Here is a 72,089-nt window from a genome sequence, read left to right as displayed (position 1 = left end):
ATTTATTTAATTCGGTTTGCTTTGATTATATAAATTTTGATAAAATAAGCGCCGAGCAACAAACTAATAGGACGTTGTGGGTTCAAATCAGTGTTTTAAAAACCGAACCGGTGGCCGAACCGGTGAGGCCACTGGTTTCCAGTTCAACCGGTTTAATAAATTTAAAAAAATTTAAAAAAATTCTGATTCACCGGTTTTTTACCGGTTCAATCCGGTCTGATCCGGTTCAACATCTGATTTTTTACCGGTTCAATCCGGTTCAACCGGTCCAATCCGGTCCAACCAAAAGATCCGGTTTTTCACAGTTTCAGACCGGACCACTGGCCGGTTCGTGGTTCAACCGGTCCGACCGGCTGGTCCGGTCCGGTTTTTAAAACACTGGTTCAAATTCTCGCACAATCTCCCCTTTTTAATTATCAAAAAAATAAAAATATTCCATTAATTTTTTTTGATATGTTTGATCAATTAATAAAAATTTATACTTTTAGTTAAAATGGATTGATTGGGCAGATGGCAGACTTTCACGTTGGGAATGGCATCAGTGATATTGCGGAGAAAGCTAACAATCCGATGGTGATTTACTTTGAGACTTTTCCGAAGAACTGGAGATATTATGACCTCAAGAAAGCTTTCTCTAAGTATGGTATGATTGGTAGGGTTTTATTGGCGACGAAACTTACCAAACAGGATGTGAGTTTTGGATTCCTACAACCGGAGTCGAATAAAACAACATTATGGATTATTGATCAGATGAATATTATTTCAATTGGAAAATTCAGGCTTAGGGCATACTTATCAAAATTCCCAAAGAGGAAAATTATGGTCAGCGCAGAGAAAAGTAAGACGATGGTTTCAATCTCTAGAATTCCTATCTCCCTATGGTCATCAGAGGTTTTTATAGAAATTGGCAACTCTATCGGTGAAACGGTTATCGTTCATCCAACTATGAACGATAGGGATCGGCTTGATGTGGGTCTTGTGTTTATTTCAAGCTTATGTCATTTTTTTTGCCACTGGATAATTGATAATAGTTGATACATAAATTCACATTTTTTAGTTAACGATTTTTTTATCTATTTTCATCATGATATGCCATCGTATAGGTCAGATGGATAATGTATGGTGGAATTCAGTTTTTAAGGTTTATACGACATCATCTTTTTGTCGCTCCTTAGAAGTGGATATCAATGTAAGGGCGAGTTCTTCTAGTTCTCGAGCTGTCGAAGTTGCTGCGTCTCCTAGGATTAATTTTTTAACGCACGGAATGACTTGAGTGAGAAACGTCGTTGATTTGGGCCATGACATGACGATAACTGCTGATTTGGTGGATGTTGGTACTGGGCATTTAAACACAGCTGCTCATAGATTGTAGGATGTTGTTTCTGGGCGTCTAAATGAGATTGCTGTCGTGGAAAATAGATATCCAGGTCGGGGTTTATTATCAGCTGCTGCTATGGAGGATATTGCTAGTATAGCGACAACCACTGTGACTTCAACGACTGATTAGAATGTGGAAGATTCAGTTGGTAGAAACTTAGTCACTTCATCTTCTTTTCTCTCAAGTTTGGAATTCGAAAGGCTTAATTCCATAAAAAGTCACGACTTTTACACGAAATTTCATTTTAATCACGACCTTTAAAAGTTTGCATTTAAAGGCACGACCTTTCATTTTGTTTCAAATTTTTCACAAAAGTAAAATTCGGTATATTTTTTTGACAAAAAATTACTAATCCTACATACTCTAGCCGAAAGATAATAATATATGGTGTCGATTTATAATTTGGTCTTTGATTACTGGTTTAATGAAGAATTTAGTAAAAAAAATACACTAAAATGATAGATTTGAAAAAAATGAAAGGTTATGGTTTTATATGGCAACTTTTAACGGTAGTGATTAAAATGAAATTTCGTGTAAAGATCGTGATTTTTAATGGAATTAACCCAATTCAAAATTACCGCCACGAGTTAAGTTCTTCATTTGGTTAGCCTTATATAACAAAGTTCTTTGGCTAGAGTTTTTGATTACATGTTCGATTATACATGTGGACAACTTTCTTTATATTTGTGGTGTGGTAGAATTGCAAGACTATATTATCAATCACAACGAGTTTGATAGAAGCGTTTTACTGCAAAAGTTAGATATAATTTGAATTTTTCCTTCATCGTTTGTGGATTTATGTTGCAATAGCAATAATATTGTCCCGAGAGGTTATTATTGGTAATTATGACAAATCTTATGATTTCTTGTGGTATGAGAAATTTAGAAGTGCAAGAATGAATGTGTTTTTCAGAACAAGTCACAGGATAAGAACGTCGTAATCTTTAACTGCTTTTCAAAGATAATTTTTCTTTTTAAAATTAGCAATAAATAATTTTCTTATTCTGGTTTGAATTTCTATCGCAATTCTTATTGTATTCTCTTCTCCGGACATTGACTGTTTTAGTCTTTCTCTTAGCCGTAGCGTCTAGTATGCCGCCTTGAGCGTGCCATTTTTTGTACGAAATTTTTGAGCTGACTTTGTCACTATTTGTGGTTTAATACACATATTATTTATTAAATAAATATAGGATAAGTAAACTCATGAGCTATAACTCAATGGTATAAATATTAGGCAGCAAACTATTAGGTCGTGAGTTCAAAACAATATCCCCTCTCCAATTATAAAAAAAATTAAAAAATATGAATTTGACTTTTGACATAAGTCTTCCAAAAACATTTTACTTTTAAAAGAAATCTTGCGGATAATTTCACGGTCAAAATGTCTAATTTTATTAGTAAAATTAATGAAAGGGTTTAATTGATATAAATAAAATATTGGCTAAACCTATTTTAAGGTCCCTGAATTATACATTTTTTTGTTCATTAGGTCCTTCAACTTTTATTTGACTTCTTCAAGTCCCTCAACTTTTATTTTTTGGTTCATTAATCCCTCAACCACTACTAAAAAACAGGCTGTTTATGACGGAAAAATCTGTCACAAATCCGTCACAAACTGCCATTTGTGACGGATTTGTGACGGATTGTTGTCCGTAACTATTTTGGGCGTCACAAAAAATTTTGTGACGGAAAATGAAATCTGTCCCAAAGTTGTGACGGATTTGTGACGGAACATTCGGTCACAAAAACCATTGATCAACATTGAACAAATCCGTCACAAAATTAGTGACGAAATTTCCGTCATAAATCCGTCACTACTTTTGTGACGGATTTGTGAGGGATTGGAATTGGTGATAGATAAATTTTACAAATCCATCACTAATTAGTGACGGATTAGTGACAGATAAGGCCATCACAAATCCGTCACTAATTAATTATATACAATTTTAAATTTTTTTGTTTGATTTCATAAAATTATTACTACAATAAATATAATAAATACATAGAATTAAATGATTACAAAAAAACTTATCAAAGAATTAAATGCTACCCATCAATTTAAAAATATTTTAATTATAAATACTATTGTTTTACAAATATATAAACACATTGTAACCATTACAGCATTGGCCCTACAACCAGTTTATTGAACTAAAAAAAAAATGTTGGGGACAATAAATTATGCAAGATTTTTCATCCATGTGAACTAACATCGATTATGTATACAACAAAAATCTTGCTATGTTTATCAACTATTTGACTTGTTCACGTATTTTTCCATACGTTCGACGGTAGAAATTGTATGATGTTGTGCAGCAAATCAATTTGACCTTTCCATTGAAATATCACCGGACACCCAAGGTCCTACGGAATTTTAAAAGCAAACTTTAAAATTCATAGTGTCAAATGAAAGCATGCTAGAGAGATATTGCTAAAAATAACCTCGATTTTATGGTTTGGCCGGCATCATTCACTTCCTCAAGACAAAAAAACAAGATCAGCAGCCTAATATCTGTAACCAAAAAAATTTAAAAGAGTCAAATATTAGAATCTATGTGAAATGCTTAAGTGAATTCGCCATACTAGCTCAAATAGTTATGCAAAAAGTAATGAATACAATAAGTGAAACTGAACTATGATAAAAATACCATGGCACAGTGGTCTCCCACTTGTTATTTTAGAAAACACCAATGTCTCCCTTGCTTGTGAATATGTGCAGTTATATATGAAGGAGGTTTACATTTGGTGATTACAAGTGCATCTAAATTAAAGGCATCAAACAATCAATAACTGATGTAGATCAATCATGTGCAGTTACAGGTGAAAATAGTATCGACACAACAATGCACGACTGTTTACCAAAGAAAAGTTATAGTCCTACTAAATAATGGTGAAAAGTGAGATATGGTACTTAAGCTCCTATGAAGCATTAAATAGATCATGTCACAAGTAGTTTATACATTTAGTAGATCATATCACGAGTACTCACTTAAAGAGATGGAGGTCCGAGGCCAATTTATTCAATATCCTCCAACAAAAGCATCACCTGCACCCTTTCTGTCAGCTGCAATAACTTGAACGCCAACAACTCTACCTTTGAATGCCTGCAATACAGTCGACAATGAAAGACAATAGCAGAACTGAAAGTTAACCTTTAAGCAACATACAGTGCAAAGCTAAATGAAAAGATTTTAATGCAATGGAGTGAAGCCGCAAATGAAAGACAAGATTTTTTATGTAGGATAAATGAAAACTAAATTATATGCCTGAAACAGCTACACAAGTACTTAAAGGATTAAATAAAAATCACAAGCATTACACAGATGAGCAATCTTTATTTTTAATGCAACGCATTTATTTTAAATCAGTGAAGTAGGAAAATAGGTGCCTTGTAAACGTAAAATTCATTCAGAGTATTGCAATAGTAATATTCATTCATATAAATTTGGCATACAGTAAACCCAAGCACTACAATTAATGAATACAAGTGCTTTCATGCATAAAATTTGATTCAGTACGAAGAACGAAATGGACATTTTTTCGTTCTTTACAAATTAACTATAAAAAAGAAATTTGAAACATATTTTTTAGCCATCCACAGAGAGTCACTAGAAACACGATAGTGAACACACTTCAGAAGAAGATTATGATAGCAAATTACTAAACTCAAAGACACATTCAGGAATTGTCTACCATAGCTCAAGATTCATCAATTGATAATCTATAAATATCTAAATTTAACACTACATGAAATTTCCTTATACATCAAATTGACGTAGAGTAAGAGGGTTGCGTGTTAATAATAACGGATAAAGAAAAGCCAAATCCCACTTACTAGTCAAAGAATCCGAAAGAAATTCCAAAAGATTGTAGATTATGGAAGTTAAGGCCATGCACAATATACCAGAGTATTTGGATCACTCCACACCCACACCATACATTCTGTTAGTAGAGACCTGTCTATTTAAAGTAATCTTTTCTCCACTTGCTCCTGCAATTAAAATAAAAGAACAATTTAACCAAAATTAAGTTCTCTAATTCAAAAAAAAATATACTGAATAACTAATATCTAAACAACACTGTTAGATAACTAACTGTAGATATTTCATGTTGTTTTTGTTAAATTCAGCTTCAAATGAAAATTATTTCAACTTAACTTGTGGGGTTCAACATACAGTAAGCACATAAGAAATTATTAAACAAATTTAACATACACTAGTTGCGCAATTTCATAAAAGGATGGGTAAACTAATGCACATACCAGGTGAGCGTTGGGCATTAGAAGGAGAGGGTGTATAAATATCAAACTAACTATTAAAATTTGCTCAATTAGTGAATTTGGCAGTCAAAATTGCAAGGACCCTGTCACAATGAGACATTGATAACATTTTGAGCTTATACTATCACTCTAAAACTAAAAGAAGCATTTTCATTTGATTAGGAGAAAAATATGAACCATAAGAAAAAAAACAGAAGCTACCAATTGATTAATTAACATATGAAAATCAAAAACAGACAAAACAAAGAAGTCTCAACAAAGAAGCTACCAATTGATTAATTTCATAAGATTGTACCATCCCAACAGTCACTATCGTCTAAGAAAAAACAAAATATAAGCACAAATGTTACTGCGGCCCTCAACCGACTTGTAGCTTCCCATCAATATGCCTTTATATGCTATTGACCTTCTTCTATTTCTTGAGCAAGCATAAACCCTAACTAACTGAAATACAAGATCTCTATGAAAAAAGTAAATTAATCATTTAAAAAAAAAACTAAGTACATTTATGATTTATCATTGTTTAACTATCCACCCTAATGTTGACTCTGTTTAAAAAAAAAATTCCAAAACATAAACAACTTAAAGTGTCAGCATTTAACAACATCTAATTAAACTATACTCTCATTCCAAAGATATTTCATTTTTCAACTCATATTGAAGCATAATAACTAATTCATTCATGAAAAAATGAAATCAAGAATTAAATCATTTAATCACACGTAATCAATTCGATAAAAGCAGTAGAAAACATTAATCATAAGCATGACAGCATCAACAAATCTAGCCTGACAATAAATAAATCTCAACCAAAAACAAAAACAATTTGATATATTTCAACTGAAAACAGCAAGAACAATGATAAACCATATTATTTTTTCTACAATTGAATAAGAAGCCTCTATGCTTTAGACCTTTCCAATAAAGCCAATGAAGGTTACAAAATTGATATTTTTCAACTAAAAAATATAATCATATTCAGAAATTGTTGCTGGCTGGACGCTTAAAAGAGGCAAATGTTTACAATTTCTTTTTTCCATAAATAAACCAAATGAACAACATAAAACCAACTGCATTAGCTAAACTTATTGAAAAATCAATTTCCCAATATAAATTCTAACTGTTTAGTTAAAAATATATGTTATAAATCCAACTTTGCGGCAATACAAAACCCTAATTGATGGTCATGCTTTTACACATGCTTTGGAATTAGAAAAACAAATTAATTTGAGATAAAATTAAGGAACTTACAGAAATTAAAAAAAACCCTAAACGGTTTCCATCACTATACCATTTAGATAGAATATCAACAATCAGAAGGAAGGACATCTGGGAAAAACAAATGTATAATTAAACAATATAACTCTCATATTTTACATTTCAAATTAAAAAAAAATGGAAATAACTTACACAAAGACATTGAACAGAAGTGCTACTTCTCTTCAACAGCTTCAATTAGAGAAACGAGTGAGCTCATTCTGTTCAAATTGCACCGATCTGTTTTATGACTCGCTCGTATGATAATGAAAACAAAATGAAATTTCTACGATCTGCGATCTTTTCGTAATCTTTAAATAAATAATTATTATTACTAAAATAGAAATAGAAAACAAACCTGGAGATCTGCGATCTTGGCTGCGAGAACAATAAGAAGAAGGCCAATGAACAGTGAAGACCATGTTCGGTGATTATGCTTGCTTCTGATTATTATCTCTAAACAACAAAAATGAGCGACATGTTTTGAAACAAGGGTTATGGATTTTTGATAAAGCAATCTAATTTAGGAATAGCGTTAGGGATCTGTTGAGTTAAAGCAGCGATGAAGGAGGAGGTGTTAGGGATTTGTTTCAAAGAGAAGGGTGATGTATTTTTGATAAAACGATCTAAATTAGGATACGACACTACATTCTGTATTTAGGGAGTAATATTACACATCCGTCACAAATTCCGCCACAAATTTATGACGGAATTGTGACGGACCGTCTCAGTTCTTTATTATGTGACGGTTGTGTCCGTCACAAATTTTTGTGACCGACAAAGCCGTCACTCCTCCGTCGCAAAAATAAGATTTTGTGACGGAAAACAAATCTGTCATTAAAATCCGTCACAAATCTATCAAAAATCCGTCACAAATATCAATTTAAAAAAACTGTTAAACAAACGTTTTTTCCGTCATTAATTCCGTCACAAAAATCTCATTCCTTCACAAATCTATCACAAATCCGTCACAAATTCCGCCACAAATTTATGACGGAATTGTGACGGACCGTCTCAGTTCTTTATTATGTGACGGTTGTGTCCGTCACAAATTTTTGTGACCGACAAAGCCGTCACTCCTCCGTCGCAAAAATAAGATTTTGTGACGGAAAACAAATCTGTCATTAAAATCCGTCACAAATCTATCAAAAATCCGTCACAAATATCAATTTAAAAAAACTGTTAAACAAACGTTTTTTCCGTCATTAATTCCGTCACAAAAATCTCATTCCTTCACAAATCTATCACAAATCCGTCACAAATTAGTGACGGATTTTTCCTTCACAAAATTCTGTCACAAACTCACTGTTTTTTAGTAGTGAACTTTTATTTGCCTTCATCAGATCCCTAAACTTTTGTTTTTTTGGTTCCTTAGGTTCTGAAACTTTTATTTTTTTACTTCATTAAGTGCTTAAGTGGATGTCTTTTAAAGGACCTAATGAACCAAAAAAATAAAAGTTTAGGGATCTGAGGAAGCCAAATAGAAGTTGAAAGACCTGATGAACTAAAAAATGAAAGTTTAGGGACCTGAGAAAGCCAAATAGAAGCTGTTGGACCTGATGAACCAAAATTGTATAGTTTAGGGACCTCAAAATGGGTTTAGACTAAAATATTACCTAATGACTAATTTTATTTTTACCAAAATAAATTTTAATAAAAATATTAAAACAAAAATATATTAAGAGATTATACTTCTCAATCTCAATAAAATTCATATTTTTTCCTTTTTTTTTATCTCAAAACTCTTAATCATTTTTAATAAATGGCAACTTTTAAACTACGTTGTTTTTATTTAAAATTAATTAATGAATAAGTATTTACTGTTATTATTATATCAAATAAGGGTAGTAGACAAAATAAAAAGAAAAATTATATAAAACTATATTAATAATTGTGTTTTTTAAACTACGTGATAAATAGAAAATGAACAATTCTATTAAAATGGAAGGAGTATTATTTTTTAATAAATTATTTAAATAATATTATATAAATAAATATTGGAATTTTCTCATATATTTTTATATTAAAACTAATCTAAATTAACAAAAAATTAGTTTATTTATATTAATTAAATATATTTTATTAAAAGATATATTATTTACTATAAAAATCAGACATTTTTGCTAAAATTGTATTCTACACGACCATGAGCAAAGCCATGAACTATTTGAAAAGGAATAAATATTATAATACATAATAAAATAAAAAAAATAAAATAGCTACTATATATTAAAGAGGCTTAATATTTGAAAAATATAATACTTTTGTTTTTGAGATCAACTGCAGTCAAATCTTTCAACATCAATCTCTAAACTCTAGATAGAAAAAATGCATTTAGAAGATCCATTTCCGTTTTACGAGTTTGTGTATCAACCAGTATTTTAAAAACCGGACCGGACCGGCCGGTCGGACTGGTTGAATCGCGAATCGGCCAGTGATCCGGTCCGACACTGTGAAAAACCAGATCTTTTGGTTGGACCGGGTTGGACCGGTTGAACCGGTAAAAAACCGGATGTTGAACCGGATCGGACCGGATTGAACCGGTGAATCAAATTTTTTTTAAAATTCTTTTAATTTATGAAACCGGTTGAACCGGTCATTGAACTGGTTCAACCAGTTGAACCGGAAACCGATGGCCTCACCGGTTCGATTTTTAAAACACTGGTATCAACTATTATAAATTTCAAAAATTATTAGTTTTTGTCAAATTTAGGTCCTTCAAACAACTGTCGCGTTGATAAAAAAATTGATTACTTTTAAAATTAACTATAATTGACGCACAAATCTTCAAAAAAATGTAAATAAAATAATTTTAATAAAATTTAATTAAAATTGACCTAGAACGTAAAAGTGTAACATTTTTAAAACATCAAATGAATACTTATATTTAGATAAATTAATACTCCCTCCGTCCCGTTTAAGAAGTCCCATATTCCATTTTGGGATGTCCCATTTAAAAAGCCTCATTACTATTTTAGAATGTTTTTCCATTGAATACCCCATTTTACCCTTCTTTTAGTTATCTTAAAAGAGTTCTATGGAAAATTCCACTATCATTAATAGGGGCAAAATATGAAAAGACAAAGATTATTAATGTTTTCTTAATCTGTGTGTAAAATCAAATGGGACTTCTAAAATGGGACGGAGGGAGTATAATATTTTGATATAATTTTTTTTTAAAGAGATGGTCAAGTAATGTGGCTTCACTGCCATGCATGACCTTTTACATGTTAAAATAATTATAATTTTTTAATATTAAAAGAAAATTTAAATGCTTCAGTGAACTATAGATCAAATGATATTGTTTATTAAATTAAATTTTGATAAAATTGTGAGATCAGTTTTTTTTTTGTAAATGCAATACCCCTAAATGATATGGTGTAATGACCTAGAAAAGCTAATTGCCAAAAGTTTATGTTTAGTCCTAACATTTAAAACGTCCTGATAAGATACAAAATCATATTATATTATTTTAAAAATGTCTCAGCATAAAAAAAGAGTGTCTTGATGCTGAAGTGATGTTGACAGCGACTTTCAAATACTTTCCACGTATGAAAAACATTTTAAGGATTGAATATAATGAAATTTTTGATTAAATATTTGGATATAATGAAAACTTTTGCTAAATATTTGATTTTTTGGATCATATCTGTATCTTTTGTTTTATATTTTTCATATATGGCAAATTGTGACAGTATACGTCAATGACAAATAAACACTAACACATTTTTTTTTGACTTGGGACATTTTTAAAAGGATATAAATAATTGTCAAAATATTTTAAAAGTTTGGACAGAATAAAAAACATTTAGCCTTTTTAAATCATTAGGATATTTTTAGAGTATAGTGTTACTTGGCAATAATCTTTGCCACGTCATCTAAGAGACAAATTGGAGGCTATTAATCAACCATATACCCTCAACTTCGGCCCTCATATCGGTAAACTCCATCAACTTTAAAAAGTTTCAGTAAAATTCCTGAACTTTATGGCGGCGCTTATTCAGAGTCCTTATGGACGGAAATGCCCTTAGCACTGTCATTCTTAAAAAAAAAAAAAAAATTGGCGGCGCCACGTCACCAAAAATCTAAGAAAATTTAACACCCCTAAAAAAATTTAACCAAACGTAAAACAACCCATTTAGACGCAAAACACCCGTCGCCTCCGTTCGTCTTCTCAGGTGAGAAGACGACGAAGCCGGTCGTCTTCTCAAACCAGAGAAGACGAGCATCGCTTTAGGCGAACTGAGAAGACCAGTTAGTTTTCTCAGTTCGTCTGAGAAGACGACTTTTCTAGGGTTGGTCTTCTCAGAGAATAACTCAGATGAGTTTTTCCTTGATTTGTTCTTCAAGAACAGATAAGAACAGATTCACATCTGTTCTGAATTTATTATTAGAAGAACAGAGGGCCGCCGAAGAAGACGACCGGTGGTGGGTGGTGGTTGACCTGTTGGTTTGGTTGAATGTAAATATGGTTGGGTTTTAGGTTGGTTAAATTCTTTTAGGGGTGTTTGGGTGTTTGGGTGTTTTAAATTTTTTTGGATTTTTGGTGACGTGTTAGTTGACGTGCCGCTGTCAATTTTTTTTAAAGAATGACAGGACCAGGGGCATTTTTGTCCATAAAAACTGTGAATGAGCGACGACATAAATTTCAGTGGGTTTTTGAGTTTTTTGAAGTTTAAGGGGTTTACTAAGAGGAAGGTCAGAATTAAGGGTTCATGGTTGATTATTAACCCAAATTGGAATGAGGGTGACAATGTGAAGAACTGAAAGTTGCACATAAATCATAATGAGAAGATTAGGATAATACTCTATTTTTTAAAGTAATTTGATTTCCTACCTCAATAAGGAAAAGATAAAAAAAATACTTCATCATTCTAATACTTTTATTTTTTTTACTCTAAAGCATGTTTATATTATGATTATACCTACTTTTTATTGATTTTTCACTCTAAGTATATATTTTTACTCTAACCATATGACAACTGTCATATTTTTATATTTTTTTCTTTCTTCTTTCTCTCTCCTCTCTCATCTCTCCTCTCTCCTCTCTCTTTTTCTTCTTCTTCTTCTTCTTCTTCTTCTTCTTCTGTTCTTCGTCAATTTCAATTTTTTCTTCTTTTTTATTTCTTCTTTTCTTCTCCATTTTTTTCTTTCTTCTCTATCGTTCCTTCATCGCTCCGCCGCCCTTTCTTCATCGCTCCACCGTCGCTCCACTGTTCTTTTATTTTTTTATTTTAGCGAACTTTTCTTTAATTCATGGCGATTATTGCGATTTTTTAACATTCAGATATAAATAAATTACTCTTGATTTTTTTTTCAATTTTAGATCTAAAAATCTGCATGAAAAAAAATATTATGATGAAAAAAACGATTTTCTGCACAAAAAAACGATTTTCTGCAAAAAAACAGCATCTGATTATCATATGATTATCATAACACTGCATAAAAATGATTTTTTATAAAAAAAAAATCTCAGATTATCATATGAGTATCACTGTATTATCATAATGTTATCATAACACTGCATAAAGAAAAAATTTCTACAAAAAAAATTGATTATCATGTTGTTATCACTGTATTATCATCTCGTAATCATAATATAATCATATGATACCGGGATGATAATGTATTATTGTACCTAAATGATAATATTACGACAACGACATAATAATAAAATTATGATAACAGTATGATAATATGATACCTATAAGAAAAAAATTACATAAAAAATATGATAACGAGATGATAATGTGAAGAAAATAGTATTACAATGAAGTATAATAAGGTCATGTTATCATACTATTATCGTCACCTTATCATCTTATAATCATAATTTTTTTATAATTGTTTTTTTCATACATGTATAATATTATCATACTGTTATCTTCACATTATCATCTCGTTATCATAATTTTTTTGTAATTATTTTTTTCATACAGATATCATATTATCATACTATTATCTTTACATTATCATCTCATTATCATAATTTTTATGTGATTTGTTTACATATAGGTATCATATTATCATACTATCATCATAACTTTATTATTTTATTATCATCTGGTTATCATACTGGTGTCATGAATCTTTTTGTAATTCTATTTTCACGTACGTTATCATCCAGTTATCATAAGCTTACCATAATTCATTATCATCTAATTATCATACTCCAATGTTATGATAACGACATGATAATCAGAAACTATTTTATCATACATTATCATAGATATTATCATATATGTACCATAAATATTATCATCTCGTTATCATATGATAAAACATTATCATATGACACTATTTCTGTAAAAAAAAAATTCATGTAAGTATCATATTATCATACTATATAAGCTTATCATTATATTATCATAAAAACATTATTGTACTATTATCATTATCGTACACTTCTATTATCATAACCTTATCATAATCATATAATGTTATGATAACGATATATTAATACAGTGTTATTCATATGATAATCAGACACTGTTCTTTTAGTAAAAAATCAATTTTCTCTGCAGTGTTATGATAATTACATGATAATGCAGTAATGATACTCATATGATAATCAGAAGCTGTTTTTTTTGCAAAAATCGTTTTTTTGTGTAGAAAATCGTTTTTAATACAGATTTTTAGATTTAGAATTGGAAAAATTCAAGAGTAATTTATGTAGATCTGAAAGTTAAAAGAAATCGTATTAATCACGAGTTGAGAAAAATCGCTAAAATCAAATATGAAAAACGGCGGAGCGACGGCGGGATGATGGCGGAACAACGACGGAGCGATGAATTAACGATGAAGAAGAAGAGAATAAAAATGAAGAAAAAATAAAGATAAAGAAGAAGAAGAAGAAGAAGAAGAAAATGAAGAAAAAAATGGCGGAAAAAAAGAACAGAGAAGAAGAAAGCCAATGGAGAGGAAAGAGAAAAAGAGAAAAAGAGAGAGAAAAAAGGAAAAGAAATGACAGTTGTCACTTACAAATCCCTAATAATATAGTTAGAGTAAAATAATAATAATGAATAGGTATAATTATAATATAAATAGGTGTTAGAGTAAAAAAGTAAATATATTAAAATAGTGAGGTATTTTTTCTATCTTTTCCTTGTTGAGGTAGAAAATCATATTATTTTTAAAAAGAGAGTATTTTTCCTAATTTTCTCAATCATAATCTAATATTGGATGAATTAGTATAGGCCTTCAAGCCTCATAAGCCATACCCATCCAGAAGTTCAAGCCCACAATCGCATAAGGGGCCAAATTTTATAAACTTAAACCTATAAATCTGGATCAATTTTTTCCTTTAAAGTCGCAATTCAATTATCTACACCCATACTAAATTTAACTGATATTTATAATTTATTTTTAAAATAAAAACTGATATTTATAATTTATTTTTAAAATAAAAACTGATATTTATAATTTATTTTTCAAATATATAATAAAAATAAACGATAAAAATCCACCTATTACGTATAAATAGTTAAAAAGACCTAGTGTGTTAAAATATTCGAATCTTTTCGATTTTTTTATAATTTTAATCAAAAATTTAAAAAGTGAAATTTCACATAACAACCCTATTATTAAAAAAATCACATTGACATAAAATCCATGAATTAAATAAATTAACTAAAATTCGAAACAGTATAAGTTTTAGTTAGAATTGTAAAAGATAAACAAAATTAATAACAGGTTGGTATGATTTTTAACAATATGAAAAACACGGGAAATTAAATACATGATATTAAATCTAATGAAAAAAATAAATTGATTCATCGTTAAAACCATTTAAAATAAAATTAGAAGTACAAAATTATAAAACTTCACTCAAAATTATAAAAATTCGTTTAGAATTTCAGACCATACTATTTTTTTAATATGTTTTACTTGATCGAATTTGTAATTTTTTTATTCTACTTTCCTAGAAATGAGGAAAACAATATTTCATGTGTAATATTCAGTTTCTAGCTATTTTCAGATTTTACAAGCAGGATTGGAAGACAGGCTTGTTAGCCAGATTGAGTCACTTGGAACTTGTACATCATCTTCATTTCTATGCCATATCCATTGTGCATGACTTGCATTCACTACTTCTAATTGTCCATGCCCAAAACTTGCCTCTCTGAATAGTGAAATTTCTGGTTTTGGATCTATATACCTGCAAAATATCAATTATCTTTTTAATTAATTAGCACTTCATAATTATTTATTTAAAATTATTAATCGTCAATTGTTTTGAGAATTTAGACTTACTCTCCAGCGAGACCTTCACGATTGCCACCATCCCCGATAGTTATATGAATCGGACCACAATTGTCTGCTTTGTCTTGGTATACACGAGTCTAAAGTATAAATGAATCACCATCAACAATTAAACAGTGTCAGAACTCAATTGTCTCAAAAAACATATCATATTATCATTTTTATACGAGTAATAATTGTATCTAATTTGCTTAATTATAGACGTAACATTGGGATTAAATATATGATCATTTCTAAACATGTAATAATTGCATCAAAATGGATTTAGCTTGCTTAATTAGAGATATGAACAATTAAAACAGGCCTAGCACCCAACCTGATCGTGGGCCAGGTTTGGGCAGATTCGGGCTGAGCCTAGTTGAGTCTGATTCTTTTGCAAGAAAATTCAAACTCAGTCTCAGTCTCAATCGATTTAGATATAATATCTATAACTCAAACTCAAATCCACAAATTAGATTTATACTTGTTTTAGACCAACATTCTTCAGACCTAAATAAACTTTTTAATAAAAATAAAATTTCAATGCTTGCAGTTAAAAGAGGGATTAAATTTCAGGCCGAATTCAATCTCAAAAATGTTCAAATCCGACTCAGTTAAACCGAAACCAGACAAATACTAAACCCATTGAACAAAATCGGCGAGCGCAAATTATCTGTGCAACAAAATAAAAAGTAAAATAAAGAGTAAGAGAGGACTTACAAATCGTTCGTAGGCGTGCACATGACCTGTAAAAACGACATCAACACGAGCCCGATAAAGCAAACCTTCCATATATTTTTTCATATAAATCGACTCCGCCTCGCCTTGATGAGCAGTATTAGAATTATACCATGGTGCATGAAGTAGTACCACAATCCAAGGAGTTTTTGACCTATCAACCATGCCTAAATCTGCTTGTAACCATTTATACTGAGCTGACAATGGATCAAACTCGGTGTATGATCCCAACATAATCACATGAACACCAGCAACATTGAAGGAATAGTAGAGATTAGAATTTGAACCACTTTCTTCAAATGGCATATGCCACCTCGAATTATAGGCTGTGAAGGGTGTTGAGTGTAGTAGCGGAATTTTTTCGACCTCGTGATTGCCTTGTGTGACCATCCACGGTCGCTGGCTAGCCAATGGCTCGACCAATCGACCGAACGAGTCCCACAAATGTTGGAGGAAATCAGCATATGATAAGTCTCCAGGTAGAAGTAGCATATCATATTCTGACTTTGATATGTGTTCTAGGGTTGAGCTGGTCCAACCTGTCTGTCCAAGATCACCTGAATCGTATATTTTCCCACATTAAACATGGCTCCAACACTTGGGATAAAAAAAAAATATTTGTGTACTTTAAAATATCAAATAGAAGTCGTAAACTCTTACTAATAAATAGTATCAAATTAGTTGTTTTTGTTTTCAGATTAATTTGATATGGAATATTTAAAATATACACTTTTTTTGAATATTTGAGTGAATTCAAGCTCGGCTAAATTGAATTTGACTCTAATGAAAATCCACACCCAATACGGGCCTAATTTATTATCCAAGTCGGGTCTATAGATTAGATGTATGCAATCTTGAATCTTTTTTCGGGCCTATATGAAAATTTAATAAATACAACAATTATTATGCACGTAAATAACCAACTCAACACGGGTTCAGACTCGGACGGGATTTGATAAAAAATAAGAATATCCAAGCTCTACTCGAGCAAACCGAGCTTGAACCAACCGAATAAATACCCGAACTAATGATTGGCTCTATTTAAAAATGTGATCAGCATAATTGAGTACCTGAGACGGCGAATTTGATCGGGAATTGAGCAGGCGGAGTTTTGAAAGCGAAGTCACGAGCTGAATTCGAGCTACAACGGTAGTGGTAAACCGTGTTAGGGGCGAGGGGACCGATGACTGCTTCATGAATATAGCCAGATTTATAGGTGAGATAATTATAGGTAGATGTGACCCCTTTTACCGAACTTTTGTATGCTCCAGAAGATGAACCATAGTCTACTGTGTTTGGAGCTTCACCCATAGTTATCCATGTTATTCTCATTTTATTTTCACCAACCATTGATATATGCACCTGTTACATAATATTAGCCAAATGTTTTATTTTGATTTTTACGATTCAATCGGTTCAATTGTTTGCTGATTCGTAAAGTTTTTTTTTTTTTGATACAAAGTGATTGAGTTGTATTTTTTATTTTAGAAACTGGACCGAACTGACCTTTAATTTGTGATCAAACCGGTTGAACAGAAGGTATATATTGCAATTCTTAAAAAAATGGACAAAATACATTTTAATTTCAAGTTGGGTACAAATTAATACTATAAGATTAACACATTTCAAGGTTCATGAACTTCTCGTTTTTAGTTTATATGGTCCCTGAACTTTCATTTGGTCGTATTTGGTTTCTGAACTTTACATTTTTAGTTTATATGGTTTCTGAACTTCTATTTGGTTTTATCTGATCCTTTGATTTTGATTTTTTTGGCTCCTCAAGTTCGCAAGTGGATGGAAGTTTAGGTACCAAATAAACTAAAAAATGTAAAGTTTAGGGATCAAATAAGACAAAATGAAAGTTTAAAAATTAGATAAATTAATAACATAAAATTAAGGGTCTGAATAAGATTAAATGGAAATTTAAAAACCAGATAAACTAAAAATATAAAATTAAGGGATCTTAAAATGTGAATCCATCAAAATACATGTATTTAGAATAATTTCTGGATAAGGAATTCCACTAAACAAAATTGTCATATGTTAAGGACATAAGTATGATGTGATGTTAGTAATACCGAAATTTAAGGAATCTAAAAAGGACTGGAAATATAAGGAAATTCCAATCAAGAAACGTAATGATTCATATTAAAACATGATTCATGCATATAAATAATCTCAAAAGATAATACTATATGTATTTTAAAAATACAAGCAAAGCCATATCTTCTATATATACAAGTAAGGTTTTAAAATGGTATATACTCAAAGGTAAAGTTGAGTAAAAATCGAACTAAAACTATTAATTGGATCTAAATAAATCAGAAATTTATTTTGATTTGATTAAAAAGAATTAGTTTACATATAAATAATTAAAAATTCCAGTTTTTAATTTTAGTTTGATTTATTTGAATTAACAGAATCAAAATTTGAAATAATGCATTCATTTACACACACTCACAAATATAAATACATATTAATTTAATAATTATGTAGAATTTTTCTCTATATTTATATCAATCAAATCGAACCAAAACTGACAGTAAGTTTTAGTTAGCCGAACCAAAATTTTCTTAAAATATATTTAGTGTGTTTGGTTTTTATTATATTTCTTACTATATTATACATGTATAATTATTTGTTAATATGTATTTTTTTCCGATATATATATAATTTTTTTATTTAATATATCTTACTATATATATAATTAGTATTCAAAATATAATATTTTTTATATATATTAGTCATAAATTTATCTGTCATCTAATAGTGTAACACATCCGACCATGTATAGAAGATTACTTACTAAAATTAACATTTCTTTTATATATTCTTTTGGTCTTTCTACAATTATTTTTACAATTATTTTGTTCTTACAAAGTAAATCTTACTTTATTCACTTATCATTGTTCGATGAACTTTTATCACACTCGTATAATGGTCAAATGAAGAAAGTAAGATAAAAAGAAAATAATTATAGCATTTTCCACTTTTATTTTACTCTAATTATATCCTATAATATATGGGATATTAATTACTAAAAAAATTATTCTTTTAAATATTAACTGCTAGTTTTTGTTTTTATGATAGTATATGATTATCTCTAGGGGTAATGTCATAAATATTTATCAACTTTACATATTTTTCATTTCAATCACGCCGTTTAAAAATCGTCATTTTCATACACCAACTATCAATTTATTTCAAATCGATACACTGTTTTAAAATCCGTTGAAAATTGTTGACGTGTCACTATGCAGTTTGTTATGACATGTCACTATTCAGTTACCAACTCAGTGGTTTTCACCGAATTTCCACTAGTGTTTCGATTTGAAAAGAAAAAATAGTTGTTGTATGAGTGACGATTTTTAAACGGCGTGATTAAAATGACAATACATTTAAAGTTGGTAAACTTTTACAATATTAATTCTTATATCTACTATATATATAATCAACAAGGTAAATTGAATGAAACTTTTTAACTTTAAATATAATTAATTATTTATTATAAATTTAATTCTAGAAATTTTAGTTTAATTTTAAGTATATAAATTTTATTTTAATAAATAATTTTGTTTTATTTTTAAAATCGGTCGAAACAAAAACTGTAAACCAAATTGACCCGTTTCAATGTTTTTGAATTGTGAACTAGCAAGTTCGAACCAAAACCGACGATTAGCTCTAAATCCATGGATATTGATAAACACCCGCATTTAGACTTGCCCACGGTTTAGAAACTGCCGGTTCCGGTTCGAACCCGGCAATTTACGGTTCAATGAAACTATGACCTTACACCGGTTTCGGGCCGGTTCAAGGGCTGAAATTTGATATAGACGTTTTTTCTTTTTCACTTCGGTACAACTGAAAACTAAATCAAATTATACTCAAACTAAATCATTATCAAACCGATATAACAAATTCACACCCATGCCTACCAAATCGTTTGACCTAATGACCAGCTAAATACTGATTTCCATCTCTATTACCAACCTCCATTTTCCTTCTTTTGTTAATCTATTCCTGATTTCGTCAACACACACAATTTCAGCTTGCTTAATTATTCCATATTTTTCTCAGAGAAAATAAATTTAATAAATATTTTTATTTTTAAAATTATTGATGATTTATATTAATAATAAAAAAACTTATGATTACATAAATTAAATAAGTTTTTATAGTAAAATTGAATTGATTTCCAATGGAAGAAGAATAAACAAATATGCAAATGAAAAAGCACAGAAAATAATTTTCAGTATTACCTGTTGTGGCGTAGTGTCATCTTCTACTAACTGTCGCACAAAAATATCTTTACGCGGCGGTGGTCTGGTATACGAGACACCGCCGCCAAATAAACCACCCACAAGCAGTGCAAAAATGAAGAACCGCCGTTGCAGTGCCGCCATTAATATTACTTCTGATGATTTAGTAAGAAACCAGAAAGCCCTTTATTTATTTTTATATAAAGCTCCAAAAATGGAGCTGCTGATAAATTTGGAAATGAATTTATTGTAATACTTAATTATAGCGATCTATAATCTACAGATTCTATATACTCATAATTTATAAGATTTATATGCAACGAATATGTTTTGCAGACAAAATTTCCTTCTCGGCTTTGCATGAAACGTGGGTCACAACCCAGTATGACACGTGTACAAATGAAATTTAACAGTTTGTGAAACTAATTTAAAGTATTCGTTTAATTTGTAAAATTGGTTTTTGGTTGGGTGGTTGCATGATACCGTCACGAATGAAATGAAAGTTGACTGATTGGTATGGTATGAATAGTACTTCAGTTTCCTGCATTGCGGTTTGCGGACACGGTTTATGTTATATTGTCTACTCGAGTTTTGTCTTCCGCTCTGTTTTTATTTCTGTTTTCTTCTTTTTATTAAGGCTTAATTACTTAAAAACCATTCACCTTAAACGTTTTTTTCGTTTATACCCTGACCTAGGAAAAAATTCATTTATACCCTGACGTATGTATTTATGTTTCACCTCTATCCGAGACACTAAATTAACCTCTTTTTATTAAAAAAAAATTTAAAATAGTTCTTCAGTTTTAACCTAAACTAATTAGAATTTAATTAAAAATGAATTTTTCTCTAAATGAAGGACTATTTTAAACTTTTTTTTTAAATGAAAAGAGGTTAATTTAGTGTCTCGGGGTAGAGATGAAACATAAACACATACGTCAGGGTATAAATGAATTTTTTCCTAAATCAGGGTATAAACGAAAAAAAAGTTCAAGGTGGGTGGTTTTTAAGTAATTAAGCCTTTTATTAAAGTAGTATTTTTTTAAGCAGCTTTCATGTTGTAAGGGATGATCGGTTAAATCAGATTAATTAATTAAACGATTTAACCATTTATTTTAATTACATTTTATTAATTTAGTTAGTTCGATATAGTTTGATTTATAATTTTTTGTTGTATCTAATTATCGACTAATCAACTGGTTTAATTTTAATTTTTAGCTTTTTATTAGTCTGATTAAATCTCATTTTTAATTAAATTTACTGACTAATTTGATTTTTTTAGTCCCAATGAGATTTAACTCAAATGGTATAAGCGCTAAGCAGAAAACCGCTAGGTCGTGGGTTCAATTCCTCCCACAAGCGCTCCCCTCCCCAAATTATCAAATTTTTTTTTGATTTTTTAGTGAAAGAGATAAAATAATATAACTGACCCAAGGATTTGTTCATCTCTAATTTTAAATTAAGCGAAATCAAAGAATAGGATCATCTACTAATTAGTTCTTCTAATCCACAATATTTGTCGTATTTAAAAAATATTTTTAATTCGTACTATTTATTACTTTAAAACATCAAAAATGTTTATTGATATTTTTTTAAGTTTATTTCCTATAATTTATTGAAACAATACAATGACTCAAAATAATAATAATAATAATCATAAATACCAACAAATTTTAAAAAAGGATCAACTAATTAATAAAAGTGTTCATAAGTTAAGAGATAATAATTATTTTTAAAATTTTTATATTTTAATTAAATGCGATAAATATTATAGACCAAAAGAGTATAAATTATTGATTTTTTTTATCATATTTTTTTTATTAATATATGCAATAAATTTAAAACCAGCCTGTCTTCAACCACAAAATTTAAAGAATCAAGATGAGATATACAACCAATTTTTGAGGGCTTAAATTCTGAAAAGTCTTAGCTGTACTTTGCTTTCAGACATTTTAAAAATGAATCTCTGGAACAAAAAAATACTTTTACCTGTTTCAATTTAATATAATAATTTTTATTTTGGTAATATATTTATTACTCTAACTTTCTTTCAATTTTTTTTGTTATAGTTTGAAAACTCAAAATATCTCTATTCAATTAGAGTGAAAAATAGAAAATAACAATTATCATATGAAAAAATATTTTTAATTAGAGTGAAACATAAAAAATTACAATTATCATATGAGTAAAAGGTAATAAAAAAAACATGAAAATGACTCCATGACAGTAGTTGACTAGCTAACTGGCAAGTAGGGGTATGCACGGTTCCTGGATATCTTCAAACCGAACCAAAAACTGGACCAAAAATATCCAGTACCGAAAAATATCCGTTGTCCATTGACTTTCTCCGAACCGAACCGTACCAAAAATTTAATTGATACGGTTCTGGAGTTTTTATAAATAACCGTACCGAAAACCGAACCGAACTTATACCCGAAGAACCGAAATTATATATATATATATTATTCTATTTTTAATTTGATTATTATATTCGTATTAATTTTGAATTACTAAACATTAAAATTGTTTTATAAAATTATATAAATTTATCAAATATTTAATAATTATTAAAAGTATTTAAAAAAATTAATATGAATAATTTACATATTCATTATTTTCTACTATTGACCAAATTACATAGTTTTAACAAAAATGATATAGTTTAGACTTGAAAATAGATAAAAGTATCTTTATCAAATAATCAAAAATTTAATATTAAATCGAATGATAATATACAAATTGTGTCCTTATATTTTATTGATGATTATTTATTTGTGATGGTTGAAAATATAAAAAAGACGAATGTGTTCCTAATTAATTTTAAAAGTCAAAATTATATATTATAATATAATAGAGATCATATTTTAAATAAAACAATATCCATAGTTTTAGTGATATCCGTACCGAACCGTACCGCATCATTAGAACCGAATCCCCGTACCGAATCGTATCAAAAATAAAATTTACGAACCGAACCGATTATTGGTACGGATCCGGAGATCCAATTTTCGATATCACTGACTTTTGGTTTGATTCCGGAGATTTATCAATCCCCGAATTCCCCAGATTAGTGGCCAAAGGATACAACCAGCAAGATGGTATGGATTATCTTGAAACCTTCTCTTCACTGGCAAAAATGACAACAATCAGAACATTACTGGCCTTAGCAGCAATTCTTAACTGGCAGTTACATTAGCTAGACATTACCAATGCTTTTTTTCATGGTGATTTACTTGAAGAAGTTTATATGAAATTTCCACCTGGTTTCAACAGTGCTTCTAACTCTCACAAGGTATGCAAGCTTAAAAAATCTCTTTATGGTTTAAAACAGACCAGTAGACAATGGAATGATAAATTGACCAAAGCTTTTCTTTCACAAGGATTCACAGTTTCTATTGCTGATCCATCTCTTTTTATAAAGCACAATGCAGAATCCTTCATTGCTCTTTTAATTTATGTTGATGATGTTATAATTGCAAGTGATTCTGCTATTGCTATTTCAAATATAAAGTGCTTTCTGCATCAAGCCTTCAGTATCAAAGATCTTGGTAAACTGAAGTACTTTCTTGGTCTTGAGTTCACAAGATCAGCTTCTTGAATCAATTTATCCCAAAAAACGCATGCACTTGATTTCTTGCATGAAACTGGTTTTGTTGATTGCAAACCAGCACCTACTCCAATGATTACATCCAAGAAGTTATGCAAGGATGATACTGATCTCTTACCAGACAACAAGAATATAGAAGACTGATTGGAAAATTATTATATATGTGCACCACAAGACCTGGCTTGTCTTTTTCTATCCAGCAATTGTCACAATTTTTGGATTGTCCTACTTCTACTCATATGCAAGATGTTCATAGGATAATCAAATACATCAAAGGAGCCCCTGGCAAAGCTCTCTTCTTTTCCTCCTCTTCTACTATCACTATAACAGCTTTTTTTGATTCAGACTGGGCCTCATGTCTTGATACCAGAAAATATGTGTCTGGTTTCTGTGTTTTCATTTGTAAATCCCTCATTTCATGGAAAGCAAAGAAGCAAACTACAATTTCTCGATCAAATTCTGAAGCTGAATACAGGGCATTAGCTAGTTTAACCTGTGAAATACAGTGGTTATCTTATCTGCTGACAGACTTGCATCAATCTTTCACTCTCCCTGCACAAATCTTCTGTGATAGTAATTCTGCTATACAGTTAGCACACAATCCTGTGTTTCATGAAAGGTCCAAACACATTGAAATAAATTGTCACATTGTGAGAGAGAAGATCAATTCTGGCCTTATTCACTTGCTTCCAATCTCAACCACTAATCAAGTTGCAGATTGCTTCACTAAACCATTACCTCTTGCAAATTTTGATACTGCTATTTCCAAACTGTCTCTACATGACATATATGATCCAGCTTGAGGGGAGTATCACAGCTATTGCTGTAATTTGATTCACATTGCTTCTATTATGCTTTCTTCAGCTTCAAGCAACAACAAACACAATTCTGCTCTTTTGTGTTTCTTAGCTGCAACGTGAAGATCCTATACACATCCTGGAATGAGCTGTCATTTGTCAGAGTCATTTGGATTGTTGAGCTGTCATTCAGTAATAGAACATGTGCTGAAATCTGAATAGATTAGTCATGAGCTAAGTGTGAGTTTTAGAGTTAGTTAGATAGCAATTTTTTTTTGCATCCTCTCTTTATTTCTGTAAAAGAAAGATAGAATTGCCAATAGTTTGTAATCTTCATTTTTCTCAAAATTAATAAAGTTTTTCTTTTCTCTTAAAACCAGAGGGTACAGGCAATGCATATGCAGCAAGATAAGACTCAATATAGTCTGTACAATTTTCCTAACCTGTCCAACAATGCATTGGTGGGTCTTTTGAAAAATGAGATAAAGTTTACGAATCTTTATGAACGGTTAACGCATTTAATTTAAGGGATATAAGATTTTGCCCTTTATATTTGAATAAAGGTTCAATCTGCACCACCAGATCTAAAACAATTATATGATATATTAAAATTACAAATTACAAATATAATTTTTTTATAATTAGGAAGGGGACAACATTTATATTAATTAAAATATAGGAAAATTTGAAATGGTAAAATTAAAAAAGTTTTAATTGATTTTTCAATTTTAATTGTCAAACAATTCATTTTTGTTGAATTCCTTCCTTAATTTAATGCCCTGATGACTTTTTATCTATAGGTTGGCAAAGCATGATGCTTCCATTTTATTTATGTTTTAATTTTTAGTTTACTATACAAAAAAAAAAAAAGATTGATAATATGTCCAAATATTCAAAAAAATTTGTTGTTGTCGGTAGAATTAATATAAGGACAATAACTTGAACGTATTTAAGTTTAAAATTCTATATTCTAGTTAAGCTTTACTTATGAGAAAATTACTAGAGCATTCTCTCACATTGAATAAGTAAGGCAAATAATAGATATTTGTGTGTGGAGGACACTAAAGATTATAAATTTATTATCAAAGATTTATTTTGATGGTTTACATTTTTGGCTGAATTAATTATTTAAGAGATAAATTAATGTAAAGAAAAATTTTCTACAAGCGTTTCTTTTTTTAATTATATATATAAAAAATAATAATATATTGTTATATATTTATGATAAAGAAAAGTTGTATTAATTATGTATATTGTAATGTGAATTGGCATACAGGACAAGATATTTACATTGAAGTTGAAATTATTTTATGTCTTTTTCATACAATTAATTATTTATAAGGTACATTCCAAGGATATTCGATTAAACATGTTCGCTTGATTATACTTAATCTAAACTTCGATGTTTAGGTGTTAAATTTAAATTGATACATGTGGAATCAATGACCAAAGCATTTTCAAATAACTTAAATCAATTCTGTTAATCTCCTTAAAATATTAAAAATCCTAAAATTCTAAAATACTTGATTCCCTCCTAGTCTGAAAAACATATTAAAAATCCTAAAGTCCTGTTAATCTCCTTAAAATAAGGGAAGCTTATCGGCAATGGTGTATATTTACTACTAATTGATTAATTAAAGTTTATTCATAAAAAAATATATTTCTACTTCTTTTTCTCATTAATCTTTTTAATTTTGTTAAATATAGTTTAATCTTAATAAAAAAAAATTAATCATAGTCAATCCATTCAATAACATATTTGTTGGGCCATAACAAGCACAATGTATGAAAAAATACATTGATAAGTCCAAAATGAGAAACATATAATCGTTGCCGGACATTACATAAAACTCAAATTCTAAAGTAATGTATTAGATAGTCCATTCTATTTATATATCTTACATTCTATTCATTTTTTTAATGGGCGATTTTCAATCACATTTAATACACAACCATATTTATCCAAAAAAATAAATATTCTCTGTGTTTTTAATTCTAACCAAGCATAATTATTGTAAATTGAAAGATACTACCAGAATTATGCTACAATTGAAAGATAAAATTAATAATTTGAAAGGGGTAGATGATATAAAATTTAATTGCTTCATTAATTATTCATTTGTATAAATTTGGGGAATAAATTAATATTTAAATTGGTAAAATGTATTATTTAAATTTGTAGGATATAATTTTAGATTTTTCTTATTTAATATAGTAATAAACAAATATGCATGATACATGCATATATTATTTTTTTGTAATTTTCTACTCGAGTCTGGATAGCTTAATTAGAGACAAAATGTCCCATGCTCAGAAGAAAAACTATATTAGTGCTAACTTGTTTAAAAGGTACGTAGTACCATAATTTAAGAACCGAAAGTGAAATTTAAACGTTTAGGGTCAATTTCATGCCACTTCACATTTAACTTCAAGTCACATTATCTATAGTATGTTAATACTTCACGTCTTCTTCTGCATTTTTGTGGTCTTAAATGTACACATATTTAAACTTATTTGTTCTGTCAAGATGAATTATTACTCAAGAAAACGTTTCTTCTGCGTTTTTTTTTATTTTTGAATTTAAAATTCTATAATTACACATTTATAATTTCTTTTCATCTAGAAAATATTATCTTTTTCTTGTTTTAGCGCTTCTGTAAGAGTATAGACTTCAAACATTCCCCTTTCTTTAGTAAATGAGCCGAACCAAGTCCGAATTAAGCCAGTTTGAGCTCGAATCAGCTTAAATTTTCAAGATCGAACTCGAATGATATCCGGAGCTACGCAAACTCAATACGATCAGTTCAATAAACAATAAGAGTAATTATTGAAAATCTATTATATTTAATCTATTTGATTTTTTTATTATAAAATGTAAATTCAACCAACTACACATAAAAATTCAGAGGTATATAAAAACTAATATAACAAATATGATAATTATTCTATTTATATAAGAGATTCGCTGTGGATTCATTTATGCCCTCCAAGTCTTTTTCATTGACACTCGAGTTTGTCTAGAAATGAAATTCAATTAACTCAAATTCGGTTCATTTTTCAATTGGATCTCAAACATTTTTCTAAAGTCGATCTCAAGTAATTCGCGAGTGACACAGCTTGTGAACACCCCTAACTAGCATATCCTTATATTCCAATAGACTTACTTGACGCCATTGCAATCTTTTATTTTAATTATTTTATATCTGAACCTCCATCTTTAAATCTAAAGCTTCTCTTGTGCCCTTCTTTCACAACATCAAGAACATGGACAAGTTTTTGCCATTTGGGCTCTCTCTTCTCTTAACCACTTCCTTCTTCAACCTTTCTCTTGCATCAACTCCCTCTTACTCTCGACCTTCTGCTCGCAGTTTGATACTCACTCCTCATAACCGATCCAATTCCGACCCCCAACAGGTAGGTCTCTTATACGTAAACTCCTCGATTTTTACATTTCGGCGTTTTATTTTATCGTTTTTCGAACATTTTACCTATTTTTCTACTTTTTTTATATAATTTTATTTAGCCACGTCTATCTCTTTTATATATTACGTGAAATTCTTAGATAAACTTAATTTGCCATGCTGTTACGTATAATGAATGCATTATGTTATTTGCTAATTGATATTTTTTTTACTAATTTTGGGTAATGGTGATTTAGGTACATATATCTCTAGCAGGAAAAGATTATATGAGAGTGACATGGATTACAGAGGACAAACATGTAGAATCTAAGGTAGAATATGGAAAGGAAACAGGAAGATACAATGCAATGAAAACAGGAGATCATACCTCTTATAATTATTTTTTCTATAGCTCCCCAAAGATTCATCATGTGAAGATTGGTCCATTGGAGCCAAACAGTACCTATTTTTATAGATGTGGTGGATATGGTCCTGAATTTTCTTTCAACACTCCTCCTTCTAATTTCCCTATTGAATTTGTTGTCGTTGGTATGTCTTTTTCAACATTTAATTTTTTTACCCTATTTTTTTAGCTTGTCCTAACATTTTAACTTATAGTCTTGTAGTAAAGAAAACCTAGGGAATAACTAATGGTACGACGTGTATAAAAATCGAACCATATTGATCAATTGGACTAACCGATAAATTTGTTTTGACTTTCTTTGATATTATAAAAAAAAATTGCTTTTTTTGGTTTAGTATGGTATGGAAAGTAAAAAAAAAAAAACTTAGTGTATTTATTGTTCAAACCAAATAGAATTGTTTCTCAAAAATAAAAAATAGAATTGGAAAAATTGATTTTTTTAAAATATTTTAAAGATTTATAAATTTAATTTAAGTTCGATTTAGTAAAAAAAATATTCTATTTTGAGTCACTTTAAAGTATACGAACACATTTTTACAAAAGCACAATGGTTAGTCATATTCACATCTTATTGTTTTCGATTATCTTTCTGTTATTTAATCACTTTATTTCGTCTTTTGATCCGGTTACAACTTGTTTTTCTCTTTCTTCTCCTTCTCTTATCATTTTGTGCTAAAACGATTCTAGTTAATGCTAATTTAACAAGCTAGCTAGAAATGAAAAATATTAATTAATCACAAATAGTGGATAATTAAGTTTAGCTAGTTACATCTTTCATTACGTTAGTGTTTTGCTTTTGATATGATAGAAGAAGCTCTACTTTTAGGAATTTTTTGGACGGTCATCTTAAGATTTTGGTCAATTAAGAACTTGGTGCTACTTTAAGTGCAAGCAAACACCCCAAAGGTAGAGAGAATGAAGAGTATACTCAAAATTAAGGATACTTGGCGTCTACAACTTTTTATTTCTTAACTTTTACAATTGTTTGCATGTTAGTTCTCTTTTCTTAGAATTAACCATTAAAGATAAATATAATTTTCTTGTATGAATTTGTAAGATTGACTCGCGTTAATTTAGATTTTGACTCTAAAATAAAAATAATTTTTTTTTTATGATCAAATATAAAGTTAAGATGTAAATGAATTTAACATATAATTGTCATTTATTGGAATTTAATTTATAGTTTTTCATTCCAAATATTTTAGGTGATCTAGGGCAAACCGAATGGACAAAATCAACACTAGAACATGTTGGAAGTCGAGATTACGATGTATTTTTACTACCCGGAGATTTATCTTATGCCGATAGTCAGCAACCGTTATGGGATTCATTTGGGCGCCTAGTCGAGCCATATGCTAGCCAGCGACCGTGGATGGTCACAGAAGGGAACCATGAGATCGAAACGTTTCCGTTTATATATCCACATGGGTTCAAGGCCTATAACTCAAGATGGCTAATGCCATATGAGGAGAGTGGCTCGACCTCAAATTTGTACTACTCATTTGATGTTGCTGGTGCTCATGTCATTATGTTAGGATCTTATACAGATTTCGAGGCCGAATCGGATCAATACAAGTGGCTTGAAGGCGATTTGGGTAAAATTGATCGGAAAAAAACTCCGTGGGTTATTGTGTTATTGCATGCTCCATGGTATAATACTAATACTGCCCATCAAGGAGAAGGAGAAAGTATGAGAAAAGCTATGGAAGAAATGTTGTATAAGGCAAGAGTTGATGTCATTTTTTCTGGGCATGTTCATGCTTATGAACGATTTGTAAGTATTTATTATTTTATTATTTTCAATTTTTGGGTTTTTATTATCATGAAATTATTAATTATTTTGGCTTAATATTTTAGACTTAAATATCAATCTACTAACTGAATTTATAACGTAATGAGTAATGAGTAATTATAATCAAAATTAACTCTTTTTATCAAAAAATATTGCAGACTATGATTTTTTTTTTTGAAATATGCAGACTAGGATTTATGACAACAAGGCCGATCCATGTGGTCCGATGCATATAACCATAGGTGACGGAGGGAATCGTGAAGGACTTGCATTATTGTGAGTATTTTATTCTTTAATCTTATACTATAGAATGATAATTGGATGAATAATATAGAAGCAGGATCATTATATTTCCTCTTTCTTAAAAACATATATACATATAAATAAACTATATTTTATAATAAGCTAAATGGTCCTAAACAGTTTTCCCTATAAATTTATATAATAAAAAATTAAATTTTATTAATCTTAGCACAATATAAAAAGTTAATAATAATTTTAACTCAATTTATTTATAACATTTTGAATGATAAACTATAATTTCTATCTAAATTTCAAAAAAGAATTGCAATTTTACAAGTACTACTTTAAAAAAAATTGCATTCGTTAAATACTTTTAAAATTATATTAGAATTGATGTCAACATTTAAAATCAAATTAAAATTACCGAAATTAATTTTTTTGATTAAATTTTAAAAAGTAGAAATAAAAAAAATGAAATCAATGTATTTAAATTATATAAATTGGGCTTAGTCAGGGAACATGGACCTTTCATAAGTGGTAATGGGTTATTTGCTTACTTAGCTAGCCCTATTGTTTTCATCTGGTTGAAGCCCAGTTGCATTAGACCTTAAAAGATCTGATTTTATGATTTCCTGCAACATATTTCAAAGTAAATTAACTAGGAAATTACAATAAATTATTGCTCAAAACCAATTTTATTTTATAAATTTTAATCTTTTAGTTAAATATTACATAAACAAAGTATGAGAAATAAATACAAATTTTTAAAAAATTAACAAAAAAAACATGGAGTCTAATAATGTAAATGTATTTGATATTGAAGGTTTAAGAATCCTGCTTCTGTTATGTCATTGTTTCGAGAACCAAGCTTCGGACATGGAAGATTGAAGATAGTAGACGAAACGCGTGCGTATTGGTCATGGCAACGCAACGATGATTCGACATCTTCCAAAGCTGATGATATCTGGCTACATAGCTTAAGCTCATCTAAAGCATGTTGGGCAAATACCATTGACAAAAAAGATGGAGTAACATCATTTGTTAAGGAAGAACTTTAAACTTATTTTCTTCAATAATTAGGGATATTCAATTTTGTTTGTCACTAATTTTTTTCATTTTATTTTATTTTGGTTTAAGAAGAAAAATATAAGTTGAGAAAATTTGTTCGTCAAATAGGCTCCATTTGACTCCCGGAATCACTCGAAAACCTTTATGTAAATTCTATAATCCAATTAAATTAGAATATATTGAATTTTATGTTCAAAATAATATATATCAAAAGTTTATTAACTTGTTCTGGTTGCTTTCTAGACGAAGAACCACCAAACGATTTCGAAGTGCGCAAACATCAAATAATAATATTTAAAATTTCGTATAGCAAGAAATACTTTGTGAAGTTTTTAATTTGAAGAAAAAAAATACTCACATAAAATAGATAAAATCTATAACGGTAAATGAAAACACGAGGAAGAAGAGTAATAAAATATACGATAGAAGACTATTTATTGGTTGTAAGTTCAAAACATTTAGGACTTTATTGAGAAATATCCAGTTTGCTTAAAATAATCCCAAACATATGAGTTTCATTAATAAATTGGGGGCAACACTTTTGAAACCAAAATATTTACACTCATCCGTGATCAAGGATAATAATTTTCTCTAACACGTTATTTTCATTCTCACTACAGAATCTCTCCGGCGATATTTTTTCTTTTTCTTTTCAGATTTTCGACACAAACCCATCCTTTTTTCTCCTTAGATTTCCGACGAAGAATAGCCATCCACTTAACGATTTAAATCAAGAAAATCTAATTAGACAGTTTTTTTTGTCTTCCGCCTATAGATCATGCTTTATTTCTGCTAATTTCTTCTTCTTCTTCTTCTTTTACTTCTTCTTCTTCTTCTTCTTCTTCTTCTTTTTCTCCATCTCTTTAATTTATGTTTTTTTTTGTTGATTTATGACTTTCGAATTATACGTCCACGAGTTTAAAAATTTCATGGATTTTATTATTTTCTCAAATAATTTCTAATTTTTGTTTTTGATTTTGATTTTGTAAATGAAGATTTATTGTTAATTCGTCATTGGTGTTGCGTGATCTTCATCCACATCACATCAGTATGTATATTAATAATTCATGAATGCCAAATCAAATGGTAAATTTTGTGCATACTATATGTATATTTTGTATATACTATACGTATATTTTGTTCTTTTATATTTTTTTTTATAAATTGTTCACCATTAGAGCCGTGTGATGTTCATCCACATCATAATCAATATGTATATTAATAATTTATGAATGCTAGATCAAATGGTATATTTTGTGTATACTGTATATATATTTTGATCGTATACTTTTAATATTAATTGTTCGCCACTAGAGCTACATGTTGTTCATCCACAGCATTGTTAGTATGTATATCTATATCTAGAGTATTAAACTAAAGCAAATTCACAGTACATTGAATAGTGAATTTTCCTCAGTTTTGTACCCTTTTAGATCATCTGTGCCGTTGTCCATCAACTTAACATTGCTGACAAGCCATGTGATCCTTTTATATCTAAAGCCACAATTATATATGTAGGTTATAATCACATTTAGATTCATGATTGCCAACATACCTATTATCCATACATTATATGTCATTTGTTCTTTAAGTAACCAAACCAAACAATTGAATGACAGTACAAGTGATATTCTCCAAGTATCTAGTTACCTCAATTTTTTATATAACAAAATAATTAAACAAGTCAGATGCAATATAGTCACAAAATGTATGCTCAATTCAATAATGATCTATATCTAAAGTATAAAATTCAAGCAAATTTACAGTACCTAACAGTGAATTTGCCTCAATTTTGTATCATTTTAGATCATCTGTACTGTTGTCTATCAACCCAACATTGCTGACAAACCATGTGATCCTTTTATATCTAAAGACATAAATATATATGTAGGTTATAATCACATTTAGATTCATGATTGCCTACATACCTATTATCCATACATTAAGTGTTATTTTCTCTTTTAAATAACCAAACCAAACAATTAAAATGACAGTACAATTGATATTCTTCAAGTTAATAATAATATAACTTTTAGTATACTTCTAATATAAATTGTTCATATATTTTTAGTATATTTTTTTATTATCTTGTTCATATACATTCATTGTTAGTTTTAAGATAGACTGTTTCTATACTTTCAATATTATTTTAATAAACATTGTTTGTATACTTTTAGTTAGTGTTTTCAGAACTGGACCAGACCGGCCAATTCATTCGGTTCGACCTTGAACCGAAGGCTAGTCCGGTTCCATACTTACCTAAAACACGGGTTTTCGGTTCAACCTCTTTGAATCGGAAAAACCCGTCGGTTTAACAATCAAACCCGTTCAATTTCATAACTAAAAATCTATTTTCATCGGTAGATCTGCTTTCAATGCTAGATTTGGTTTCTCCAAAAAAATTAATGTATAATATTTAACATCGGTCTTGAGCATGAGCGCGTAGGTGAAGAGATCTGGTATAAAACAAGAATTCAGTCATTCATCTTCACTAGCAAGGGTGGCGAGCCAATGGAAAATAATAATACAATGGTGAATAGACAAAAGAAAAAAGTTGAGATGCCAAATTTTATGATGACAGCTAAGAAAATAGAAGCTACTGAGGGAAGTTGGTTGGCCATCCTTTGATGAAGAGTGAAGATATTAAAAGTGACTGACATCAATATCTTCTTTTGTCTTTAAATTACTTTTAAACAAATATTATTTCTCCTTGGTAATTGAAATTAATATATAATAAAATAATATTTTTAATGGAATCCCTAATAATATAGTTAGGAGCCTATCACGGTGAAGATTTAAAATCAACATATAAATGAGTATAAATATAAATTATTAATTGTACGGTTCAACCGATGGTTCAACACTTCAACCGGTTGAACCTAGAACCAGTAGTCACACCAGTTCTTTCAAATTTCTTTTAGTATACTTGTTATATATTGTTTGTATACTTTTAATGTATATAATTGTATATTTTTAGTATACTTGTTGTATATTTGTTGTATACTGTTAATGTGTATTTTTTGCTAAACTTCTTTGATTATGATTTTCTGCAATATTTTTTGTTAAATATTCTTCTTCTTCTTCCCAAATTTACCACCATCATCATCTATATATAGTATAACATATGTATACTTTTTCATACTTTTCCACTTGTGATATTACTGACAACAAATATTATTGCATATGTAGCTGTAGATCGAATGACGTCGACATAATATCAGAGGACATCGTTAAAAATAGATCGGAGGACAGCGTCGGCAACCAATTGAAGAAACAGAGAATAAATATAGCAAAAGACTGAGAAAGGCGTCAACATTGGAAAAAGGACAGCACCGGTAAAAGATCGAGGACGGCGCAGGCAAAAGATCGAGGACAGCGCCGGCAGAAAATCGAGGAACACATTGGTAGAAAATTTGATTGAAGAACAACTTAGAGGAAGGCAAAATTGATTGAAAAATGTAAACATAGAGACAGATAATTGTTTTTCTTATATTTCATTCAACAATATAGAAGAGTATTTATACAACTCTAAATACACTCAGTTAGGAAGTTTTCCTAATTGACTAAATCGCTACAATCAAGTATTCTAATTGATACTAATTGATACTAATTGATTGATATAAATAACTTCCTAATATATTTATATTCTAACACTCCCCTTCAAATTTGAGCATAGATATTTGTCATGCCCAGCCTAGTTGCTCTCCGGTTCTGACATATGACATGGAATCCAGTCTTGTTGTAGCTCCTCTCGAACAAAATGACACTCAATTTCAATATGCTTCGTTCTCTCATGAAATACAGAATTATTTGCAATATGAAGAACAACTTGATTATCTCACCATAACTTTGTCGACATCGAAGTCTTAAGTCCTATGTCACTCAAAAATTGATGGATCCACATTACTTCACATACTGTTTGTGCCATAGCTCTATATTTTGACTTGAGTGTGAAACAACACTCTACTTCTTACTTTTCCATGAAATCAGATTTCCTCCAACAAACACACAATATCCTGAAATGGAGCTTCTATCGATCTTAGATCCCGCCCAATCTGCATCAGAGAAACACTCTATATGACTATGCTCATGATTTTAGTATAAAATACCACGTCTAGGAGCTCATTTTAAGTAGCATAGAATCTATTCCAAAGCTTTCTAATGATCAATTGTTGGAGATGACATAAATTGGCTTGCCACACTAACTGAATGTGCAATGTCTGGATGAGTCACCGTGAGATAATTTAGCTTTTCCGCCAATATTTCTCAGGATCTTCAAATAATTTTCCTTCCTTTATGAGCTGCGAATTAGAAATCATTGGTCCGCTACATGGTTTAGCACCCGTTTTTCCTATTTCGGTTAGCAAGTCAAGAATATATTTTCTTTGACACAAAAGATCCCTTTCTTACTCCTCATTACTTCAACTCCCAAGAAGTAAATCAATATTCCCAAATCCTTTGTTTGAAACTGAGTATGTAGAAATAATTTGAGAGAAGAATTGCTTGCATCATTACTTACAGTAATGACAATATTATCTACATATACAACTAAAAGAATTAGGCTTGTACCAGGTTGCCTATAGAAGACAGAGTGATAAAATTTACTCTTCTCGGATGCTACACTAAACTTTCCAAACTAAGCTCGTGTGGACTCTGTTTGAGGCCATACAAAGATTTCTAAAGGCGATATATCTTCCCACACTTTCCCTGAGCAACAAATTCAGGAGGTTGCTCAATATACACTTCCTTCTAAAGATTCCCATGAAGAAAGGAATTTTTGATGTCTAGTTGATGTAAATTTCAGTTATGAGTGGCTACCAATGAGATAATAAGCAAATAGATGACAATTTAGCAACTGGAGAGAAAGTGTCAGCATAGTCAACGCAAGACGGGCCTTCAAACGAGCAATGAAACTACTAGATTATGGATTTAAATTATCCCACAAGCACTCACTCTTTTCAATATAAAAAAAATATACTAACACATTATTATTTAATGTAAATAACTAAAATTCTAATCATTTAGTATATTATATTACATAACTAAAAGTTTAACCATTAAATACAATTTTACTTTGAGTAAATGCAATTTGTCTAGGTATAAAGTCAATATAGCTTAATAACCACATCATCTCAATTCAATTGCCTTACCATTAGTCCATCAATTGCATTTCAACCACTGTACTAATTTGTTAAAAGAAAAATACAAACTGCCCCTTTGGTAGGCCTGCTTTGATTTGAGGCATCATATTGACAAATTCGTATTTTCTGTTTGATGATAACATTACCAAGCAAGCACCCAAAAAAAACTCTGTATGAATGCTGCTTTTTTTTTTTGTTATTTCTTAAAAAACAAACCTAAAATTGTTAACCTTTTTAATCAATTTTGGAACAACAACATCAATACACCATGTAAAAAATACATGGCATGCTAAAATTGCTGTAAATATAAATAATACTTCAAGAGATCCAAATGCTCATGACTTTGAAAATAATTATTTTCAATTTATTTTTAGAATAATTACTGTAACTTTTGATATTTATTGAAATTATGTTCACTTTTTACTAATTTTTTGAATTTAAATAATTACTATCACTTTGATATTTATTGAAGTTACGTTCACTTTTACCTAATTTTTAATTTTTATTTTTAAACAATAGATATGTAAAATAGTTCTTTTAAAGATATTATACAAGGAGATATTGTTTAAATAAAACTAAAATATTAGTAAAAACAAGCATTTTTTTTTATAAAATTTCAAGTTTATTTGTATAGATCTATAAATTTACTTAAAAAAATTCAGTATTTGTTTAAATTTTAAGTTTAAATTTTTAAAAATTCAAAATTATACTTTTATTCGTTTAGAATGTATTAGCAGTAGAACAAGCTCAAAATGCAGTGTTAGAGAGTTCTCGACACTGAATTTCAACTTATTTGTCGTCATCTTAAAATTATTTTTTATTGTTTTATTTTAATTTTTTTATAAAATTGATCTGCAAGACATTTTTTCCTGAATAATATCAAGTGTTTGGCAAAAATAAAGATATTTAATCAAAAAAATTAAAACTGACCCAAAATATCAAAAACGAGTAATGGTAAATGATAAATCACCAAATAGATCCGATCCGCTAAAGCCTGCAAACACCAATAAACAGAGGTCAGAAAGAACGCCGGAGGGGGTCTCCGGGCGTTCGCTCCGACGCTCAAGTCAAACTTTGTAGTAGGGGAAAGAAGAAGAAAAGAAAGAGTAATATTGAGTGAATAGAAAGAGGTACCTTAGGGTTTCCCCATATTGTGACTTATATAGACCATGTCTCGTGGTTCTTTTTCCCCTGTTAAGTAGGTCCGTGTTATATCTCGGTATTTGTATCTCGGGATCTAGGTGTGAACGCCGGAGAGTAAGTCATGTTATCATCGTGGTGATGCTAGGTATGGTTTATTCGTAGTTCGATATTGGTATCTCGGAATTTAGGATCTCTGTAAGGTACATGGTTTTGTATCTCGTTCAATGATATCTCGGTTACCGATCTGGTATAGCTAAAAGCTCGGTTAGCTAGACTTAGTGTCCTCTCATTTTATCGAGGTTGCTTCGCCCCTGTGATCATATATTATCCATACGTTATCACTAGTCCCCCTCCTGTGTATCGGACATTTATGTCCGTGTTGCCATGGTTGAAGTTATGCCAATATCTAAGCGTGGAGCCGTTAGCTCGACGTTAACATGTATCTCGGTGTTAAGTTCGTAGCTCGGTGTGACGTTGTATCAAGGCGTTAAATCGGTAGCTCGGCGTTCCACTCGTGGTGGTGTTAAGCTCGTGTCTCAGCATTTCTTTTTATCTTGGCATTAAGCTGGTAGCTCAGTGTCATGTTGTATCTCGGAGTTACATTGTATCTCGGCATTAAGCCAAAAGCTCAGCGTCATGTTGTATCTCAGCGTTAATCTAGAAGCTCGGCTTCACGTTGTATATCGGAGTGTATCTCGGCATCAAGCCGAAAGCTCGGCGTCATGTTGTATCTCAGCGTTAATTCGGAAGCTCGGCATCACGTTGTATTTTGACATCAAACTGGTAGCTCGAAGTCACGTTATATCTTGGAGTTATAATGTATCTCGGCATTAAGCCGAAAGCTCTGCGTCACGTTGTATCTCAGCGTTAAGCCGGTATCTCAGAGTCGCGTTATATCTCGGCGTTATAATGTATCTCGGCATTAAGCCGAAAGCTCTGCGTCACGTTGTATCTCAGCGTATCGCGTTATATCTCGGAGTTATAATGTATCTCGGCATTAAGCCGAAAGCTCTGCGTCACGTTGTATCTCAGCGTATCGCGTTATATCTCGGAGTTATAATGTATCTCGGCATTAAGCCGAAAGCTCTGCGTCACGTTGTATCTCAGCGTTAAGCCAGTATCTCAGAGTCACGTTATATCTCGGCGTTATAATGTATCTCGGCATTAAGCCGAAAGCTCTGCGTCACGTTGTATCTCAGCGTATCGCGTTATATCTCGGAGTTATAATGTATCTCGGCATTAAGCCGAAAGCTCTACGTCACGTTGTATCTCAGCGTTAAGCCAGTATCTCGGCATTAAGCCTTTTTTTCCTTGGTGATACAACCGGGTTACTTGTTTTTCTATTTTTGAAATTTTTTCTCTTATTTTCGGAGCTGTGTTTGTTGGACTTAGTGACCTTTTATCTTGTCGAGGTTGCTTCGCCCCTATGATGATACGTTACCACTAGTCCCCCCTCTTTGTATCGGATATTTATGTCCGTGTTGATCTTATCTCGGTATTTAGGCGGTATCTAGTTCTCGACGATGAGCCAGTTTGCCCTTTTATTCGACTTTGTTCGTTTGTTCTAGCTATCTAGCTTGGTGGTTTAGCCTAGCTCGTGGTTGGTGCATAGCCTGTGGATAGCACATAGCCCGCTGGTGGCCCATGGTGGCACATAGCCCGTGGATGGCACATAGCCCGCTGGTGGCTCATAGCCCGCTGGTGGCACATAGCCCGCTGGTGGCACATAGCCCGTGGAATATGGCACATAGCCCGTATATTGGCACTAGCCCGCTGGAATATGGCACATAGGCCGTATATTGGCACTAGCCCGCTGGAATATGGCACATAGCCCGTATATTGGCACTAGCCCGCTGGAATATGGCACATAGGCCGTATATTGGCACTAGCCCGCTGGAATATGGCACATAGGCCGTATATTGGCACTAGCCCGTCGCCCGAGGTCTTGGTCTTATATCGATGCCGTACCCGTAGGTCTTGGTCTTACTCTCATGCCGTACCTTTATACCGGGGTCTTGATCTTATATAGATGTTACTTCGCCTCTATGATTACACATTGTAGAAGAGTTACGTCAAAGCAAATATTCATAGTATTATTCTAATCATGTACAATTTAAATCATCTGTAGTTATAATTTTTGAACGATGTACTCGGAATTAATCAGCATGGTAAGTTTTGTCGAGTCGCTACATGATACATTAAGCTCACCGTCTCGTCATATGTCACCATGCAAATCAAAATAGTAATTGACCAGAAAAATTGATACAAAAGAAATATATCACAATTAAACCACCTTTAGAAAAAATAACCCACTAAGTTCTTTGAAATAAGTACCTCAATAATTATGTACCGTGTAAGATAAAAAGAAAACAAGTTGCGCTTTCCGCTCTTTAGGCACTTTTGCCAGTTTCAGTTTTAGGCATCACTGCTTTTCACAAGTGCACAAGCAATTAAAAGACCAAAATATCATCCAAATGAACAAATGGTTTCTACATGCTCATAAAAATGCCAGACTTCGAACATTTGTTTCACCGGTTAGCATAATCAAATATTTCTCTATAATGCTCCTTGAACTAAACACGAATATAATGCAAAAGAGGGATTTTAGATTCAATGTATGGAACATGTAGCCACAGAGAATCAACTCAAGCCACGGGTTAACTGTTATCAAAATGCCCGCCATTGATTGCCTTCAAGTGGACATAAGAAGTGACAAAACCAACTTTATTTTATTCTGCCTATTGGACCAAATTTGTCTTGTAAAGAGGTGCAGTATTAAGTGCATTAACATAGAGTTGGAAACTTGAACTGCGCCTAGTTTTTATCTCATGTTCAAGTTGGTGCCAAAGTTTCAATTCATGTCATGATTTACAAATTTAATTCCATTTTGCTACAAGTTAATATTTCGGTGCGTAACTAAAGTATATTCAAATAGCTTCATTGTCTCAAGGCATGCATATTTTAGTGTATAACTGAACTACTGTTTCCAATAATCACTTGACTAGATTTGAAAATACTCAATTGTTCGCTTACTCATTCGAGTAATATACCAGTAATAGCTCCAGGATCTCATTATTTTCCAATCCAAACTATGCATTTTCAAAGAATTATCAAAGGTCCAAGAAAGTTTTACTTCAACAAAATTTGCATAAACAAAGAAAATAGACCAGAACATTGCTGATAAACAGCAAACTCAGTGAAAATATCCAAATGAGACTCATCTACGTCAAAAACATTAAGATAACATGAACAAAAAGGTCCAAATAGCATTCTAGACTGGTCTGAGCACTAACAATGATCAACTGACATTAAAACAGGAGCGTGAGAGCAAGTGTATCATACTTTCCAAGTCTTGTAGTATCTATAAACTCAATTTCCCCTAGGAACATGTCAATCAAGGCAAATAATTTCAGGTTAGAAATTATCTAGGAGCTAAACACCCAATTACTGTATAGTCGCTCAACACTGGTAATGGGTTGTACCTCTGGTTCAACATACGTACTGACAATTAAAACAAATTGTGCCACTGAGTAGCTCTGTTCGGTTACGTATTGCACTAGAAAATTCAAACCATGTAGAAAATATTGAACACCTTAAATTGAGTGCTGGCAAAGCGGAAATTAGCGAGATTTGTTCTTCTTAGACGTGACAATTGTTTCCCGTGGTGACTAGTCAAGTAGATACAAAGTTCAACCATAGGTTATACTATATAGTTAGGGAGCAACATCCTTAGACACCAAGTCCAAGCTGGTCAAGTTAAGTTATTTATACTTATTGTGTATAGCCAAAATCATGTCTCTGAAAGATTGTATGCTTTTAAATGAAAACTTATTCATGTTCAAAGATTGAGCAAAGTTATAAAATATTAGTAAAAACAAGCATTTTTTTTTATAAAATTTCAAGTTTATTTGTATAGATCTATAAATTTACTTAAAAAAATTCAGTATTTGTTTAAATTTTAAGTTTAAATTTTTAAAAATTCAAAATTATACTTTTATTCGTTTAGAATGTATTAGCAGTAGAACAAGCTCAAAATGCAGTGTTAGAGAGTTCTCGACACTGAATTTCAACTTATTTGTCGTCATCTTAAAATTATTTTTTATTGTTTTATTTTAATTTTTTTATAAAATTGATCTGCAAGACATTTTTTCCTGAATAATATCAAGTGTTTGGCAAAAATAAAGATATTTAATCAAAAAAATTAAAACTGACCCAAAATATCAAAAACGAGTAATGGTAAATGATAAATCACCAAATAGATCCGATCCGCTAAAGCCTGCAAACACCAATAAACAGAGGTCAGAAAGAACGCCGGAGGGGGTCTCCGGGCGTTCGCTCCGACGCTCAAGTCAAACTTTGTAGTAGGGGAAAGAAGAAGAAAAGAAAGAGTAATATTGAGTGAATAGAAAGAGGTACCTTAGGGTTTCCCCATATTGTGACTTATATAGACCATGTCTCGTGGTTCTTTTTCCCCTGTTAAGTAGGTCCGTGTTATATCTCGGTATTTGTATCTCGGGATCTAGGTGTGAACGCCGGAGAGTAAGTCATGTTATCATCGTGGTGATGCTAGGTATGGTTTATTCGTAGTTCGATATTGGTATCTCGGAATTTAGGATCTCTGTAAGGTACATGGTTTTGTATCTCGTTCAATGATATCTCGGTTACCGATCTGGTATAGCTAAAAGCTCGGTTAGCTAGACTTAGTGTCCTCTCATTTTATCGAGGTTGCTTCGCCCCTGTGATCATATATTATCCATACGTTATCAGTAAACTAAAAAACTCTCTCTCTCAACAAAATTTGCTCTCCCTTCCCTCTAAATAAAGTTCATCTTCTTCATCTTGTTCTTGGTGAGGGTGGGAGAAGATGATTTTTCAGGTCACCGGAAAATCATCTTCTCTCCGCTCATGGTTTTATTTAGTATAGATCTGCTCTTTGTTGTTTGAATAAGACTTTTTTAAGATGTTTTTTATGGTTTGAAATTTTACCTTATGAAATAAATTGTTATGATTTGTTTTCTTACCTTTTTGATCCGATGTTATAAATCGTTCAAAACTATTTAGTGTTCGTTCGAGCTTTAAATCCAAGTTCTTGTACATCTAAATATTGGGGGGGTTTTTAAATATATATCTTTAGAATATCGTTGAAGATGAATCAAAAATGCTAAGTTTCGTCGGATAGAACGAACTTCTTGTCAAATCGGAAAAGAGGATGATCTAAGTACCCCGTACAACGGGAACATAGTTCTTTGTTATGTTAAGTTTATAGGGATCCATGTCATGGATTTATCCTTATTTTCGATTATTTTTTGCTTATCTTGAATTTTTGTTTAGTAGTTGGTTGTTCAAATTTGAAAGATCGTATTAAGATTCTTGTGATATCACTTTCATTGTTTGTATTTAGTTATTTACATCTTCATCAATATATTCTAACTTGTAAAAAAAAAGTAATGGTAAACTTTTTCTTGTTGTAATAAAAAATTCACATATAATTAAAATTATTTATAAAAACATTATGATTTTATAACAATAATTATAACCACCACAACAATAACACCAAGAAAAAGTACGACGGAGAAAGAGAAGCCGTAGATGAGATATGGTCAAATCAGTCCGTTCATTCATGTTAACCTCTTTTAATCGACGGTGACAGTTCTTCCATGTTCATCTTTCATCTGATCGGAAAAACCAATTCATACGAATTTGTTTGTAGTCTTTGACTAAAAGTCATCTGATCCAACGTCTTAGATTAAATCTTGTGAAGCTTCTCGGCAAGCACAAGAGGATTAGCTCTGGCGATCTCCTCTCTCCCAATCTTCTTAAAATCAAAAGTACAGTCATGTTTCTCCGGGTACCGATGGGTCCCGCAAAACATACTCTCGCACCGACATCTAAACCCGGTCAACCCGACCCGTTTCCTACAGATATAGCATCTATTTGGCTGCTGCTTCTGCTCAATCGCCACCGCGACCGTCACCGCCTCCTCTTTCGCTTCCGTCACCGCCAACGCTGGACTCTGTTGTAACACCTCAAGCTTCGCCGGAGAATCTAAAACCACCGCGGAAGGCGGCGGATAGGGGCGGAGAATTGAAGCGTCTTGTTGTTGTTGTTGTTTGAGGCAATAATCTCCGTAACATTTAGAGCAAAGATTCATGGTGGCAGCGCAGCCGAAAAATCCGCAGTTATTAGCGCAGAGACGGTGGCCTTCCGGTGCTTGGCATCTGTGTTCTTCCGCCATAAGATCTCTAATTTGTAAATTATGACGAATTTGCCCTTGTTTTTCTCACGTTTGAAGAGGGATGTAAAAATTAGAGAGAATTATTGGAGATGAGTTTCTTTTAAAACGACGGAGAGAGAGAGAGAGGCGGCGAGAGATTAAATAAAAAATAATTAAATGATTTTTTAATTTTTTTGAAAAGGAAATGAAGGGAAAAAAAATCAGAAGAAACAAACAGAAACAGAAAGAGGAAGGAGCGGCGAAAAGGGACAAAAGTTAATTATTTAATTTTTAATATATTGTTAAAATTAATTATTTAGTTATTTTTTTAGTTAAAAACGAGAGGAAAAGATCTGATAAGACAGGCTGGAAGGTTTTTATATAAAAAGAAAGAAAATAATGGAAATGCTAAAATGGAAGTCCAGCAAAACTGGTTTCAATTTAAAAAAAAAAAGATTCGTAGAATTTAAGTACTTTAACAAATAAAGCAATGCCACGTATTTCCTGAACTAAAATAATTATGCCACTGGATTTCATGCACAAACTCGGAGATAAGGATTTAGAAAGATCATTACACTCTATTTCAAAGGTTTTTGATATTTGGATGCCTCAATAGGCACCCAAAATTCCGAATCGGTGCCTATTTCAAAATTAATTCTAAAAGAATACCTGATCCCACTTGGTCTGCATTCTAAAAATGCGGACCAAGAGTGATTCCGCATTTCTAGTATGCGGAACACATTAATCAGCTGCGGACCAAGAGTGATTCCGCATTTCTAGTATGCGGAACACAATAATCAGCTGATTAAGCACGTTTCGCATTAGAAATGCGGAACGTGCTGCACATTACCGTTGGGAGCTGACAGCTCCCAACGGTAATAAAATCGTTCCGCATTCTAGAAATGCGGAACATATTAAATGGTTCTGCATTTCTAGAATGCGGAACCATGGCTATAAATTAGCCCTCCGCAATGTAAAACCTCATAATCAAATCAATGGAAAAAATTTGAAAGTGAAAAATATGATAGTTTGAGCGAGTCGGTAGAATTTGAGCGGGGAAAATTTTAATTTCGAGGTATTGTTATATTTTGAATATTTCGGAGCTAAACGGATCTATATTTTGGAGTTAAGGAGTTAAATTCAATATTCGATAGTAATTATTTTGGAGGACTATAAGAAGTTAGTACGTTTAATTTTTTTAGTTATTGCTTTAAATAATTTTAATATTAGTAAATGTTAGAAATGCATATATAAATTTAATTATAATATAGAAAAATGTTAGACTTTAATTATAATTTAGAAATGCATGTATAATATAAAAAAATTAAGAAATATTTATAATTGTTTTAGTTATTAATATTTTTATTTGGAATATTGTTAATATTTATTGTTAGACTTTAATTATTAATATTGTTGTTGTTAAAAATTACTATAGTTTACTAAAATATTGTTAAAAATCCACCAGACCACACCACCGGCGTCTCAGTTCCAGCAGGCCACACCACCGGCGTCTCAGTTTCAGCAGGCCACACCACCGCCGTTTGCTGCATAAGATTAGTATTACCAACCCGCGCTATCTACGGATGATCAGCAGTTCACTTCTTTCGATCAGTGTTACCGTCCCACGCTGCCTCCGGATGATCAGCCGTCGACGTCACATTCGCGGCCATCTTCTTCTCACCAGGCTCAGGATCCATCACAACTTCATTTTACACTGTCAGAGTCTTGGTTATTCAGTTCGAAGCTCGATTCAGAGGCATACGAGGAGCTTTTTTCACGACCGGATATCACACCTCTATCTTTTAGACTCCTATCGCCAGCACAGGAGGAGACCGGTACTGTGCCACCAGGAGCAGACGTTGAGCTTTCAGCTCAAGACGAGGACGACGACGACGATGACAGCGAGGGTCCTCCAATACCCATACATTTTCACTCAATTACAGACAGCTCGCGGCACCGACGGGAGACTCACGGTTTAAGAATACAGAGACCGAAAAATCCTAGATATCAGGATTAGATTTCATATTTTTGTTCATTTATCGATTTTTGTATTTAATAGATGTTGTATGTTTACTATATTTTGTATTTCATAATCGTTTGTTAAAATTGTTATTTTTTTATAAGCGTTTATTAAAATAATTAGTTAAATAAAACAAATACTTAAATCGTCTGTTAAAGTCGTTTTTTAATATTATTTTAAAATCGTTACTAGTTTATAGCGTTTATTTATGATTTTTCAAAATATTTTCTTTTTTTTTTTACTTTCAGCAATGATTGGACACTTTACTACCTAATTATTGCATCTCTCCAATGATTGAGGAGACAAAACTGCTCCCCAATCATTAGGGCAGCACGTTACACATTCCTTGAATGCGGAACGTGCATTAATCAGCTGATTAATGTGTTCTGCATTCTAGGAATGCGGAACCACACTTGGTTCGCATTTCTAGAATGCGGAACCACACTTGGTTCGCATTTCTAAAATGCGGACCAAGTGGGACCAGGCACTCTTTCGGAATTAATTCCGAAAGAGGCACTGATCGGATTTTTGGGTGCCTAAGTTGGTAAGATGCCCTTCTAATTTAAGTGAAATCGCAGCTTTAAACCGTATTCATATATACAGTCGTTTAAAATTTAAAATCAGAGTTTGCCTCCCGCAAGAAACCTAAACGGCTCGAGTTAGGATTTGTCGAATGTGGAAGGTTTAAAAGTGTCGTAGTTAAAAAAACCCTCATGAATCCCATATTAAAAAAAAAGTAGAAAATTTTAATTTGGACCTGATCCATGAACCTATTCAAAAACTAAAAAAAATGCTACATTTTCAAAAATAAAATACTATATTACAACATTTTAGTATTTTTTTTGGAAGAAACAACGTTTTAGTTATTACTTTCATGAACTTATTCCTGCTATATTAACTTGTTAATATTCTTGTAAATCTTAACATAAGAAAATTATGACATGCTTGGATAGTTTTTTTGCTTCAAATGCATATAGAACTTCACTAATATATCAACATCAAATATGTTTGGTTGTGTTATACTTATGACATATCTGATATTTTTAGTCTTGGACAAAAAAATATATATTATCGTTATAAAAACAAAAATTGGAAATCTTAATGAAAATAATTTTATTTAAATTTGTAATAACTAAATAAAAGAATTATTTTGCTGGTGAACCATGTACTCCGTATTTATTAAAAGACTTAATCACTACCTCATTTTTTGATTATTTTTTTTATTCATGGTCACATCTTTTAAAATCTTCAATTTTAATTCATATTTCAATTTTCACTTTCAATTTGTAGTCAATTGAAATGAGAAAATGTTCAATTACACCTCTCATATTACTTTATTTTTAAAAAAATTTAAATGCAAATTGAAATAAATATAAACAACATATTTGAACTTTTTTTCCACTTGAATTTGGACAAATGGTTACAGTTGAAAACGAAAATTAAAAAATAGGCTAAAATTAATGATTTTTAAAAATATGGCTATAGATGGAAAAAAAAAATCAAAAAATGGAGTTTTTTAGTGATTAAATCTTATTAAAATTATAAACAATTCAATTATATGGATGTTGTAAAAAATATTATATTGAATTAGAAATGGAACAAACTAAGATTTAAAAATTACTAAAATTTCAAATCATGTTTGTTTTTGGAATAATTCTCAAAATACCCTACTTTTAGAAAATATAATATTGAGTAATTTCCCTTTTAATTTCAAAAATACTCTTTCTAGTATTTTTATTGGTGTTTTTATAGTATATTTACAGTGTATTTATACTGTATTTTTAGTGTATATATAATATATCTATAGTGATTAAACGTTGTTAAAGGAGATATTTTTATAAATATTTTATAAAATTGAATATCGAATGTAATTAGCAATTCATGGGCTAAATTTTTATAATTACTTCCTTAAAGTATGATAGTTTGAGAATATTCCATTTTTAATGTTATTTGAAAAAAATTATTTTTTTACATTATTTATAAGACCACAACTAATATGGTAAAATAATAAAAATAAACATTTTTCCCTTGTTTTAAAATAATTGTCCTTTTACATAGTTTAAAAGTATAAAATTAATTTTAGTCTTTTTATCAATTAGAAATTTTAGTTTTTTTATTATATCCTTATTTAAATATCATGACTTTCACTATCTTGAAATATTAATATAAATAGTGGATTTTAAATTGGACAATATAAAAAAAATAAAAGTTATAATTTATTAAAAATTGGAAAGTATTAATATAAAAACAAGTAACAATTTATATTAAAACGGAATGAGTAATAATTATTTTTTTAATTCATGTGTAAAAAATACAAGTCTTTTTTAAATGGAAATTAAAGATATATATTAGTAAGTCTCATTCAGTTTATTATATATTGATGTATCATGAATTGATTTTTTTTCTTAATTTAGTTATAAATTAAAACTAAATTATCGGCTTTTCAATTTAATTTGTTTTTCGAAATCAATAGACACATACATAGTTAAAAGAATTGATAATATAATTTATAGCAATATTTATTATAATTATAATATATTGTATTCCATCACCGTATTATCGAATAAAATTGAATTAATATCATTACTAAGGATACTCAAATAATTTATCTAAGAACTCAACAAAACGAGTATCCTTGAATAAACAAGTACTACTTTCTTATAAATAAAATAATTAGTTTTCACCAATGTTTTAAACGATATGACTAACCTACTAAAAACACGTGGCCTTTTTTTGTTGGTTTTTATTAAAAAAAACTGTATTTTTGCTGGGTGGAGCGGTTATTATCAGTTTTTTGCTAGCTGTATTCCCAATTTCGGGTCAAATTTTGTCTTCCAAATTCCAATTGCATAGCACATCCATATTGTCCATCAATGTTCACTTACTAATATTTCAAAACAATAAATATATTTTAATTATTTAGATGATTTTTAATAAAATTAAAAATTAACTGTCGAATTTTAAATATTAAAAATAATAATAATAAATTTTATTAAATGCTAAATTAAATAAATATGTTTAATAACTGCACTTATTGAAAATTATTAAAATTACTATATTTATATATTAAACATCTAAAAATTGACTATTTTAAAAATAAATTAAAAATTAAAAATATAAATAAATAATATTTAAGAAATATTATAATATAACATATATCATATATAAAAATTATAAACTTTATTTTCATATTAATTTTTAGAACTCTAAAAAACCGTTTAAATTTTATAATTAGTGTTGTGTGTTACAAACAGAAGTTTAAATAATATTTAAGAGTGAAAATATAAAATAAAAAGACTAAAAATTGAAAATAAAAAATTTATTATATAAAATATAATAATTTACAATTATAAATGTTGATTTAAGTATATTACGCTCTTTATGGTATTAAAAATAAAAAAAATTAATAAAGTTGAGATAAAAATAATTTATTGGTGAAAAGTAATAATTAGGGATTTTAGTGATTGAAGGGCCTAAAGTCAGGCACGATGGGTGATTTTTAGCCAGAACTTATGAATAAGTTATACGGTGTTAAAAACGGTCATAATAAAAAGAAACACTCCTCTCGTCCGATTGATCAATCCCATTTGTACAATTTTAAAAGTTCATGTTGTGGTTTTTTTTTATATATATATATATACTAAAATTTATTTTTATTCTTTTAATAATCTTAAATATGCATTAAATGTAATTCAACTTATATTTGTTTTAATAATTTAAAGATGCATTGAATACAAATATTCCATTTAGTTTAGGGATTTTTAATAACTATTTAAAAAAAATATTTACAAAAATACCGATAAAAATATTAAATTTTCTGAGATACTAGAAAAAAAGTATTTTTAAAAATACTAAATTGAAAAAAATACTTAAAATAACTCTAAAATAAACCGGAATTAAACCTGTTTATCTTTTAATATTAGAAATGCCACAAATATATCAAGAAAACATTGAAAACGCACTAAAAACAATAAAAAAACTTTTAAGACACTTTTTTTGACATAAAAAATAATTCTTCATTAATATCAAGAAGTTACAAGTGTAAGAATTTACAAAGAAAATAATTATTTCTATTAACCTAATATAGAACAAGATACAAAATCTTGTTCGGAAATCGCCTTACAAGATAAACATCAAAATTTCATAATTGCATTATCATAATAAAAATATAATCTTTACTCTCTAACAGAAAACTTACGAACCTTATATATAAAGAAGACAAACAAATCTTTCATGTAAAAAGGATAATAAAACTTTCATAAAAAAAGACAATCACCATAATAAAAAAATATCATAACAAAACTAATATAGCCTCTAAACGATTTCATCTTCAGTTTTGAAAGGTCTTGATCCATCTCTGATTCTTGATTCAATTATATGTCGAAAATGATGTGTCTCGCTGATAAATTTACCGACAAAAACAAAAAAGATTAAAAAGAACCGGCTATTTATTTTATCTAGGTAAATAATATAATAAAAAACAAATGACTACCGCCAACAACAAAAGTTATCATTGATGTTAGCCGAAAAAATAAATAAATAAAAAATATTGACAGATAGGATTTCTGTTGAAAGAAAGAGGGAGACACTTAAAAACACTTAAAACACTCATATATAACAGTTAACAGTCCACCAGTCAATAGCGGACATACCACTTGTTGACCGTTTGTTACATTTTTTTTATGGCAGAATCGGGCGACTGGTCATCGGATTCCGATTATGTATTTTTCTTGTTTGGTATTTTTTTTAAAATGTTTTATTTTTATATATAAAAATTTGATATAGGTACTAATAATATTAAAATTGTGAAAGGAAATGTAATTTTTAAAAGTTTACAGATTTTTATGAATAAATTTTTAAAAATGGTAAATGGTTTACTTTCTTCAGTAGTTTATTTTAGATATGATTATACTAATTAATAAAGTTTAATAAATTAAAATAAAATAAAATATTATAATTATAAGTATTATTAATTTTAATACAAAATTCATCTGTTACTTTTAAAACGGCGACGGAGTACTAGTAACTAATTTAATTCAATTATTTATACGACCTTGAGAACATTAATTTTATGTAGGAGTATATAAAAATGTCAAACATTTCGTAAAAAAAAAAGTCGTACAGATAAATTATTGTTTTTGTTTTTGTGTTTTTGGTGAATCAGTGCCAGCGTGGTGGGGTGGGATAATGATTGATTGATAAGGTTGAATAAGATTTTTTTGAGTGTCAAGTGTCAGCTCCAACTCGGAGTTATGGACCACCAAATGGGAAATGTGGGATGTATCTGATTATACAGTTTCAAACATATCAAAGGAGTTTGTCATGCCTTTTTTTAAAAAAATAAAATTAAAATCCTAATTAGAGTTAAATTCTAACTACTTTAATTGCTTCCTTTTAAATTTGATAAAATAATTTCATCCATCCATGATTATATCTCATTTGTCAAAATATACTATTATATTAAAATTTTATTAAGTTAGTCCTTTATCTTTTCAAGTGTTGTTAAATATATCCATATTTAATTTTTAATTGACATAACACGATATATCAAATAGGATAAATTATATACATGTGGACGTCTAATATTGCGCTACAAACTATAGACAAGTTGTAGGTATTATTCTGTAAGACCTGAAAAGTGATGAACTAAACTAGTAAAGTTTACACCTGAAGGTTTAGTCTAATGAACAAGTCCTTTTTTGTTGAAAGAGGTCGACGGCTTGACCTCAATTTTCTGAGATCGTGGTTTGCCTGTTTAAAAAATACATACTAATTCTAATTATGCTTTCTCTGCTAACAATTTACATAAAATAGATCTATTTTTGATAAAAAAAAACTAGCAAAATTTTAAAATTAAGGTATATTACAAACCATGTCATAGTGATAGATAAAAATATTTTGGTTTAAATTCTGAATTTTGATCTAAACTGGACAATTTAGAATTTAAATTATTTTATAATATATGGTTAAAATTTATTATAGGTATAATTTTAATATATTTTGATATTAGTATTACCATATATATATATATATATATATATATATATATATATATATATATATATATATATATAGTGTATGTATTTTTAATATATAACTGATGGATGGTGGACTCCACTTGACGTCAATTTTAATACTGAAAGGCTTATCAATCCATACACTTTCACTTATCACATAACACTCTTTCAGAAACCTAATGCAAGACAGACTCTATTAAACCTTAGGTCTCCTTCACCACTGTAAATACACCATTAACACAACTTAGCTAGGAGTAGCACTCGACAATAGGTTTTAGCCGAATTATATAGTATACATACACACACAAAATTAGTCGATTCTAGTCCATCGAACAAGCTTAGACATTTTAGCCTTTAATCACTCAAGAACAAGCTATTACATACTAATCTGAAGATCACTACCACGTCTTGATCACCAGAAAAAGAGCCAAGGACTTAAAACGGAAATTCTAAGAACTCATTCATATCTTTATCACTTTTCATGCCCTACCGTTCGTAATTGTTAAATAATTGTGTTTATGATGCATATTTAATTTATTTTACCAATATTGCAATAAGAAGCGATTAGGAGCATGTTTAGGGTTGCTTTATGATGTTTTATGCCATAAATTTGAAATTTATTCAATTTTGGTGTTTAGGGAGCATGTTAGAGATAAAATATCCGGAAGGATCTGCCAGTAGTGCACAGTGCCGCCGCCGGCATTGTGAAGTGGCGCCGAGTTCCTGCTTCCCCCTTCCCCAAACTCGATGCCAGATCCTTCCAGACTCAATCCGACCTTATTGTGCTCATACTTGGGCCCCGTTTGAGCCCACATGTACTGAATTAGTTATAGTATTATAATATGTGTTGTAAAAGGGTCTGTCCCAATTCAATTCGGGGCTCGGAGCTCAAACTTGTAACACGTTAATCAAACCTGGCTTTGAAGCCCGCTATCGACAAAACCAACCACTTCGATGAGGGATTCCGGGTTTGTTTGAACGCATAATCAACCGTAATTTAAAACATTGGAACCGTATCGACGAAACGAACAATTGTCGTGTTTTCCTCGGAACTCGGTTCCGAACACATTAACGGTCCAAACACATCGAGTACCAGTCACTCCGGCCGACGAGGTTAAAATGTATTCCTAACCTGGTATGTTTACCAACTGTACATGGGGGACGTTGATATATTTTAGACCGCTTTCTAAAAAGAAGCATGCCAAATATTAACAAGTTAAAGTACTAAGCATGTTAATTAGCAATCAAACCAATCAAATCCACCAAATCACCTAGACATCTTAGGGTTGCCACGAAAAAGTAACTAGAGGTTGTATAGGTTATTCAAGATGACGTAATAAAATCAATCACACTTATAAATTCAATTTTAGGCTTTATGCTTGTAAACTAATCCAGACCAACCATTATTCGATTACTTGATAGAAACCGCCACGTTTAGATGTGTGCTTAGGAGTAAGTGCTACTTGCTTCAAATGCTAGAATTGAGTCATATGTGTGTCTTATATGGATCCTTTACCACTTTCATACGTGTTTAATTTCCAGCAAATTATATCGTGAACTGCATGAATATTAAGATGAGATAACCGAATATGTCTAGTGAATAAACCGGTAATTGATAAACCAAGCACACGAGTCTCAGAGAGGTCCACAAACTCGGTCTTTTCCGGCATACGATAATCTTATCTATAAGCGTGTAAGGCTATCTAATCGGTATAAAAGGCATTTTCTAGTTGAATTAGGTGGCGACTCCATTATCTCAAATCTTTTCAGATCCAAAGTCAGCCATAAGTCTGGGCGAGCGGCCTCCGAACCCCGCTCCGCTCACAGTAAACTAATAGTAAATTTATTTTTAGTAGTAAAATAAAAGTAACAAAATTGAAATTAATTTAGTATATGTTTTATATAATGCTAGTAAACTAAACAATAATTTATTTTAACATTTTATTATTAAGAAAAGGACAAATGGCGAAAAACGGCCAAACCTTTCATGAAAGTTTCACAAAATTCCGAACCTTTCAATTTTATCCAATTTGTCCTAAAATGCAGGTTTTTGTTTCAATTATATCCAATTAAGCGATTTTGCTTATGTGACCCTGATGTGTGGCATTACCACATCACGCCTTTTAAAATTTGTCATAAAGATACACCAATTTTTATTTTTAAAAAATCCAAACATATAGTTAACGTGGCATTCACTCATTGGTTAAAAATGACCTTCACATCAGCAAATTACACCAATGAATCAGTGTCACCTCAACATCGTGTATGGATTTGAAAAAAAAAACTGAAAGTTGATGTATTTTTATGACAAATTTTAAAAGGCGTGATTAAATTGAGACAACGTGTAAAATTGGTAATTTTTTTATGACATTACTAGCAATCTATACAATTGTTCATCTTTTCGAACCAAACCATCTTTTTTTTAACAAGACTGGATCAAAATTACAATAACAAAAAATACCTAACTAAATAAACCAGTCGGTTTGAATAGGGCTGTCAAGATCCGTTTGGTTTGATTTGGTTTTTCAAGATCCGTTTGGTTTGGTTTTTCAAGAATCTTACCTTTTTGCAATTATGGTCTAATTAAGATTTATATTTTCTAAGTTTAGGCTAAATGAGATATGATTTCTTACCGACACATCTCGAACTTTCATCTGATTCATGTTACATTCCTGCATCAGTACCACCATTGCATGGGGTTGTCACAAGTTGGACAAAATGATCTTAGCCAAAGAGAAAAAATATTGGTTAATAATAAATAAACTTAGTTTTGGTTGATAATTAATTAATAATTAATACTCTCGGAATCTGTACTCTACAAACTTTTATATTACTTGATAACATTTCGTACATTTGCAAATTTGCTTTATTAATTTGAAAATCCATGGTACTTAGCACTGGGTGTTGATGCACTTTTATTCTGGCTATAAGAAACTGTTTCATTAAACCAATCGCCAATTGTGGTCCCAATATGTTAATAGCATTATAAAAATCCGCTCGTACGCAGTCATAATATGCCCATTGTAACAAAATTATCGGGACGGAAAAAATCATATGTTCATAGATTATTTTGCGAAGGTAAATATTTCGATCGCTAAATTGATTATTAATAGAGACCACGGTTGTACTGTGATGTTTGGATGCTTGAGGTTATCGATCCATAACACATAGAACCCGAGAACAGAGTGAAATCAAGTATTTTGAAAACAAAATATTAGTGTCAACATTTGTGAATGATGTTATTTGTAAACGGTTTTTTTTAATTTAGTGCATTGTTGTTACTTCAGTTCAAATAATAGTAAATTTCTGACACTTGTTATGCATCAAACTTTTCATTGATTTTGCTCCAACTACTTTGCATTATAGGATTCTGATAACTAATTCAACACATATTTTTGCTTATGAGATCTATTATTTGTTCTAGTTTTTATAATTGGTCCATTGCATATTGACACTTCAGAACATTCCTGGGTGTGTATGGAGACAATACTCTATTGACTGGGTTAAATTTATGTATGTATATATATATATATATATATATATATATATATATATATATATATATATATATATATACTAGTGTTTTTCCCGAATATAAAATTGATGTCCACATAATGCCTTGTGTAAGAATGAAATAGTTACCAATTTTAAATTTGCAGAGCATAACCATCTCTGATGCTGGTATTGGTGGTGGAGGTATGCTACTTTTGAAGATGTTCTTATGCTTGTTCTTATTGGTTTATCATTCAATATAATTTAGTGTTGGAATCAAAAAAATTAAGTGAGACGAATGAGAGACGAAAAAAATGGCTCATGACTGGAGAAGGAGGATGGGACGAGACCACTAAAAGAAAAAAATGATGGAAGGTGTAGAAAGGCAGCCGAAGACAATCGATTACAAGAAGCGTTTAAGGGGTGGCCTCCCACCTTACTACGCCTTGGTTTCGCGACATAGCTAAACTAGTAATGAATCAGCAGATATAGTTGCTAGCTCATGATTATAGTTCAAATATGCATCATCGGCTAAAGCCTAAGTTGAAAAAGATATGAAAATCAGCAATAAACACTGCAACAAAAACTACTTATAGGGGCGTTTTTTTTGCTTTGTATGGGCGATTATAACCGCCCCTACAATTGATAACTGCGTTTTTTATTTCGCCCCAAAACCGCTGTTTATCGGCGCCAGTACAATATAGGGGCGGTTATTACAACTACCGGGGAAAGTGATAATTAGGGGCCAATGTATAGGGACGGTTATTAGCAGTTATTGAAAAATACAATGAACATGGAAAAAATCTCTCAACAACGATCTAAAACCTAATTATCTATCAGTTAAGCAAAATAATTTAAAAAAAGAAGTAAATTAAAGATTTCAAAAGGAGATCTGACATGATATTACTCAATCGAAGAAGATGAAAACTTTAGATTCTTGAAATTTCACGATGGTGTTCTTCAGGGAAAAAATGATTGAAGATCGATCGTTAATGAAGAGAAGAAAAATAAATCTGATAAAAATAACAAAATAAGTCTGGGAAATAAAATAGAAAAATGAGAGTTGTTTGGATTTGACGAAAACTACTTTTTACAGAAACCGCCTCTTCTTTTAAAAACCGCGCCACCAAACAATCACCTATATTTTATATTACGGGCCGCATAAAGATGAGCCCTTAGAAAAAGTTCTGAACTTTTTGATATAAAAGTATACGCGCGGTTCGTTGACCCGTCCCTATACTTCCGCCCTCATAAACCAATTTTCCTGTAGTGAAATAAGCGAAATAGACCCCAATCTAGCATCAAAATAGCTTGCAATTTTATATGAATGCCAATGTAAACTCATATTTGTTGTTTTTTAGGTGCGTCAAGAACTCTGTTTTGCGACATGATTGAAATCGCTGGGACACTATTCTTTGCCTTGTGCAGCGTTGGTGAGGTTGATGAATCTTATCACTCTGCTATTATACATGAATTTATCACTGTCTCATTACTCCTTAAAATTGCAGGAATTTTGTGTTAAGAACACTAATCGAGTTGAGAAGCTGTCAATGATTGGTGCTTATGGATTTCTTGTAAGCATAGCTCAAACGTATTCTTTCCAAGTCTACTATATATGCACATAACTCTCAACTTGAAATTATTTATAGGCCATGGTTTGCTACTAATTATGTCCTTACCAATCTTTGGCTAATTTAATGGCATTGATTTCTATAACATTCACTTATATCTATTTGAGAAATAAAGAGTTCGCTGTCTGCTAGTCTTGTAAGTTATATGCTCCAGTTTCTTCAACTTGAATCATATAGTCACTACTGATACATGAGATTATTGTAATGATACATGGAAATTTGTCAGATTCCTATCTTTTGGCGCTCCATTTTCACTTCTAGAAATGCTTTTGAAAAACTCCCAATTTTATACTTATAACTCATTCTCTATGTTGTATTGGAACTTGTTGAGTCCATCGGCATTTCGTTTCTCTTTCCAGAAACGCTTCTAAAACTCCGAAACTTTTATATTTAAAATGTGTTCCTCTAAAAATATCATTTTGTCGTTTTCCTTTTCAGTATTTATATTTCCGTGCAATATAGCCTTTTCTCTACAAAAGAAGTCAGTTCACGTTTCGTATTTTCCATTTCAGAATTTCCTATTTGGATGTTTCCGTGCAGATCATAGCCTTAGCTGTTTACACTCTTTTCAGCTTTACACTATACTCCATTTTCTGATTCGTTCTAAAGGTCCATTTCCTTCTCTGTACATTTCCTTGTTGATTTTTTATGTTCCGTAGTCTCGTACGGAGTAGTATGTTGTAAATGCAGATGTGTGGAGCTACAATGTGTAATCTTTCTTTTCCCACATCTAATATAATGGTAGTTATAATTCAAATATGTTTCTACCATGAGCATTATCAGTCATATATAGTTGTTTCCAACTCAGTTTTATGTCTCACAACATGGCTATGAATTGCTTGCAGATTGGTTGGTTATATTTTCTTTCTTTTGCTATTGTAGTCACTGGATTGGTCATTTATTCTACCAAGTACGTTCCATCTTATCAATCTTTGAATTTGCTAGGCAATTTATGAGATTTTGCATTTGTTTGTTCAAACCGAACCGTCTTTCTTTTTTCAAGACAGAACCGAATACATTAATATAAAAACATTATACCTAACTGAACCGAACCAGTTGTTTCAAATTATTTTTTCTGTTTGGTTTGATTTTTCAGGTACTATTTCCGCTACAATTTAACTGAATTCTTTTTATGTCCAAAGTAAACCGAACCAAAAAATACATTTTTTAAATGAAATCAAACAGAATTTATCAGTTCAATTCGATTCGATTTTTCATACTCTTACCAATTTTGCTTGAGCCTAAGTTGTTCACTTGTTTTTCTTATAACAGTAAGAAGGATCCCGTTCTTATATCAAAATCAGAGAATATCAAATACAATGCAGAATACCAAGAACTTAATTGATAATGAAAATGGTGCTTCAAAAAATCAATTTTTGGGATTCATGATAATTATGTTTTAATTATAGAAAGATTGTGTAGTTTATAATGAACAATGAAAGACATATCAGAATCATTATGCTTTTGTTGTCCCTTATTATCACAATCGCCTAAAATTCTATCCCATTGAGCCTAAAATTATGAATTCAGAAATTAGCAAAACAAAATTACCGTAACTTAATTTAGAGCAAATTATTATAAAGCCCCACACTTTTTTATCCTTTTTGTTTGAAAATCAAACAATTTGATATCCCACTTTTATTTCCATCAACAGTTTAGTTCCTCCGTCTATTTTTAGTGTTAGTCAATTGAGTAAAAGGACTTAACTAAAAAAAATTAAATTTCAATTTAGTCCTTAAATTTATTTTTGACACAGATATAAATAAAAATTACAAATTGATAAAATTTGATTTATTTAATTTACTTCTCACTTTTTTTCAATAACTTTTTTACTTCATTTAGTTTTTAAAACAAAAATAAAACATTTGAAATTTTTAAAAATATTTTTTCCAAAATTAAATTGAAGCCGTTAAATCACTAAATCTCATAATAATATAATTTTAATTTAGATATATAAGAAATATAAGTTTAAGTACTAAAGTGATTTTTTTTAATTTGATCCTTTGATTCAGTTGACTAATACCTAAGTAGCAAGGAAACGGAAACGGGAAACGGAAACGATACGAAACAGACACGGGGAAACGAAAGTTTTTCAAAATGAAGGACACGAAACGTGGGGGAAACGTGTAAATAACAAAAATTTAGGGATATATTTATAAAAATATTATTTAAATATTTATGATAATTAACAAAATAATTCAATTTAATGTACTAAATATTTAAAATTTTATAAATATATAAAAAATATAATATAATTCAACACAAATAAAATATTTATGGGTAGCTAGTTAGATTTTTTTTATTTGTGGGTAATAATTTTAAATTTTTTACAAATTTTAATTTTTATTATTTACAGAAACGGCCCGAAACGTTTCGTACGGGTGTCCAACAGTTTCCGGTTTCCGAAACGTTTCCGAAACGGAAAACGCGATTTTATCGAAGTTTCCGTGCTTCTTAGACTAATACAAAAAATGGACGGAGGAATTAAATCGTTGACAGAAACAAAAATGAGGGATCATATCATTTGATTTTCAAATAAGAGATACCAAAATGTTAATTATGACATATGTGATGGGGCTTAGAGTAATTTTCTCCTTAATTTATAGAGTTAAGTATATATAAAATCATCACCTACCTATTTTTAATTCAATCACGTCCTTTAAAAATTGTCATACAAAATCACCAGTTTTTTATTTTTTCTCAGTTCTATCAACGTTTTAAAATCCATAAAATTTTGATGACTAGGTACACGGTAATAGATGTGGTAGAGTATTGTTGCAAGATTTAATTAAATATTGAATCAGTATCTTATACTTTTTTTTAATTTTATCACGACTTTTAAAAAAAAAATTATAACGGATTTTCATTTGATATTCCCCGAATTTTAAACAGTGATAAATTTGAAAAAAAATTGAAAGTTGTCGGTTTTATATGACAACATTTAAAAAACGTAATTAAATGGAAAATAGGTCTAAAGATGGTGATTTTATAAATAATTAACCTTAATTTATATTAGGGGTGTAAACAAGTCGAGTCATGTCGAACATTGAATAAATGAAATTGACTCATTTATTTTCGAGTCGTGTTTCGAATTTATCTATTGAGTATTTCTCGAACTCATCAAAAGCTTACGAATTCAATGATTTTTTAATTGAGTCCTATTTTTATTTAGTAAATTGAAATTATAATAAATTATTCAATAATTTAACAAAAACTCATACATGTATACGTATAAATTAATTTGAATGATCCATAATCTAACTATTTATTAATAAAATATATAAATTAATATTTAAAGTTCAAAAAAAAAAAATACAATATATCAGAATAAACTATAAATATATAATTAAGCGAGTGAATCTTATTATATAGCTTTCATTAGACTAATCACCTTAAAAACTACCGACCTTTCATTTTTTTTTCAATAACACCCTGACTTTGCAATTTCGTCAATTGCACCCTGTTTCGTATTTTTACGTTTCAATAGCACCCTAATTTAGAAAAAATAGATGATTTTACTATTATAAGGATTAAATTTTATAAAACAAACAAATTGAAGGGTCATTTTATACCTTTTTCTACTTAGACAAATTCTAATAAGTTTCTTAACTTTAAAAACTTTCAAATAAATCCTAAATAAAAAAATTAATTAAATACATATATAATTAATTATTTAATTCAAAATTAAATAAATATTTAAAACGGAATCCGCCATCCCCGCCGGGCCGCCACCCGCCGCTCTCCGGTCTCTACCGGAGACGAGCTGGTCGTCTTCCATGGAAGACGACCAGCTGGTCTTCCATGGAAGACCAGCGAATCTGTTACTGGTCTTCCATGGGGAAGATCAGCAGATCTGGTCTTCCATGGAAGACCGGTGCTCGTCTTCCATGTAAGACCGGTGACGGAGTTCAAATGGAGGTGGTGACGGAGAGCGGCGGCGGGTCCGAAGGGAGGTGATGATTTTTTATTTAATTTATTTATTTATATATTTTTTGTTATAGAGAAGAGGGTTTATACGTATAATTTAAAACATCATATGATATTTAGAGTTTTTTAAAAATATGAAGAATTTGTTTTGAACTTTATCCAAATGAAAAGAATTCAATTTAATATTTTAGGGTGCTATTGAAACATAAAAATACAAAATAGGATGCAGCTGACAAAATTATAAGGTCGGGGTGTTATTAAAAAAAAATATCAATAGTTTTTGAGGGGATTAGCCCTTTCATTATTATCCCACCAAAAACGACTAATAAAGTTCTGGATTTCCTCACAAAATAATTTTGGGAGCGAAAAAACAACTCATGACATATATAGGTGTTGTTGATTGTTTCTGCAAAAAAGAGAAAGGAAAAAAATGTACTTGAAGTCCAAATTCGTTGATCGATCAATTTGAGAGACTGCAACTGTTGAGTTGCCTCTTAAAACATAGTTGTAAGTACATAAATATATTTTTGGAAACTATTATTTTTTTAAGGCCTAAATCTTTAAAAATAACACATTTTTTTTTATATCCTAAATTTTAAAATCATCAATATTACCTTTTTTCCTTATTTTTCTTTAGTTTCAATTGTACCTATATATCTTTTAAATTGGTACTCTCTGAGACATAGACTTAAAATAGGAAAGCAACACGAGGATAACTCATGGATGCACTGATACACATAGTCTTAATATTTTTAAAAATATTAAAATTTGAGGCTATATATCAACTATAACGATTCATATTTTTTAAATATTAATTATAAGTTCTGAAGGTAAGTTTTTTTAAAAAGCTTAATGTCTTAAAAAAAACCTCGACCTTTCATTTCCTTTTCAATCCTACCCTGACGTTGGAAATTTATCAATTTTACTCTATTTTGCATTTTGTTTTCATTTCAATTGTACCTTAAAGCATAAAATTGACCTTTATTTATTTGACAAAAATTCAAAAAAGTTCTTCAAAAATGGTCAATTTAATATAAAAAGTTAATTTAATGTAAAAAGGATCAATTTAGAAATTTTTTTTTGAACTTTTGCCAAATAAAAAAGGTCAATTTTGTGCTTTAGGGTATAATTGAAATGAAAAAAATGCAAAATAAGATAAAATTGACTGATTTTCAACGTTAGATTTTTTTTAAGACATTAGGGCTTCTTAAAATGTGCTACTTTCCTATTTTAATTCTAGGCCTAATGGTAAAAAAAACCCAAACCTTTACGACTTGTTGCAATTATATCCAAACCTTTTAATTTTTGTAATAATATCCAAATTGCATTTTTTTGTTGCAATAATATCCAAATTGCATTTTTTTAGCAATAATAGTCAAATTGATGGTTAAACTTGTTGTTTTAAAGTAAAATATTAGGCTATTTTTTTTTTGATGTATAATAATATAGTAAAAGTCCCAAAAAATGGCAAAAAACTCAAAAAAAAATCACATAAAAAGTACAATTTGGATATTATTGCAACAAAATAATGTAATTTGGATATTATGTATTGCAAAAATTAAAAGATTTGGATAAAATTGCAACAAGTCGGAAAGGTTTATTGTGGACATGTGTCACACAATAAATGAATGGTTCATAATCCTACGTGGTGAACTAGGTTCACCTAAGAATTTCTCCTCAAATTAGAGTTACACTTTTATATTAAACTATCTAACTCCGCTATTTTGGGATTTCTTTTGTTAGTTAATCCTTTACTGTACAGTAAAAGGATTACTGAAGTCCATAGGAAACCAAGTGCTTACTAATTGCTATTTAATACCCAATTCATTAATCATATCTCGCATTTTTTTATAGTCATTGGCTCGCTCTCTGGTTTTAGGTTTTCAGATTACTCAACTTAGGGTTTCTTTGTTCCTTCTATCGCAAGAAACAAAATGGAGAAGTATCAGTGCATTCATGAGATGGGCAGTGGTAGTTACGGTACAGTTTTTCGTGCTGTCCACAAACCATCCGGTGAAACTGTGGCTGTTAAGATGATGAGAAGATGTTATGATTCATGGGAAGAATGTCTCAGTTTAAGAGAAGTTAAAGCCTTGTTGAAACTGAAAAATCATCCCAATATTATTCGGCTCAAGGAAATCGTATTGCAGAACCAACAACTCTTTTTTATTTTCGGGTTTATGGACTGCGATCTACTTCAACTTATGAAACAAAGACGATCATTAAATCAAGTCTTTTCGGAATCAGAAATCAGACATTGGTGTTTTCAGGTTTTCCAGGGTCTTGCTTACATGCACGAGCAAGGTTATTTTCATCGCGATTTGAAACCTGAGAATTTACTGGTTAAAGGAGATAAAATCAAGATTGCAGATTTCGGATTCGCCAGAGAAACCAATGGGCAACCTCCGTATACGGTGTATGTCATGTCTCGGTGGTTTAGGGCACCGGAGGTGTTGCTGCAGTCGAATACGTATAGCTCAAAGGTTGATATGTGGTCAATGGGTGCAATAATGGCAGAATTGTACATTTTCAGGCCTTTATTTCCTGGAACAAGCGACGCTGATCAGATGCTCAAGATTTGCAAGATAATTGGACCTCCAACGGTAGAATGTTGGTCTGAAGGAATGGATCTTGCAAGAAAACTAGGATATGAGTTCCCTAAATGTGGCAGTATGAACTTCTCGTTACTGTTGGGAACAGCAAGTAAAGAAGCGGTCAGTTTGATTAGGTCGCTGTGCTCGTGGGATCCGAGCAAAAGGCCTAGTGCTGCTGAGGCACTTCAACATCCTTTTTTTCAAAGCTTGCGTTAGTGTTCCCAAACCTATGACTGTAAGTAGTAATTCCACCGACTGCTGAAGCTGGAAGATGTCCTGCATGCCATAATCATAATCATAATCAACATAAATTTTATTACATGTTGCTGAAATAGATCAGATAAAAGCGTACAGTGATAATTAAATAACCTTTTTGCAATAGTTTTAGTTGTTCAGTTTGTATTTTTTATAAACGTTTTTGTTTAGTTCATTGCATTTTATGTTGTTAATTTGGTTCAAATAATTATGTTTAGAATTTTTAATAGAATTTATTTGAATTGAAGGAAATTAAATAGATAGAATTGTATATTTATAGCTGTAGTTGTGTTGAGCCTTGAGTAACAATTCATAAAGTTATTACTACGTACAGTCATAAAGAAATATGTTTGATTTTCAAAGCAGTAACAGCAATTCATAAAGTTATTACTACAATCAACTAACAATGATTAGCAATAAAAGCTCAAAAAAAAATCACATCTTTGTTTACTCAGCTTTAAAATGGTTATTTCATTAGTTCAGAGTAATTTTAGTGTTCTCATCTGGTTCTACCCAAACCTCACAAATTTGCCACCTTTTCATCCTTTTTTAAAATGATCCCATCTACTATTTAGGCCACGTTTGGTTATTGAAATAGGTGCGGAATGGAATAGCTATTCCGTATAGAATGAAAATTCTTTACTTTGGTTCATGGAATAGGTATTCCACGGAATTGCTATTTCAGGATTTTGTAGAATAAGTACTCCTCTCAAAAACTAAAAAATGACTATTCCATTCCTTATAGAATAGTTATTCTATTTCATTCCATGAACCAAATGTATCATATACAGAATTTTATTTTTCAAATTTTCAGTTCCTACTTACTTCAATATGCTATTATGATTTGGCTCAAGTATTTTGGATTAACATTTTGATAAAGATTGCTACTTTGGGATTAATTGGTGCTGTTTTTACATCACACGCATAAACTGTTTGATAAAATGTCTGAAAAAGGTGGTGGGCATTAGATATTATTTAAAAGCTTATAGTAGTCATATGGTATGGAGCTATTTAGTTGACTTACTTCTTTCTCATTAAATACTTCAGCTTTCACCTTTTATTTTATTTTTCATACCTGTAGGAAAATTTTGATCTATGTTAACACATTTTTGCTTTCAACTTTAGTATGTGACCATTTTTGCTCCTGAAAAATCATTAAGATCATAGTTGAAATGCGGTACTAACGTTAGGGTCATTTTTGCACTTCTCCCTTTATAGGGATATTCTTTAGTGACAGGTCGCTATGTAAAAGAAGAGAAATTCTTGTGTGAACCTAGTTCGTCATGATCCTACGTGGCGAATTAGGTTCATACAAGTATTTCTCATAAAACAAGATTAAAATATTAATTGTAATGATAAATGTGTTTGGTATTTATAAAAGACAAGTCAACAAAAGCAATTGTGTATTATTGTCCAACAACTTATATTAGCTGATTTTGACAACATCTGTTTTTTATTCATCTGAGGTTGTGAAGTAGGCGAGGCAATAGAAAATAATTCATTTTCACACTCCAACTCAAGACCTCCCCATGTGATTGTGTGGAGATTTGAATTTGAGACTTTCAAAATGCTTCTATTTTATATGACAACATGAATGAGTTCTTGCAATTTGAATTTAAGCAATAAAATGAGGAGCTGGTGGAGAAGAAATCTGACATGGAGAACTCTGTGCTTGCTTCTTCTTGGTCAACTGGTTTCTATTTTGCTTGCATTAATGAGCTTCAGTTCCTCTCTAATAGCCAATCTTGGTAACATTAATTTTCTATTCTTGAATTTTTATACCAATTTGCTAAGAATTTACAAATCTGTTCTTGGTATAGGTGTTGATGCACCTGTTGCTCAAGGTACTTTCACTTACTTGAGTTTAGCTTTGGTATATGGCAGCATCTTGATCTACAGAAATCAGAAACCAATGGTATATCTTAGGTATTTAACTTTGAGATATATGTTAGGTAGTTTACTTTCACAGACAATTCTTGATTTTGTTTTGTAGGTTTCTTGGTATTGGTATCTCCTTCTTGGATTTCTTGATGTCCAGGCCATTTTCCTCTGTAAGTAATTCAAAGTTGACCATTTCCTTTTTATCTTTCAATATGCTCTGTTTGATCAGATAAATGATGTATTTATGCAATTTAATTAGTATGGTATGATACCCAGTATGGTCTTGTTTACAAGTATAACTCATAAATATAACTTTTGGAGTTTCGAAAACATATCCTGAAACGAAAAACGAACTAATGAAATATAAGTTGTGGAGTTTCTTGAGTGTTTTCAGAGTCGAATACGAAATGCTGAAATTTAAGAGTTAAACAAATTTCCATGTGACATAGGATACCCATTCGCAATTTAAAATTAGAATTGAGATCATAACCGCTGAAATGTTGAAGTCAGTAAGTGTTCCTGCAACAAACATACTCTTTAGGATTTTGAAATGGAGATCTAGGCAGCTGATTTAAGCATTCTTAAATCTTAATCAGTAATCATTTTGCTGATTCTTATGCAGATAACAAATCATATCAGTTCACATCCATTACTAGTGTGACGTTATTGCAATCTTTCTCAATAGCATGGGTCATAATATTCACTTGGTTTTTCCTTGGCACGCGATATTCGTTATGGCAGTTTTTTGGTGCAGCCCTGTGTGTGCTTGGGTTTGGCTTGCTGATCCTCTCTGATGTTGGCATTGGTGGTGGAGGTATGATGCTTATTCTTAGACTTGTTCTTAGTGGTTTATTATTATGTAATCAGCGGCGGAATCAGAAAATGAAGGGAGAGGAATGAGAGACCAGACAAGTGGCTCATGAGTCATGACTGGAGAAGCAGGATGGAATGAGAGCATTAATGGAAAAAATAATGGAAGAGGTAGAAAGGAAGCCGGAGACAACCAATAACTTGCGTTTAAGAGGGCAGCAGCCCACCCTTGCTATGCCTTGGTTTTTGACCATAGATGTAGTCATGCTAGTAATGAATCAGCGGATACAGCTGCTATCTGATCATGATTATAGTTTAAATATGTCAATGGCTTAAGTCTGAGTTCAAAAGTCTAGAAATCAGCGACAAAGAAGCGAAATAGACCCGGATTTAGCATCAAAATAGCTTGCAATTTTATATGATTGCCAATGAGAACTCATATCTTTTTGTATTTTTTAGGTGCGTCAAGAACTCTATTTGGTGACATGATTGTCATCGCCGGGACACTGTTCTTTGCCTTTAGTAACGTTGGTGAGGTTGGTGAAAATATCACTCTGCTATAAATTGCACATATGAATCTACCACTCAGTCTCATTACTCCTTAAAATTGCAGGAATTTTGTGTTAAGAACAATGATCGAGTTGAAATGCTAGCTATGATTGGTGCTTATGGATTTCTTGTGAGCATAGTTCAGACGTATCCTTTTGAAGTCTACTATATATGCACATATTTCTCTACTTGTAATTATGTATAGGCCATAGTTTGCTACTAATTATGTCCGTACCAATCTTTCACTATTTTGATGGCATTGATTTCTATAACATTCTGTTAGATCTACTTTAGAATTAAAGAGCTTGCAGTCAGTGGAATTGTCGGCTGATCTTGTAAGTTATATGCTCCAATTTCTTCAACTTGAACCCTATATGGTCACTACTAACTAGTGATACATGAAATTATTTGTTGCCCGAACTTTGTCACTCCTAACTTTCAGCGTCTTGTTTCCATTTTGAAAACTCCAAGACTTTATATTCATAAATTATTCTCTATGTTGTACGGAAACTTGTCGATTCCTTTTCTTCAGCGTTTTCGTTTCCGAAAACGCTTTTAAAACTCCGAAACTTAATTTATAATCTATTCTGAGGATATTAAACTCTTTAGATCACTAAACTTTCCTCAAATTACAGAAAGGATTCTAAAAAACTTTTGTTACAAAATGGTCATTAAACTATACCTTTTATTACAAAGGGGTTCAGCCATCTAAAACGTTGCGTTTTAAGCAAAAACGCAACATTTTTGCTGACGTGGCATACCAAAATTACAAAAAGGAACATAGTTGAGTGATCTTTTTGTAATAAGAGGTATTATCTAGTGACATTTTTGTAATTCACGAAAAGTTTAGTGTTGTTTTTGTAACAACATAAACATTTTTGTAATAAAAGATATAGTTCAATGACCATTTTGTAAATAAAGTTTTTTTAGTGATCTTTCTGTAATTTGAGTAAAGTCTAATGATCTACAGAGTTTAATATCCTCTATTCTTATAAAAAGAATCATTTTACCTTTAATTTTTTCAGTATTTCTGTTTTGTGCAATATGGGTTAGCGTTAGTCTATTTCAGCATTTCCGCAACATAGGTTTGTGTATATTTTCTAATCATGTTTGCTTTGTTTTGCAGATAATAGCCTTAGCTGCTTACACTGTTTTAACCTTCACAATATACTCCATTTTCTCATTTGTTCTAGAGGTCCATTTCCAAACTCCATATACATGATATCATTTGTTTCTTGATTTTGTTTTTTCGGTTTCATAGTCTCTAAAGGAGTAGTATATATGCAAATGCAGATGAGTGGAGCTACAATGTATTCTCTTTGTTTTCCCACATCTAATACGTGGATAGTCATCATTCAAATATGTTTCTACCATCAGCAGGTACATTTAAAGTTTTACTCTTCATTAACAGTCATATATAGTTGTTTCCAACTCAGTTTTATGGCTGACAATGCCTATGGATTGCTTGCAGGTTGGTTGGTTATATTATCTTGCTTTTGCTATTGTCGTCACTGGATTGGTCATTTATTCTACCAAGTATGTCACATCTTATCGATTCTTTGAATTTGTTAGGCAATTTATGGGATTTTGCGTTTGGAACCGAATTAAAATTATAAGGATATAATTTTTTTATACCGAATCAGTCGGTTCATATGTTTTTCTTGGTTCAATTTGCACTAAAACTTACTGGAATTCTTTTATGTTCAAAATCAAATCAAACTTAAAAAAATTGTAATGTTGAACCAAATAAAAGAGGTTTTTTCAGTTAGGTTTTATACAATTTTTGTACACCTTTATGCTTGAGCCTAAGTTGTTCACTTGTTTTTTTACAACAGTGAGAAGGATCATGTCTCTGATGCAGAGGATGTCAAATACAATGCAGAATACCATGCACTTGATACTGAAAATGGTGCTTCAAGAAATCAATTTTGAATTTCATGATAATTATTTCTTATTAGTTGAAAAATTATGTAGTTTCTATTGAACAATTGAAATTAATACCAAATCAGAATACTTCTGTTGTCCCTTACTGTTACAACAATATCCTAAAACTTTATCCCATTAAGCCTAAAACTTTAAATTCATAACTAGGAAAAAGAAAATGACAAAAAGAAACTAGAAATAGTGGTAATAACCACAAGCATCCTTGTAAGAAGTTTTGTGTTCGAATCTCACTTTCCCCTCTCTTATTATAAAAAGAAACTGCAAATAATGTTAAATTACATATGATAAAAAAATAAATCATTTTTTAATAATTGTAGGAGGGTTCTGTGTGAAAGTGGTAGAACCAAAGACGACCTTAGCAGACAACGTTCATACCATTTGAGTTATAACTCATTGGTAGAAATAAATCATTTAATTGTCGAGTGTATATGAATGTTATATATGGTTTAGTTCGATTTGATATACTTCATATTTTGATAAAAAAAAATGGCAGATTAATGTACCAATCGGTACATTCGGTCGACATATCATATGAGAAATTGATGAGGTATCATTTCATTAATTTATTCCTAGTTAATTTATTTCTACTTTTAAGTTATTTGACTTTTTAAAGCAAAAGGTAAAAAAAACGTATGATGTATTCTAAAAAAACATATAGCCCCTTTAACTTATTTTAGGCCATTTAAGTCGTTTAAATTTTTAAAATGAAACAAATAACTCCTTCCATTAAACTTCATTAATGCTCAATTGTTAACTTGCTTATGGGTAAATGATTATTTACAAATTATAATCCACGTAGTCATCATCTTCTTCTTATTTTAGGGGCCGTTTGGTTCAAAGTTGGGAATGAGAATCGGAATGAGAATCAGAATGAGAAGGAATGGGAATGCGAATGGTGATTGTTTTCATTTTTTATTTGGTTAAAATTAGTGTAGGAATGAGAATGGATAAAGTTTAATTAAAAAATATTTATTATTTATTAAAATACTTTTTTTATAAAAAAATTAATTATTTTAAAAAAAATAAAAAAAATTATTTAAAAAATTAAAAAAATATTTTTGAAAAAATTAAAAAATTATTTATTATTTATTAAAAATACTTTTTTTATAAACAAATAAAATTATTTTAAAAAAAATTAAACAAAATTATTTAAAAAAATTAAAAAAAATATTTTCGAAAAAATTAAAAAATTATGAAAATTATTTTTAAAAAAAAATTAAAAAAAAATTAAAAAAGTTTTTTTTATTATTTTAAGTATATTTTTTAAAATAAATATTTAAAAATAGTTTTTTTTAATAATTATATATTTATTATTTATTATTAAAATATTTTGTAAAATTTTGATTCACATTCACAAAAGTACATTCCCATGGAGTAGGGGGAGAATGGGCGATTCTCATTGAGAGGGTAATCACATTCTCATTCTCTAATACAATTTGACAAAACAAACACAAATAATGAGAATCATTCCCATATCCATTCTCGTTAGCCCTTTTTTGTAGGAACCAAACGGCCCCTTTATTTTTACTCATTGCTACCGTTATCATCAACCACCACAGCTGCTTCTATTGCCAGTCACCATCATCACCACCTCTCCATGCCATCATTGTCACCAACCCTACCACACTATCACCTACTATGCCACCATCGCCTTCTTCGCTTCTACGATGCCGTTCTTATGCCACCATCGCCTTCTTCGCTTCTACGATGCCGTTCTTGTTAATTCTTCAGGACAAAGATGTCGTTGATGCTTTTAGATTAACGAGATTTGCTGGTAAAAATTTAAAAACTATAATTGTTGTTCTATTATTTGGTCATTATGTTTGGATATGCAATTCCTACAAATATACATTAAAATGCGCATTACATCCACCTCAATCTTGTCTCTATTTATTTTAGGAGAAGAATCCTTTTAACCAACTTACTTTTCTGTGTCTTTAGATATATTCTCTCTCTATATTTTCTCTTTCACTTTTTACTTTATTCTCAATCTTCGGGGATAATTTCTTATTTGAGTGAAGTATAAATTTAATTTCACATGTGTGCGTATTTTCAATTTTATGCCTACGGTGGATAAGAAGTTTTTCCGATCCTATCAAACGACGTATAGCCCTTTCCTTTAACGCTGGCCGCCAGCGTGGAAGAAAACAACGCAAAACATGTTATGCGCCGTTTCATAGCATGTGACTTCCCCCAATTCTTTTCCTACACATTCCCTTAAACATTTCCCAATTATCATGCAATTTATTTTTACAAAATTCTTCGGTAAACGATTATTTTTTAGTTTAAATCATAAATTATATACCCTATCTTGATGCATGCATGTAACAATAATATGCGAACACGATATCTTGCACCACACAAAGTTATTTGGCCATCCAATAAATAACAAAAGATGATATGGACGGCGCAGTTGATTTGATAAGGCGCTCTACTAATTTAAGTGAGGCTGCACGCTCAAACATTACTCATGTATACATCCGTTTAATTAAAACTTTGGAGCTAGTGTTTGCCTCCCACTAAGGACCTACGAGACTTAAATGAGATTAGTCTGAATGTGAAAGGTTTAAAGGTGTCGTCTCATAGTTAGAACATGTTCAGAAAATATCGTAAACTATTTACCAAAAGTAAAGATGCCATGGTCGTCATAACTACATCAATCAATATATAACAACTAGTATTTTTTAATACATACAATTCTAGCACAACCTGCAATTTTAACATAATTTATTACTAAAATATAGTAATTTAGTGACGAGTTCTGTCGCTAAATCCGCGATTAGCGGCGGGTTTAGCGGTGGACGACGTCTGTCGGTAATTTTTTTTTTTGTTAAATATTTTGGGCGCCAATTTCCCACCTAGCTTAGCGACAGACTAATCTATTTCTAGTTGCAGATTTAACGACGGATTGTAGTCCGTCACTAAATTCGATCTGTCGGGAAACAATAGTTATCTAGTAGTGGTTTAACATATGGCATTTACAATTAATG

The 72,089-nt window shown here is 30.5% G+C and overlaps 5 protein-coding genes and 1 long non-coding RNA gene across 14 annotated transcripts; 3 read left to right on the top strand and 3 right to left on the bottom strand.

The window, feature by feature from the left end:
* Positions 1-3,431: 3,431 nt before the first annotated feature.
* Positions 3,432-7,684, bottom strand: LOC126676564 (uncharacterized). 6 transcript variants are annotated; one of them, XR_007640343.2, is made up of 8 exons: positions 7,273-7,684; positions 7,068-7,135; positions 6,909-6,986; positions 5,640-5,740; positions 5,214-5,369; positions 4,368-4,482; positions 3,821-3,890; positions 3,432-3,742 (listed from the first exon to the last, which is right to left on the bottom strand). It is a non-coding gene; the product is annotated as an uncharacterized LOC126676564 (long non-coding RNA). The 6 variants fall into 6 exon arrangements; XR_007640346.2 differs by lacking the exon at positions 6,909-6,986 and having other exon boundaries at positions 7,273-7,677; XR_007640341.2 differs by lacking the exon at positions 5,640-5,740 and having other exon boundaries at positions 7,273-7,663.
* A 7,043-nt stretch (positions 7,685-14,727) lies between these two features.
* Positions 14,728-20,434, bottom strand: LOC126676367 (probable purple acid phosphatase 20). The gene is made up of 5 exons (XM_050370558.2): positions 20,153-20,434; positions 16,964-17,255; positions 15,876-16,450; positions 15,168-15,256; positions 14,728-15,072 (listed from the first exon to the last, which is right to left on the bottom strand). Exons 1-5 carry the CDS (start codon positions 20,294-20,296, stop codon positions 14,889-14,891), a joined length of 1,284 nt encoding a protein of 427 aa, XP_050226515.1. The 5' UTR covers positions 20,297-20,434; the 3' UTR covers positions 14,728-14,888.
* Positions 20,435-27,554: 7,120 nt separating this feature from the next.
* Positions 27,555-31,703, top strand: LOC126679416 (purple acid phosphatase 22-like). Its single transcript, XM_050374437.2, has 5 exons — positions 27,555-27,967; positions 28,212-28,503; positions 29,584-30,152; positions 30,358-30,446; positions 31,237-31,703. Exons 1-5 carry the CDS (start codon positions 27,818-27,820, stop codon positions 31,469-31,471), a joined length of 1,335 nt encoding a protein of 444 aa, XP_050230394.1. The 5' UTR covers positions 27,555-27,817; the 3' UTR covers positions 31,472-31,703.
* Positions 31,704-43,210: 11,507 nt separating this feature from the next.
* Positions 43,211-44,147, bottom strand: LOC126679569 (zinc finger A20 and AN1 domain-containing stress-associated protein 4). Its single transcript, XM_050374619.2, has one exon. It carries the CDS (start codon positions 43,998-44,000, stop codon positions 43,512-43,514), a length of 489 nt encoding a protein of 162 aa, XP_050230576.1. The 5' UTR covers positions 44,001-44,147; the 3' UTR covers positions 43,211-43,511.
* Positions 44,148-62,939: 18,792 nt separating this feature from the next.
* LOC126677272 (cyclin-dependent kinase F-4-like) lies at positions 62,940-63,983 on the top strand. Its single transcript, XM_050371821.2, has one exon. The coding sequence runs from the start codon at positions 63,001-63,003 to the stop codon at positions 63,874-63,876; it is 876 nt and encodes a 291-aa protein (XP_050227778.1). The 5' UTR covers positions 62,940-63,000; the 3' UTR covers positions 63,877-63,983.
* Positions 63,984-65,340: 1,357 nt separating this feature from the next.
* On the top strand, positions 65,341-69,410 carry LOC126677271 (uncharacterized). Of its 4 annotated transcripts, XM_050371818.2 has the most exons (12): positions 65,343-65,663; positions 65,736-65,830; positions 65,909-65,966; positions 66,419-66,610; positions 67,066-67,142; positions 67,220-67,302; positions 67,439-67,490; positions 68,282-68,350; positions 68,449-68,535; positions 68,627-68,691; positions 68,991-69,119; positions 69,267-69,410. In XM_050371818.2, the coding sequence occupies exons 1-11, from the start codon at positions 65,510-65,512 to the stop codon at positions 69,085-69,087; spliced, it is 1,029 nt and encodes a 342-aa protein (XP_050227775.1). In that variant the 5' UTR covers positions 65,343-65,509; the 3' UTR covers positions 69,088-69,119; positions 69,267-69,410. The 4 variants fall into 4 exon arrangements, with proteins under 4 accessions (XP_050227776.1, XP_055961407.1, XP_050227775.1 ...); XM_050371817.2 differs by lacking the exon at positions 69,267-69,410 and having other exon boundaries at positions 65,344-65,663; positions 68,991-69,179; XM_050371819.2 differs by lacking the exons at positions 68,282-68,350; positions 69,267-69,410 and having other exon boundaries at positions 65,341-65,663; positions 68,991-69,179.
* The last annotated feature ends 2,679 nt before the right edge of the window (positions 69,411-72,089 follow it).

Source organism: Mercurialis annua, linkage group LG4 (assembly GCF_937616625.2).
Source record: "Mercurialis annua linkage group LG4, ddMerAnnu1.2, whole genome shotgun sequence".
Lineage (NCBI taxonomy): Eukaryota > Viridiplantae > Streptophyta > Magnoliopsida > Malpighiales > Euphorbiaceae > Mercurialis > Mercurialis annua.
This window is presented reverse-complemented; position numbering and strand designations above follow the sequence as displayed.

Bases quoted from the DNA above. Each gene is read 5' to 3' on its own strand.
- LOC126676367 (XM_050370558.2), bottom strand. From the start codon at position 20,296: ATGGCGGCACTGCAACGGCGGTTCTTCATTTTTGCACTGCTTGTGGGT. The intron at 17,256-20,152 runs GTAATACTGAAA...ATTATGTAACAG, and splicing joins ATGACACTACGCCACAACAG to GTGCATATATCAATGGTTGG. The intron at 15,257-15,875 runs GTAAGTCCTCTC...TTTATACTTTAG, and splicing joins TGCACGCCTACGAACGATTT to ACTCGTGTATACCAAGACAA.
- LOC126677271 (XM_050371818.2), top strand. From the start codon at position 65,510: ATGAGTTCTTGCAATTTGAATTTAAGCAATAAAATGAGGAGCTGGTGG. The intron at 66,611-67,065 runs GTATGATGCTTA...TGTATTTTTTAG, and splicing joins TGTTGGCATTGGTGGTGGAG to GTGCGTCAAGAACTCTATTT. The intron at 67,143-67,219 runs GTTGGTGAAAAT...TTAAAATTGCAG, and splicing joins CCTTTAGTAACGTTGGTGAG to GAATTTTGTGTTAAGAACAA.
- LOC126677272 (XM_050371821.2), top strand. From the start codon at position 63,001: ATGGAGAAGTATCAGTGCATTCATGAGATGGGCAGTGGTAGTTACGGT.
- LOC126679569 (XM_050374619.2), bottom strand. From the start codon at position 44,000: ATGGCGGAAGAACACAGATGCCAAGCACCGGAAGGCCACCGTCTCTGC.
- LOC126679416 (XM_050374437.2), top strand. From the start codon at position 27,818: ATGGACAAGTTTTTGCCATTTGGGCTCTCTCTTCTCTTAACCACTTCC. The intron at 27,968-28,211 runs GTAGGTCTCTTA...ATGGTGATTTAG, and splicing joins CCAATTCCGACCCCCAACAG to GTACATATATCTCTAGCAGG. The intron at 28,504-29,583 runs GTATGTCTTTTT...CAAATATTTTAG, and splicing joins TATTGAATTTGTTGTCGTTG to GTGATCTAGGGCAAACCGAA.